At 35.5% G+C, this 72,089-nt stretch overlaps 1 protein-coding gene and 1 pseudogene across 1 annotated transcript in view; one reads left to right on the top strand and one right to left on the bottom strand.

Moving 5' to 3' along the window:
• LOC125655233 (ubiquitin-conjugating enzyme E2 N) overlaps nucleotides 1–4,236 on the top strand; it is a 12,994-nt gene extending 8,758 nt beyond the window's left edge. The window contains exon 5 of the mRNA XM_048885448.2: nucleotides 3,208–4,236. Coding sequence (XP_048741405.1) covers nucleotides 3,208–3,251 — 44 coding nt within the window. The 3' untranslated portion in view covers nucleotides 3,252–4,236. The remainder of the gene's footprint in view (nucleotides 1–3,207) is intronic.
• An 18,217-nt stretch (nucleotides 4,237–22,453) lies between these two features.
• On the bottom strand, nucleotides 22,454–63,991 carry LOC125656537 (epidermal growth factor receptor-like; annotated as a pseudogene).
• Nucleotides 63,992–72,089: the final 8,098 nt, after the last annotated feature.

Genomic DNA, 72,089 nt, shown 5'->3' with positions numbered 1-72,089 from the left:
ATCATAGATATTACTATTTCTAGGATCTGACATTGTTGTGTGACACATACTTTTCCAATTGGGTTGCTCAGTATTACAGTTGCAAATGTGATATCATGCATAAAATGCTTAATTAATTCTTTACCCCATGATCTTGTAATCTGTGTGTTGGTTTGGAAAATACTTTGTATATTTATGTCTAAGTGATCAATTTGTATCGAATATATTTGACCCTCCAACATACGACGTACTAAAGACGGAAGGAAGAATTCGTTTTCAACCTTCTCTTTTATAAGTATTGGGAATGGGAACAAGCATAAAAAGACAAACTGAAAATGGCATAAATGTGGACTGAAAATCCTGTGGGCGTTTCAGATAACACACCAGTCTGAGGGGTTTTTTTTTGGGGGGGGGAGGGGGGGGGGGGCTGAATGACAGACACTGTTATGGTGTGCACCATATGTCAGATATTTTAAAACAATCACTGATGCATCGGTATTTGTGACTGGTAATTCAACTTCCTAGTAAATAAAATAAATAAATGAATGTTTATTCGGTATATACATACATACAAACATGCATACATAAATACCAAGGATAACCCATGAAAGCTCGAAACTTATTTCCAATGGGGTCCTTTGATGCACGGATGTTTGCGCTAGGGGGTCATTTACATGTATGTGGGAGGAAACTGGAGTACCCGGAGGAAACCCACGTGTCCGAGCGGGCGACCGCCATACCCTCTCACATACAACCACTGCCGATCACGGGGATCAAACTCGGGTCGCAGCGGTGAGAAGCGAGAGTGCTTCCTATGCGCTACACGAACACCAACTTTCCCTCAGCTGACCTATAATAATAATTGATTTTCTGTCCATCGTCATTTTTCAAGTGTTAATGAATGCACATCTTTCATTTCTCAGTGATTTTTCTACATCTTTTACAAGGGTCCTGTGGCTTTTGAATTGGGAAAAATTGTTGACATTTCAGTAAAATTGGGAAAAATCAATTTCATCGTAAAGAAGTCTTAAAATCATATCAAACATTATGTTATCTTTATTTTACACTTCTACCGTAATTTTCTTTAACCTTCTAAAATTTTCAACTATTCTAACCAAATCATCATTCCCATAACTCTTTGTTAATTAAGTCTTTATGTATATAATTCACATCGCATGTTGTTTTTTTTTTCAAATATGTTTTCCTTTCATAATTTTATTATTGGGAAAAACGCAAGCTAAATTGGGGGAAAATTGGCAATTTTTAGGAGGGGAAAGGGTCAAAATTCGGACCCAAAATGGGCTTAAAAAATCACTGTTTCTTCTTGATAAATAGTGAACTGTCTCATTCTTTTCATGTTTGTTATAAAGCATTTAGGGAGTATAGAGACAAAGACAAAAATTACCAGAATTTGAATAACTTACAGACATGTTCCTCTTGAGCTCCGCAAATCTGGACCAAAAATTGCATGATTAGGCAAAGCAGGAGTACCTGCTATCAAAATTGTGCAGCATATGACCCCTTGGGCAGGGTTCAATCTCTTGCCAAATTGGGTATATGGTGTGATTGTCTGTAATGTTCAAAACTCTTTTGTTGACACCAAATTAATTCTTTGTCTCCTAGGCAAAATGGTAGAGCAGTAATTCTCGACAAATGATATCAAATCTTTTTCTTTGATACTTGTAATGTTGAATGAAAAAACTGAATTTCCAATTAGACAAAGGATATACCTTTAAAATGATCATTGGTAGAAATTTATCTTGGTTTTATTTTGCTGATATTGAATGTATACAGAGAGGAATTAGAGGGCTTTCTACACATTCTAGATTTCATTATCTGGATTATATTCTATTTACTTAGTCAAGATATTATATGGCTTACGGCGAGTGTGACCAGTCAACAGGGGATAGGATTAATGAGGTTGATCTCTGTTATCTTCACCTTGTTCCTGAGGTCACCTGACTTGGCTGACCGCTATTGATCTTCTTCTGCCGTGCATTGTGTATTAACAATTGAACATCTTTTACTTCTTGATAACTACCCTTCCAATTTCTTAAAATTTAGTATAAAAGCATCTTTGGGACAAGGAAGGCGTAAATTGTAAATTTCAATAAATATTCATGTACTACATATTTACTGTTTTATTGACAAAGGAAGGGGGGGTGCACATGGAACACATGGAAAATCTTTTTGCGTATCTTCAGTCATAGGTTATTGGTCATTTACATGAATGAAAAAGTTTTTGCTGTCAAAATATTACTGTTGCACTAGTGACTACATAAATTTAGGCGTGATGGAAATGGTGCATAGTGACATTACTAGTTTTCAAGGCTCTTTTATGTAGAAAGCAGAGGACACTTTATTTCCATCTTTAGAATTGTCACCTTGTTTGATTGAGCTGTTCGTTGACGACGTAGTACATGTTACTGAAGTGACTGTTGAAGTCCATGGGTTACTTGTTTTTCAAGAATTTTGTGTGCATACTTTTAATTTTGTAGAACATTGTGACTTTGCTGAGTGATTTTATCATGAATGGACTGATAAAAATGATCTGTACTATTAACAGTGTATTTTACTAAATTCATGCACATCGAGTGCTCAAGTCCTATTTGACATATTGGCTTTTTGATTTGATGTCAAAATAGATATGTTTTTGAAGACTTCAGGACAAAAATAATTTCAGAGAATATGTCAGAAGCATTACATATATCCTTAAATTGTCATAAGGATTAGTCTACAAACTTATTGTTTATAAACTAGAAACCGGACAAAAAATGTCCATGAGACTTGGAACAAGTCTTAATACTAAAATGGTATATACATGTACTTAAGATTGAAATAAATTTCATTTTTGGAAATATAGGAGGGCATGAATTGTGATGCTTTACGCTAGAATGCTTCATGCATAAGCGCTTCCGTAAAAGAATGCTGGCGTAAAGCGTCACAGTTAATACAGTGTACCTTCCTATATTTTCAAAAACGAAATTTATTTTTTATAATTGTATTTAAATTTTATGTCGGAATCCATTTTTGGCAGAATTTACTCAGTCATCAAAATATTCTTATATATTCATCAAGATTCATATGCACATTGTTCACTTTCAGGAGAAAATGACCATCATTTCAGTTGGTAAAGATATCAAAAGTAAAAACATTGGAAATGTAAATACCTTCTTATGCATAAAGATTGCACATGTAAAGATGTGTTGCTTCTCTCTCTTTTTTCAGCAAAAGCGTGGACGAAAACATATGCTACGGGTAGTCGGGAATGACACGTCTATATAGGAAGTGAAATATGTGTTACATCATGAACAAGACTTAGTAAAGATCACGAACAGAGATGGTATGTCCGTAATCTCTGCCGGGTTTTCATGGGTCATGCAACAGCTTTACATTATAAATGCTGTTTAAAAGTGATTTTTTTTTCCTTCTCTGCATTAAGTATACAAGTGTAGTATGAATGTTAATTTCACTTCATAGTTCACATATCTGTTCTCAGTATTATACTTTTGTTGGATGACTAAATTTGGATAGAGCTATAACCATCATATTTTTTTTGTTTTCCATCAATTTTCAGAAACTAGAATTATAAAGTGTTTTCAGATACCTGTGTCAAATGATGATTTTTTTTTTTGCTGGAATGATGATGAAATTTGCCTTTTGTGTTACATTACGATCGGTTTTGTATTTTTATGTTTGTTGTGGAGTAAACTGATAAAAGTGAAACAAGAAGTCAGTACTCTATATTGTGAAGTTTTTGTATTGTATAGATGCGCCAATAAGACCTAAATTTTATAGTATATAATATAATGTGAACAGTTGTCCATTCACTTTATTTTTGATATTGTAATTCAAAGAGGTATACAAACTCTGCTAGATTTTCTGTCTGACAAACTCAACAAGTTTTAAACAATACAAATATCACATTTGTTCCAGTGATTTGGATGTAAAATATTTCAATCAAACTGTCTAACGTACAAGTGTGCATGTTTTAAACATGGAAACCTGAAGTACCAGTTATGTCATGTCTTGTCAGTTCCGTCTCTGAGTCGTTACAAGATGAGAACTCCGATAAAATGAAGAAGTATTTAACACACCCTGCTGTTTGCAGATCTCTTGAGAGAATTTGTTGGGTTTTTCTTCTTTTCTGATCTGTTTTGGTGCAGTTAAATGATGAGAGTGACTGAGGTTTGTAATTTATTAAACATTATTGACATTTGTAAATCAATACAATTTTAATAAACTCTCATTGCTAGTGATGTGTTTTGTATGAATTGTGACCCCTTTAACAAATATTGGGGCTGATTAGGATTAGTAATCGCTCTGTCTCTCCACATCTCATGTGTCTGGACTAACACTGTGTTAGTAGACATGTTTATAAAGTTCCCAGAAAAATAGCGTAACAGAAAGCAAACATAAAATGTTGGGTGTCTCGTGTCTTCTCAATGAGACACAGAAAGTGGACACAGTGCACTCCATCCATTGTGTAAAGCTCGAGTCGGATATTACAGACTCCATTGTGTAAAGCTTGAGTCGGACATTGCAGACTCCATTGTGTAAAGCTGGAGTCAGACACGTTAGACTCCATTGTGTAAAGCTTGATTCAGACATAGTAGACTCCATTGTGTAAAGCTTGAGTCGGACATTGCAGACTCCATTGTGTAAAGTTTGAGTCAGACATTGCAGACTCTGTTGTGTAAATCTTAAATCGGGTATTACAGACTCCATTGTGTAAATTTTGAGTCGGACATTGCAGATTTTGTTTGTGTAAATCTTGAATCGGACAATGCAGACTCCATTGTGTAAAGCTTGGGCCAGACACATTAGACTCCATTGTGTAAAGCTGGAGCCAGATTGAATGTCAGGATTGATTACACAATCCAGTAGCTCTCTCTCTAGATGGTGAGATGCTAAAATGTACTGCTCAAAATCGAAATTTAAAAGCAAACAGTCACATGAATTCTAGCTGTTTACTCTATCCCATCATTGGGGGGGGGGGGGGGGGGGGGGATATTGTTTATGTCCATTCTGTTTGGAACATTAACCTTGCTAATAACTTTTGAACAGTAAATGCTAGAGCTTTGATATTTCACATGAGTATTTCTTGTGACAAGACCTTACCGTGGGTACCAATATTTTTGACCTTGTGGCCTTGACTTTGGAGTTTGACCTACCTTTTGAAGACTTTAACCTTGCTAATAACTTTTGAACAATAAGTGCTAGAACTTTGATATTTCACATGAATAATCCTTGTGACTAGACCTTTTTGTGGGTACCAACATTTTTGACCCTGTGACCTTGGAGTTTGACCTACATTTTGAAAACTTTAACCTTTGCTAATAACTTTTGAATAGTAAGCGCTAGAGCTTTGATATTTCACATGAGTATTTCTTGTGACGACCTTTCCTCGGGTACCAAAATGTTTGACCCTGTGACCTTGACCTTGGATTTTGACCTACTTTTAAAAAAATTGACATTTGTTATAACCTTTAAATGGTAAATTTATATTAGAGCTTTCATATAGCACATGAGCATTTCTTGTGACGATCTTTCTACTGGTACCAAAATATTTGCCCCTTGTGACCTTGGCCATCTTTGGAATTGGCCATTATCGGGGGCATTTGTGTTTCACAAACACATCTTTTTTTTTCTTTTTCTTTTTTTTTTAACATTCAACACACATAGTATTTTGATTATCCCCCCTCCCCACACACACACACACAAACAAAGTTTAGAGAAGGGGTATACCACATTACCTTGTCTGTCCATCCATCTGTAAACCTAATTTGTCCAAAGTGTATTTTATTGAAACTCTATGTATATCTAATATGATTGATAATGTTATGCACTTGCTATTTTGATGGAGATTTTTTAACGTTCAAGGATGTTATATATTCTTTTTTTTTATTTTTGAGGATGGGGTGTTATGTTTCCATTGCCCAGAGTATATCTTAAAAATTATTTATTCTTCAATGAGCACAATTTACTATTTCCCAACATCCATTGTGCCCAGCGGGGGTATTAGTCCCATGAAGACAATTGCAGTGTATCCTTGATATGGAATATGAGAGGGACAAAAGTATTGTGTCTCCCCATTTAGCTCATCTGTGGCAGAGGAAGTTTTTCTGATCTAAAATTAGTCGTAAAAAAACGTATTTTCCACTTTTCTGTACATGTAGTATGATTCGACCATTTTCAAACACTCTTTGTTTGTAAACATTATCGAATTATTTACGAATAAATATTGTTTAAACTAAAAACTAAAGAGGATTCAGTTTTGTTCACATAAAGGAGCATACTTTTTCCAGGGGAAATAACTGGTATATGAGATGAAATGATAGTTGTGCTACAATGTACCAGTTGGGAGTATAAAATGACGGAAATAGATACAACGATATCTTTCGTCTGAAGCATTTTGGGCATTATCAAACAGCTTTTTTTTTTCTTTCTGAAAATACCTCATTACATGAGTTTATGAAATTTATGCTTTACGCCAGCATATTTCATGACGTGCGTTGAAGCCTTATGAAAAGTATGCCGGCTTGAAGCGTAGCAGTTCACCCCCTCATTTTTTAAAAGTAAAGTTTCTTGCATTTACATTTTGCTGTCATTTCTGTTGGAATCCAAGTATAAAGATTCATACGCGCATTGTCCACAGCTACATTGCATTCATTAGGAAATGGTTATCATTACACTTTGTAAATTTATCATAGGTTAAAACATAGTAAATGTGCGATATTTACTACAATAGGCTACTCTTCTTGTGTACAGGCAAGGACTATTGAGATTCTGAATGAAATTGGGCTTGAAGCTCGGCGGAAGCGCAGCATTTTTGGTCTCTATGATATATATACACTGTATATATGGGTTTTCATTTGGAAAGATAATATGATGTCCCATATTGTTCTTTTTTGGTGTGGCACGATAAAGAACCCTCCCTGCCCAATGGCCATAAGCGCCGAGCATAGGCCTAAATTTTGCAGCCATTCACCGGCAATGGTGATGTCTCCATATGAGTGAAATACTAGTATTCTCGAGAGGGACGTAAATTAACAATATTCAATCAATCAATCGACGGCGTTTTATCTATTAACAATACTGATTTTCATTCATATGTCGATTCGATATATCCCTGTGAACTCGAAATAAAAGACACCACAGAGTCGTTCACATCTGCTTCATACTTAGAATATTCTATTGAAAATGGATATTATCGGCAAATTCACAGCTCAGCTTTATGACAAACGGGATAATTTCATCTTCTCCGTCAACTTCCCATGTTTATCCCATTATCACCTGCATATGGTGTTTATATCTCTCACCTAATTCGATACGCAAGAGCCTTTTCTGCGCACGATTAGTTTTTAAATCGAGGCAGGCTACTGACAAACAAGTTGATGGTGTAGGGCAGGGCCGTAAATTAACCTTCAATTTGGAGGAGGCAGGAAATTAGGCGGGGGTCTGGGGGCCGCCCAGGCCCCCAGACGCTGAGCACATTTTGTGCACACTGAACACGTTTCGTGCAAAATCCTTGATTCTAGGGCCTTCTAAGATGTTACTTGACTAACTCATTCTAAAAGAAAGATTTGGAATGCTTTTTAAGGGAGGTATCATGTTCTTAGTTATTGGAAACAACATAAATTCTAATGAACTTTAAATTTTATTTTTTTTGGCTCAAAAGTTGGAGGAGGCAGCTGCCTCCTCCGCCTCCATGTAATTTACGGCCCTGGTGTAGGGGTTTCAACAGTCTCGTTCAAAGTAAGCATTGGTCGTTATAACAATCTAGTTTGCCAATACAACCTATCATTGCGTCAAATGCTGTCTGACTTGTTTCATACCGCTTGCTAGACCGTTCTTGGCGCACTAATTTTAATTACGGGTAACTCCATTTACCTGATCAAAATATATGGATCACGGTTGGTGTGAACGATCGTCAGGGGATGCTTACTCCTCCTAGGTACCTGGTCCCACCTTTGGTGTGTCCAGGGGCCCGTGTTTGCCCAACTCTCTATTTTGTATTGCTTATAAGAGTTATGAGATTGATCACTGCTCGTTATCTTCACATTTTAGGTAGATATATTGAAAACGAATTAGATCGTGCAATTTGATATAGTTTTTTCCATTTAAAGGTATGGGTTCATTGGTGGATGGTGATTTGATTTTAACATAAGTTCAATCGATCTATTGCTCCAACAATGTTTGGAAAATGAGAAATAACAAACATAAGAATCTTTATTTAATTTGTTTAATTATGTGACATCAACTGGCATGTGTATGTAATGTTTGGAAATTCCCACTTCGCAATTTGTAACAGCATTCATAACATTTCCCATGCTTTGCTTTGAAACGTTGTGAATGTCTGCGACGATCTCTTGAAAACTTCCATTCACATAAAAGCGTAGAGCTGCCATTATGTGGAGAGACACTGGAAGTGAACGTGACGTCATTGTTGACCGGTGAAGGTTGTTTTCAAACAAAGCACATTATGGATCATTCGCCGCGTAAGCCGGTATTTACTCACGATGCTCTGCATGGTCATTTGAGTACATCTAATCTAAGTAATTGTTGTAATCTCTTAAAATATAGTAACTCCGCATTCTCCTCCCTTGCACACACATATAGGCGCATGCAGTAGTCACATTTAAGCATAAACAAAGTTAAGACATATCTTTAAGTTTATCTTAAGACGGGTCCATTGATGTCTTAACTTTAGGAGAAATCTTATGGTATATCTTAAGTTAGGATTGAAATATATCCTAAGTTTATCTTAAGATATGTCTTAGTCCTATGAGGACTTCTATAGCAGCCCTGCTGATTAACGGATTTCTGTCGCGTAGAAATTACGAAACGAGAGAAATGGCATACTGCTCACCTATGTCACTAGGCTATGAATAGAAAGTCACGTGTTTAACAGGAATACCCCTTTAAGTTACATTTTATTAATATGCAATGATTGTATCAATTGTTTAACTCTATCACTCTCAAACTACCATAAATATTTACATGTATAACATTCAAAAATTATATTAAAAGGACTGGTTCACCTTTTTAAAGAATCATTTTACTTTTATTTTCAAGTTGAACATTAATATCTTAGCCTTGAATCTGAATCTATCCTTCATTTTGTTTACAAACTAGTGAAATGTTAACTTTGCAATTGTAAAGCATCCAAAGTTTGCACAGAGGCTAATCTAACTTTTAAATGACACATATTACCTAAAGAATACTTGAAATGTGATATATATCAAACTTATATCGATATCCATACTCTTTATTCAAACTTTGTAAACAAGAAGTTCACACACTCCAATCTTTGTTGATACAACAAATAATGAACTCTCTATAATTATGGAGAGCCAAAGAGTTCAATATTCTATCTTTGTAATTATGTATTTACTTACTTTACTTACTTAATCCACTTCGTCCCATGGGGGACATAGGGCAACCACAGTAGCTTTCCACTTTTTTCTGTCTTGGGCTATTCTTTTGGTTTCTCCCCATGTTTTATTGATGGCCCGTAGCTCTGCATTGATCCGTCTACGCCATGTGTTTTATTGTTTTATGTATTTGTTGTTACTAAATGCGCCATTGGTTCAATGTAAAATAGAAAAATGTTAATCGTTATCTTGACAATTGCCGTACATAACGGTATATTCGTTATTTGAAAGGCGTAAGATGTAAAGGAATGTAATGTCTGTGTAGATGCGTAACAAGTGAATGCATTATTTATTCAATGTAAATTTGAAATTTGATCTTCGTCATCTGTATTTGAGCATTTACACATTGCAGTTGCGAGTTACAGTAAAAAAAATTGGTAATCCGTCCGATGATGGTTCGACATTCGAATTTGCTCATTCGTTTACTGCATTTCAACATTTGTTCGTTGTTTTACCATTATGACGACAGAGGGCGCGCTACATCGAATCTCTTGGGAAACAGACTATAGAATCATATTGGAGGACCAGTTTATGCGACATTCCCTCGGAGCTATTATTTTCCCGGCATTTCGAAGTCCGAGGTAAATTATTTTATTTTGTGCAAGGAAGATATTTTGATAAGCAAATTCATACCATATTTTTACTATGAGTTTCATTCCTTCTGTTTATCATAAGTAGAGTTTCTTCTCCGACGATGTACTGATTAATAGAAAAATTCGATTATCTAATCGAAATGCCCCCCGATTATAGATAATCTATTAAAATGTTTGATAATCGAAAAATACATTAAAAATGCATTTCAGAAATCACCCCAAATTCTTTACCAATTCATTCTTCATTCAATCAAATTTAATACTTGAAATTAATCGATAATATTAATCAATTATAGTGCGTCCAATTATACTGATAATCAATCATGAACAAATATTCCGATGGTTCATCACTACGACTGTTTAAAAGGTTGGACACAATTCCCTAACAGGGCAATTGTTACACTAAACATGGAATTGTTACTCTTTTTTTTAGTGTAATGAACTGTATCATGGGATTTTCAGTTGTTTCCCCTCTATTGTCGTGTTTGCTTTGAGTAAAAAATTAAGTGCAAGAATACTTCTACATCCTCTAAATATTTAGAGTCTAGGAAGCGTATATTTACATATATGTACAAGGACTCTATATGTGGCCAACAAGGTTTATTTAAATAACCTCTAAAAGCTCTATGAAATAAAAAGATGATGTGTCTTTCTCTGCTTTAAACAGACAAAATGAGTGGTTTACAATAAAGAGGCTTGACAGAGGACAACTGGAACAATTTTTTGACAATAGAAAAGTATCTCAAATTAAACTATATCAAAACACCCCCTGTAATGTTGATTAATGATACATTTTTAACAAAAATATAGGAGTTTTGAAATTGGGGTGTCTGAAATTGAGTTAGCTATCTTGTGGAGAGAAAAAGAAGGGGGTGATCAGATACGAAACAAGTGCTTGTGGAAATAATGTAAAATTCAAATCTAGGCCATGGCTATGGCTCAGGTTTTATGGCCTGGCCTTCTAAAAATTATGGAAAAATAGCCCGACTGGTCTATTACATAAAAACTTTAAATATGTTACATTCAAGGTTGGCTGTCATTTAATGAAAACAATTGGTAAATGATAACTGATTCACTTTGTTTACAAATATAAAACCCATAGGCGTCGGAACTCCCCCCCCCCCTCCACTTTTTTTTTTGCAAACAAAGATAGACATAATAACCCCCCCACCCCCAAACGACGTAGAAACTTTTTTGTTGGTTTTGATGACATAAAGAATTGTAAAAATGATTTTATTATCATTATCAGACACAGACAACTGAGCGCGTTGTCTGAGAGCCACATCCAGGTTCTATAAATAGTCGGTCACTATCAGGAGCAGACACCACCTGATCTACAACTGCCAAGTCCAGGTATAGAATTGTCTAATGCAGAGAACAAGAATATCCCCGTGCTCCAGTGTACGAGGAATGTTCTACTTTTACCTGAACCCGTTACCCTTCTTACGAAATAAGATATTGCAAATCACGATATAGCCCTCAAAATCAATCGGAACAAGGTGAAATCTCAGCTTTTCGTGATGACAAGTCAATTTTTCTGTTTTGGTAACTACTAGACGAACAAGTATATGTATAGTACATTGTACTTTGTTCACACACACGTACACACACACACGCACAAACACACACGTCCCACATGCATTCACAACACACACACACATACACAGAGACACACAAACACACGCAGATACACACAACCCACACATAAAGACATACACTCTATTTCTATAATACACACACAATATGAATTATATAATACACATACATTCCCACACACACAAACACTCATGTACACACACATACACACAACATAACCACGTACATACACAGACACACAAACACACGTACACACACCACATACACTCATGAACATATACACACACTCACAACATACTCACAATCTCTGACACAGACAAACGCATACATCAAATGCAGTGATACACAGAGACACACACATACCGGTACATGCAAATACACACCATATACACACATACGCTCATACACATACACTCATGCACACATACTATCACACAGACACAAACACACATAACACACACATACAAAACAAATACACGCCCCCCACCACTCCTCTCTCTCTCTCTCTCTCTCTCTCTCTCTCTCTCTCTCTCTCTCTCTTACCCAATACACACACACACTTATTCACACTCAGACAAACAACAAAACACAGACACACAAACTCACACACAAACACACTCGTACACACGGAGAACAAAAACGCGCACACTTACACACACAAACACTCACGCACACAAGACAAACCATCCCAGACGTACATACACACAGACACACCACACATATACAGACATACAGACACACAACCTACATACACAGACTCATATACACATATGCATAACTGTACATTAACACATTCACATTCACACACAGAGCCACACAGACATGCATACACACCACACATAGACAGACAGACATACAGACTCACAACAGAGACTCACACATATCTAGTGACCAGTCATCCAAAAACTTACTTTGTTAAGCATTACTCTGATTCCACGCGCAAGTACTCTGATGTTGAAATAAAAAAATATATGCTAGAGTTCCCCATTGACAATATCTTCGTGGTCTTTGGTGAGCAAGTCTTCCAACAGTCTGTTGAAATTCCCATGGGCACGAATTGTGCTCCTTTGTTAGCTGGACTGTTTCTACATTCATATGAAGCAGAATTTATTCAAAAACTTATACGCGAGAAGAAGAGATATCTTGCTGTGGCCTTCAATTCGACATTTAGATATATTGACGACTTTTTGTCCATTAACAATGATAACTTTCATTCATATGTCGATTCTATTTATCCCTGTGAGCTCGAAATAAAAGACACCACAGAGTCGCCCACCTCTGCTTCATACTTAGATGATTTATTGAAAGTAGACATTAACGGCAAACAGACAACTCAACTTTATGACAAACGAAATGATTTCAGCTTCTCCATCGTCAACTTCCCATAATTACGTAGCAATATTCCATTATCACCTGCAAATGGTGTTTACATCTCTAAACTGATTCGATACGGAAGAGCTTGTTCTGCGTATTGTCAGTTTTTAAATCGAGGCAAGGTACTGACAAACAAGTTGATGGTACAGGGGTATCAACAGTCTCGATTGAAGTCAGCATTTCGCAAATTCTATGGTCGTTATACTGATCTAGTTCGTCAATACAACCTATCATTGGGTTAAATGCTGTCTGACATGTTTTTTTTGTGTTTTTTGTATTGCTTATAAGAGTTATGAGATTGATCACTGTTCGTTATCTTCACCTTTCATACACACATGCATAAATGTACACTGACACATTCACACATACAGCCCATACACACACACACACACACACACACACACACACACAGAGAGAGAGAGAGAGAGAGAGAGAGAGAGACACACACAAATGTAAAATCAAAAATCAGTGTCATAAAACCAAGATCAGAAGTTAGCTCCTGGGCTTTTGAGTATAACTGCCCAAGATTCTACAACTAAGTATTTACTGGAAAGATTGATTAATAAGATAGTTCTAATCAAAATCTGCCAGATATTACATTTTCTGTTTAATCCAATACACAATATATATTTATACTCCTATACGTGTAGTTCAGTTTTATGATTTATGATACAAGTAGTTGAGACTTGGAACTAGTTCAAATGTTGCAATTTATGAATTTGGTTGACATATTTTTCCAAATACTGTGGAACGCTGATTCTTAAAAAAAAAAAGTTTAGATTAATTTACTTGAAATTTTGTATAAAAATTCAGTATTTTCGTATATAATTCAAAAGTTTTTAAAGTTTCATTTTAAAATTTAAGACAATACCTTGAAGACGATGGGAAAGTTTAGAAATTGACATTACTACTAATATGTGCTTTTAAACTCTCAAATGATATCATGAATTTTTTCGTATATCAAGTGCGAAAAGGTCATTACTCATCATCAAACATTTTGTTATCTGTATTGTTAGAAGACATGATTATGTATCTTTTTTATGTAATCATTAATTTTTGTGGCATATGTTGTCTTGATACTAACAAATAAATCATGTTTAAACGAATAAATCTTGAGTGTAAAAAGGTCATGTTTAGAACACCGTAGCTCAATAACAAGCATTGCTACCCCAGGTTTTTTTTTTTATTTCCCAATTCTCCTTCATTGTAGAAATGAAATACGCTTTTCAAAAAAAAAAAATAATAATAAAATAAAATAAAAAATAAATAAATAATAATGACATTACTCCAAATCTCAGATTCGCTCCTCTTTAAATTCAAAAGCTCTAGAAATTTTTTTTTTGTTTTCGTTCGTTCTCTTCATTGCTTTATCTATACCATTGCTAAGTTTGATACATAGACCAGGGTTTGAAAGTCTGGTGTCATCAACCCTGCCATTCTTTTAATTATGAGATCTTTTAACAATAGTTTTGCCTTTGATATATGTACAAATTGTAAAGATAGCCATTTTCTCGTAAGCTTGCTGCAGGTATTAACAATGCACATATATATATGTATACAGATAGATATATAGAACTCTATTAGTGAAATTTGAATAAGTAACATAGGTTTAATGTTAAATTCTATACAGTTGATGCGAATGTTTGAATTTTGTTGCTGTCATAGGGAAAACCCAACGGGTGAGCTGGACCAGTAAATAGTCGAATAAAAGTAAAGTAGTGAAAACGCGAAAGTTCTGATGCTTTTTTAAAACCCCCTTTGACTTGGAATTCGGCATGCATGCAGATATTATGCACGGCGATCTGTAAATTACATATACGTATTTGAAAACGATTTCTTGATTTTTGGGCGTTTGATGCGAGTGAGTAGTATTTTATCTAGGTTTGAGTTAGACACCTTTCTATATTTATGGTCACGAGGATTTTTGGGTCAAAATGGGCTAACCCCTGTGGTCCCATCACAGCCATTTTGACCGTGCTACTAACTACCCAAATTAATATCATTATCATGAATCGTCAAACACGGGTGTTGATAAAAATAGAAATTATAAGACATTTGTATATTTATAAAGGCTTGTTAATAGCACAATGTATGTACTATAATGAATTAAATATTGATAAATATTAGTATTTGAGTCTCTAAATCGTTACGGGTCCTTAAATCCTTTTTGAGTAATTAGTTGCACCGGTCAAAATGATTGTAATAAGTATACATTGTATGTGGAGACGGTTTTAGAATTTGCAGTCACTTGGGGATATTAGGGACCTCAGTTTATGAATTGGGGTAAGGATGCTATCAAATGTTACACATTCTCTGTAGCTTGTTAAAATGTTCAAACACTGTTTAGTGTTAAAGTGCCAGGGTCCATCAAAATGTCCACCAAAAAGTAGTAGACATTTTTCCACATTCAATTCTGCCTATCTTGGAAAGTATACGGAATTTCGGGATGAACTTTGACCAGTAGTATAGATTGATTATGTATAAATATATTCGAATGTAGAGTAACATTTTATACTGTTTTGGTTGATTGTTGCGGCGAACTTGGGTACCCAATATTTAGAGTTCTAGTCTTTAATAGTAAATTCGAACCCAAGCGGTATTATTTCCGGTGTAACAAGGTCAAAGGTATAAAACTCCATTTCCAGAAGGCCAACATCGATTAAAACCCGCAGAATGCTGATAGATACATTTAATGATCTGTGCATGTATATTACATAGGCTACGCGTTTATTTCACACCACAAATATGGTAGTGCGGCACGGATGTCCGTCATCTATGTACAAAAAACAAACACATTTCTGTGCAACCATGATAAAGTTTTGTCTTTTTCTCTGATGGTGATTTTCAAGGGATTACGAAGGAAACTTGGAAATTGAAAGAAAGTCATATAAACGTCATATGAAGTCTGTATCTGTCACGTGTCAATGGCGCGAAGATTAAGATCTTTGAAAGCTATAGTAAAAGTGTGATTTATGTTACAATGAACACAGTTTTATTACGGACATTATGTGAAATATGCATTTATAGGATCACGTGACATGAAAAAGGGGACGGGAGTAATTACATGTAGTACAGTACACGACACGAGTTTTATGCGTGTTCCACGCAACGCGGTGGAACAAATTTGCCCCAAACACGGTGGACCTTTAAAATTGTCGGCACCTTTGAAGTCCTATTTTTCCGCGCGAGCTAGACAATGAAGTCCACGGAGGATCTCCGTGAATGCCACCGTGCATCTCCATGGATGTCACCTGTACCTCTGTCGATGCCACCGTGTACCTCCGTGTGATAAAACAAAGAAATATTTTCCGAAGTGATTCACCCAAAAAACCTTTTCGCTTGGCCAGCATGCATACCCCCACCCCATTACTTATTTAGAAATTAGCTATAAATCATTCAATTCTTGTAATTGTTGTTTAATGATACGTCGGTGTTTTCGGTACATATCCGTATGTAGACTTCCCTGCAGACGTTCACACCTTTTTATGAAACGCCCAAATTCTCGATATCCTGTATATAAACACCTGTGTTATTCCTACCACTCGTCGGTACATTGTTTCACGGCACGTGCAACACAATTTCACCAAATAAAAGAAGGGTCGTGAACAACGACAATCACATGCCAGTAATTTCAATTTGATAAATAGCAGTTCAAAGAAATGTGTACCATAAGCAATGGTTTATTTTTACGTAAAGTTTTCATTGTAATTAGGAATACATGTATGTGATTAAGGTCAGCTATATACATGTACATGCTTATATTGGATATGAATTTCATTATGTACTCAACTGTGAAGCAATGTGAGCAAAGGATCAAATTTTCATCACCTAAACAAATAAAAATTAAAAGTATCTTTACTTTTAAACAAACCTTTAGGAAACTCCGTACTTTCATTAAGAAAATAATGAAATAAAATGTGCTCCCCTACCTAGAATGCCCATACTCCACATCAATAATAACACAGTTTTTTTAAATAGTTTTTTTTTTTAACTTGATAAATACTTTATTACACGCATGTATTATTTACTAAGTGTATATATAACAGCATATTGTCTTTATATTTTTGTATACCATTGTATAATGGTGATGAGATCCAATAAATTGAATTAAGTACATGTAGCCTTGAAATATCACAAAGTATAGAGTTGACAACGATTGAAATAAAAATGCAGACGTTTTCTCGTTTATTCAGTAACTCAATAACTTGCGCGTCTTCTGAATGAAAGTTGTAAAATAAACGTACTAGGTTTTGGTCAGTTATAACATAATAAGGGGGTAAAATTCATCTAATCTCCGCTAGCAATGGGTTTTGAGTCAACTGTACCTTCGTGGACGAATAATCTCGGCTAGCGAAGATGGAAAAAATTCCTAGATAGTCCACTTGCATTAACATGTATTATGAAGGTGAAATCGAAGAATTATCCAGTAAATCCAATGATGTTGCAGTATATATAGCATGTATTTATTTTATTTTTGACCGAGAGGGAGATTATACAGCTAAGCACGTAACATCGTTTTAGAAGGGGGGGGGGGGGACCTCATTCATTAGTCCTAACCCGGACCAGCCGAAAAATTTAAACATGTAAAGAAAACAAAATGGGAAATAAAAAAAAATATCAGAATGAAAGGGGATGGATAATTAATCAGAAAGAAATTGTACTTTCAAGATTTATACTAAACGTATTAAACTTCCCGTATCTGCATACATTCATGAATATCATAATCAATGCTTACCAATGCTCTCTCTCTCTCTCTTGCTTTCATTACCTAATGCATCTAAAGATTAAATTAAAGATTTTAATAATCGATAGCGTATATGAATAAAATCCAATAATCATTAAGTCATTTCTGTTTATATTGATATTAGTTTTTTTTTTCATGAACTAGTTGCGTTTGACACCGAGGATTTACATCCTTAAATATTGATTACAAGCACGTAGAATCGGAGAGGGTGTACTTTGAAAACTTGAAAATTAAGGATTTAGCCTCCTAGCTTGTAGCGACCTACCCACTGCACGACTTAAGAAATTGAAGTCGGAAGGGGAAATTGAGACAGTTTCAGACTACTACCCCCCCCCCCCCCCCCACCACCACCACCACCACACACATACATGCTCCCAATTTAAGGTTTTCGTAATCGGACAATTTAAGCACCATTTTTGTTATTTTATTGCTTGTCAAGAAATTTACACAACTTAACCGGCAACATACCCCTTCTGATACATTGAAAAATATAAGTAATGTTAGCACGGGGCTCTATAAAGTTCAATCTGCAGTTTGGTCATACTTCGTCATTCAATATTAACTTATTCAAAATAAAAGAAAAATGTTTGTCGGGTTAGCGGTACTATGATGTATGACTATAACAATGACCTGTGTATAACTTGTACATTCCATGCAAATTCGAAGGGGTTTTCGCCTCAGTAGAACAATGGGGGTCAGCTAATCCGTGTATTTGAAATCAACAGAAGTGCTTCAGCAGAAGTGCTGACTTCTTGCGGAAAGTGTGAAATATATTGGGTCGGCGCAAGATACACGTGATCTTAGACTAGATCTGATATCGCGCCGACCCAATATATTTCACACTTTTCATGAGAAGTCAAAACACAAACTAGCTAACCGTAATTTAGTAAATACTGTGACAAAGACCCTAGGAATTTGCATGGTATATACTTATTACACAAAAATCATTGCATTATCCAGACACTCCCGATGAACATTTTTTTTGTATGAAAACCTCTATCAAAGTACATCGAACATAAGTATCGGTCAAATGTAATTAACTCGGGATTTTAAAAAGAAATCATCCGATGTTTTGTATTTTTGCTTCTATTAATTACGTAATAAATTAATTCCAATTTGTTAATCATCGACAATGCTCTAATTTCTATATTGGATCAAGTTATATTTGTCAAGATGCATATTAACACAGTGTGATGGAAGTAATTATGTCAAATAGCGCATTTGTCAGAGAGAGAGAGAGAGAGAGAGAGAGAGAGAGAGAGAGAGAGCACATCGGTAATTATTAAATATCCCTATCACATGTTGTACATGTATGTTTTTCATTTACTGAATTTACTAATTCGCATTCAAAACAGGAATTGCTTGCAAGTACACATTATTTAAACATAGAATTTAAGAATATTTTAATGAAGAAAGAAGACTAAAAGAAAAAAAGAATTCAAAACCAGGTTTTCTTAAAAACATAATATATAGTGTTTGGTATCGTTGGAATTGGCTCAAAATGCTGAAAAACAATATAAGTATCAGGGGGGAAAATATTTACATTTTTTTCTTTTCTTAAAATTTCACCCTTATCTTGATTATTTGGCCTGCGGCACATTTTCACATCTTCCGCAAGGCGCCCGTGGCCAGAACAAAGGTCTTAGCAGCTATGTGTATTCGCAAATAACACACACCGTGGAACACGGGGGACACGGTGTATCTCCGTGGATTTTCCACCATGGTCTTTCCACGGTGGGGTGTATAAAACTCGTGTCGTGTACTGTATATAATGATACAATTGATAGTTGACTCGTGATAGACGCGCGAATCTAACAGACGATTTTATTTCATTTAATTTCATTCAAACAGAGAGCAGTTAATGACAGCATTACTAGCGTGTCCCTGTTAACGTCGGGAAGACATTGTCGCTACCGGGGAACCATCGATAAAAGGTTCATTACAAAACACAAATTTACAATGTTCTCTCAATCAAATAAGATATATGTACAGTACTATAAAGTTTATATTTCATGTTATTCTAAATTCAACACGAAAAGAAATTTCTCATTTCTGCAAACGTGAGCATTCAAATGCCTTGCCCTGAACAAATGAGATCACATTTCTGACTCTAAACAGGTAATAGAATCACGGTTATACAGAATAAAGAGGCTTTTAATTGTCTCATATTTATCAGATTCTAAATCACATCTTTTGTAAGTGTAAGACTTTATTATTGTCTTGAGATGAAACATATCCTGTCATTGATTGAATTCACTTCTTCATTATTGGATTACAAAGTTTAAAAGCAGTTCCTGTCTAAATCCCGGGTCTTTAGAGCAACGCCTCTGTTTGAAGTCATCAATCAGAGCCGCTAGCTCATCTACCAACACACGGCTTACGAAGCGAATAAGTATTATGTCGTGTTGGTTATCTCAGACATCGACAACGCGCTACATTAACAAGGCTGATAAAGCTCCACATCATTAATTTTACTCACTATAATGATAAAAAAAAGTAGATAATCGAATTCTTAAGTGCATGCTTCACTTTCTCAATAAACAAAAACACACACACAAATACTTCGAAATACTGGCTTTGACCTTTATTATAAAACAACATAACTGTACATATATATGTCTGATATGTTTTCCTGGGGGACACAGGTAACGTGAAACAAAAATACAGAAAAACTGGAAAAAAATATTGATCAATAATCTGAAAAAATATACATGTAAACCCTCAAACTGACATCGTCATAAATATATATATATATATATATATATATATATATAAAGCACAAACAAACAATTATAACACCCAACCTTACGTTTACCCCTAGGATCTAAACGATACATGTGATAATCAATTAATTAATATATAAAGCACTAAATAATCACAACTAGGTACTGAAAATTTTCGCCCCAGCCAGGGAAGTCGTTGTGGCCGAGTGAACTTGCGCACTGGTTTGACAATCTTGCTAGGCGGTGGGTGCCGTACGTCGCTGGTTCGACCCCGGGCTGGGGCGAAAATTTTCAGTACCTAGTTGTGATTATTTAGTGCTTTATATATATATATAAATATATATATATATATATAACCAACGAGTTGTATGTTTTCTACCCTCGCCAAGGTTCGAGGATAGAAAGCACTCGACTCGTTGGATGATAAACATATCCAACCATAAACCATGAGAGATTCTTTTTTTTGACATATTTTATCCTTACAGGCTATTTTCAATTGAGAAAATCCCGTGGGGATCCGGGTTAGAATAGGTCCTCAGTACCCCCATGCTTGTTGTAAGAGGCGACTAAATGGGACGGTCCTTCGGATGAGACCGCTAAAACCGAGGTCCCGTGTCACAGCAGGTGTGGCACGATAAAGATCCCTCCCTCCTCAATGGTGATAAGCGCCGAGCACAGGCCTAAATTTTGCAGAGCTTCACCTGTAGTGGTGACGTCTCTATATGAGTGAAATGTTCTCGAGAGGGACGTAAAACAATATTCAATCAATCAATCAATTGAGAAAAAAATTACATTGTAAGACGTTTTATATTGTGTGATTATTCATGAAAAATGTCAATTATCCGAATGTGTGTCATAAATGACGCGCGGTTTTTGGATTTGTTGTTGCATGTGTGAAATGTTGACGATGAATTTTTCACCATGTACATCGCCATTCAGAAACTTTTAATTTGTATGCCTCCTGTGACACTGAGGGTCGTGGAACTTCCAGTGTTAGATGTGCTTGTGTTTGTTACAGCTGTTGCTTTGCGTCCAGTTGAATGTTGCGTATCCCGGGTTAGTTAGAAAATTGATAGTCACTAGATAAAGGGGTAAATACGTGATAAAAGATCTTAGTGTGCTCGCTTTCTAATGTGAATTTTCGTGTTTTCTAACACTCAGAAAAACTTTACACAATACGTTATTCAGTTCTGACCGAGGGAGGGGGTCTTTAGGATGGTTTTCATTTTCGGTTTCAAGAAACGATTTCAGTTATTTTATGCCACCTATTGTTGTTGGGTGTTTTTTTTTCAAGGTATTTTTCTTTTCTTGATCATTGGAAAAAAATGTCTATTATATCATCTTCGACGATCGGTACAAAACATGATCTGCAATGCTGCTGACTATTTCATTTTTTTTTCAAGACGATAACTAGTCTAGAAAATTGAAATGACAAACCTGTTCCCCCGATCTTAACATCATATATTCAATTCTTTATTGTCCTTGAGTTATACAACTCATCGGAATACATCTAGTACATGCACATGTACATTTGTATATACACAATATATATAATTTCATATAAATGTTTTCAAATTCTTAAGATTTTACAACACTTTTGCCACTTCCATAATTTTTAACAACTGAATTATTGGGAAATCCGTCACCCAGATCCATTCCCTATGGAAACGTAGTCGTTTATTTACATTACGTCACATGGCGTATGAATACAAAGTGTGGGCATGGTACAAAAATTATCGTATCCTCTGGATAAAGAGGTAAATAAGTGACATGTCATATTCTGGTTCCATATGATATTTTGTATCATGTATTTTCATCAACATTCTAGGATCTTAAACTGTATCTATATTTATCTTTTACTCCATCTCATCCAATAACAGCACACCTGTACGAACCAAGATATCCATAGGTAACGGGCTTCACGGACTAACATCTTTGCGATGCGTAATTTGCTTCATCGAAACTGGACAAAACCCTGAATATGATTCACCTGATACCTTTCATGTTTCAAGTACATGTTGTCTCTTTTTATTGTCTCGAGGAACCATAGATGGGATTTGACCACATTTTAACCTTATAATCACACAGATTCTGCAGTTCGATCGCGCTGGCTGATTTCGGGAGCTTACATACGTCATTAGTAACCGGATTAGAGACCACTTCAGCCTCTGGATTACTCTCCTCTGTGTACCACTGTGATGACTTTTGCTGCGACAGATGGGTTCGAATTGGTCGGCATGGAAGAAGATCACTGTTAAGATCTGCCTCCTGGTAGGTGTCCGAATCGCTGGTCTCTTCATAAGTTCGATCGTCGGAGTCAGTATCATAGAATGATGACATTGTCATATATCTTGTAGCGTCCGTGGCACAGTTATCAACAGACACGGGGGCGTTCTCCTTCTCCATTAAGTCTGTGTACTCCTGTAAATAAGAACCGGTTAATACAGATCGTAACAAATGAAAGATCGTAACAAACGTCAACATTTAACACAGATTGTAACAAACGTCAACGCTTAAAGACAGATCGTAACAAACGTCAACAATTAACACAGATCGTAACAAACGAAAGATCGTAACAAACGTCAACATCTAAAGACAGATCGTAACAAACATAAACATTTAAAGACATCGTAACAAACGTCAACAATTAACACAGATCGTAACAAACTTCAATAATTAACACAGATCGTAACAAACGTCAACAATTTCAATGACAAACTATATAATATAATTTAGATATAATCATGTGTGCATATTCATAGGAAACTGTAGGAATTTCGCACTTTAGTTTGATTTTTTTAAAAAATGATTGCAGTTGCAGTTCATACTCTTGTGTATTTTTTAAAATGAAGTTCATTTCTAAAATAAAGATAGTAGTAAAATAATTAATTGACAGTGTTGAACATATTTAAAATCAAGCTGGATGAGAATTGTCCATTTTCAAACCCTGTGTAGAATTCTTGCAACAATACAACGATAATAGACTTTTCTCTGTCCACCTTTTGACAACAGTAAGAATGACCATATACATGTATTCGTAGAATTTTATATTGTTAAGGAACACTGGAACCAAATGGAAATATGGGCAAAAGATGCGATAGATATATGGATACTGATGCATCTCCATGCTTTTTGGTAATCTTAGAAATTGTAATCCTGCAAATGTTCGGATTGGAATATGGGCTGGAACATATTCATTTAAAGTTAAAATATTCATTAACAACACGCTGTTCCTCTACATTTAAACAGTTCGTTTCGAGCACGCTTGTTTCGTTCAGTTCAGTTCAATTCAATTTATTAGCTAAAATCATGTTAAACGGTACATGAGGTACAGGAAATATAATACATGGAAGAAAAATAGTCAGTTTTTGATGCACCAGATGCGCATTTCGACGAATAATGTCTCCTCAGTGATGCTCAACCGAAATGTTTGAAATCCTAAATAACAATTAACTAGCTAGAGCTATTATAGGGAAAACAGAGTGCCAAAAAGTGGAGTCAAATATTCGTCTAAGGATAAGAGCTATGCATGAGGGAGATAATCCTTAATTTGGAAATGAATTTCTAAATTTTATCACATCATATTTAAGGAACAATGTTTCTTTGATACCAGAGGGGATCGAGATAATTTTTCAAAATCAGATTAACTGTTGTAGATAACCATTTAACATTTATGCAATAACCTTGCGCATTCCAAATATTTGAAAGTCCACACATGTTTAATTTTTTTTGATACAGTCAATCCAAGAGTTTTTATATCCACCTCTATCATATTGGGTACAAAATACCTATAAACAATACTAACAATTTTATTTTCTGAGTATAACAAATTTGTTCAGTATTAATCATTCTTGTATAAACCTTGATATACATCGGAAAACGCCTAGATTCTCCATATATCATATAATTAGGAGTTGTATTAAAACTTTTGTTTTGAGCACGCTTGTCTCCTACAGTTAATTCATTTTGACATCGTTTTTCCTCTACAGTTAAAACATTTCTTTCGAGCACACTTTTCCTCTACAGTTAAAACATCTCCTGCTCGTTTTTCCTCTATTGTTAAAACATTAATTTCCAGCTTCTTTTTCAAATACAGTTAAACATTGGTTTCGAGCTCGTTTTTACTTTACAGTTAAAGGAGCTGTAATTTTGTCACCAAAAAAAAAAATAAAATAAAAAAAGAGGAGACAACTGAGCTTAATGAAAATTACTCTATTGTATTTGAGTAGTAACACCAGTATATAGTTATTTCAAACACTTTTTAACCTCAAAGCAGGCACATGCATTTGTTAATTTTGGTGATTAAATAAATTATTGTCTTACAAGACAATGCTTTCCCTTATATATTTCTATACACTAAAAGCGGTAATGCAAGGTGAAGATAACGAACAGTGATCAATCTCATAACTCCTACAAGCAATACAAAATAGATAGTTGGGCAAACACGGACCCCTGGACACACCAGAGGTGGGATCAGGTGCCTAGGAGGAGTAAGCATCCCCTGTTGACCGGTCACACCCGCCGTGAGCCCCATATCCTGATCAGGTAAACGGAGTTATCCGCAGTCAAATCAGTGTGCCAAGAACGGCTTAGCAATCGGTATGAAACACGTCAGACAGCATTTGACCCAATGCTAGGTTGTATTGACGAACTAGATCGTTATAACGACCATAGAATTTGCGAAATACTGACTTCAATCGAGACTTTTGAAATCTCTGTACCATCAACTTGTTTGTCAGTAGCTTACCTCGATTTAAAAACTGACTATACCCAGAGTAATCTGACGAAGTTTTATTAGGTTTCTATTGTTTTTGTACAAAATAAATGTTTTTATTAGTCATTAATATATATTTCTCATTGACAATATATTCGTAGTCTTTGGTGATGAGGTCTTCCAACAGTCTGTTGGAGATTTCATGGACACGATTTGTGGTCCTTTGTTATCTGACTTGTTTTTATACGGCGGGTGTTACCGGTCGACAGGGGATGCTTACTCCTCCTAGGCACCTAATCCCACCTCTGTTGCATCGAGGAGTCCATGTTTGCCCAACTATCTACATGTATACTATATTGCTTATTGGAGTTATGAGATTGATCACTGTTCGTTATCTTTACCTTTCATTCATATGAAGCAGAATTTATTCAAAAACTGAGAAGAAGTAATTTCTTGCTATGTCCTTCAACTCAACATTTAGATATATTGACGACGTTTTATCTATCAAAAATGCTAATTTTCATTCATACGTCGATTCGATATATCCCTGTGAACTCGAAATAAAAGACACCACAGTCATCCACTTTTGTTTCATACTTAGATATTTTATTGAAATAGATATTAACGACAAACTAACAACTCAACTTTATGATAAACGGGATGATTTCAGCTTATCCATCGTCAAGTTCCCATATTTATGTGCAATATTCCATTATTACCTGCATATGGTGTTTATATCTCTCAAGAGATTTAATACGCAAGAGCTTGTTCTGTTTATGATCAGTTTTTACATCGAGGCAGGCTACTGGCAAACAAGTTGTAGTACAGGGGTTTCAACAGTCTCGTTCAAAGTCAGCATTTCGCAAATTCTATGGTAGTTATAACAATTTAGTTTGCCAATACAACCTATCATTTGGTCAAATGCTGTCTGACTTGTTTCATACCGACTGTTAGGCCATTCTTGGCACACTAATTTTAACTACGGATAACTCCGTTCACCTGATCAAGATATATGGCTCAAGGCGGATGTGACTGGTCGACAGGGGATGCTTACTCCTCGTAGGCACCTGTCCCACCTCTGGTATATCCAGGGGCCCGTGTTTGCCCAACCCTCTATTTTGTTTTGCTTATAGAAATTATAAGATTGATCACTGTTCGATATCTTCATTTTTCATTCCTATGTCATTGAGATAATTTGATAGAAAAATGATTGTCATCACTTTCACAGCTAATGCCTCTTTAAAACGTTCATTTTGAGCACGCTTTTCCCTACAGTTAAAGCATTAATTTCAAGCACGCTTTCCCCCTACAGTTGAAATATACATTTCGAGCACGCTTTCCCCCTACAATTAAAACATTTATTTCGAGACGGAGTTCGTATGCTTTCTTCCATTAATATATCTCTCCTCTTTGTATATGACAAACTTTTCACTTATAACATATAGTAAAGAAAATGTACAAATACCTTAATGTGAACTGGGGTATAGATGATATATATGCACACACAACTATTTGATAAAATTACAGGTATGCATTGGTGGTGTTAATGAACTGAAATCAAATCCATGTAGAGATCAATGAAATATATAATTGTTTTTGCAATACCCATAGTTTCTATAAAGAGGAACACCGTCTTTGTTAGCTGCTTATATAGATTCAAAATGAGATTTTCTCGGGTAATTTTGTAAAAGAACTTTGATAGAAAATTCAAAAAGCAAAATAGAAATACTCTGTAATTGATTTTGCGTTCAATAACACTTTGATCTATCAATACGACAGCTGATGGTAATAGTTCTATTTTACCCTATTTGCAACATACTGCAGCAGATTGTCTAATCTGGCTTCCACGTCATAAAAAGAAGGCCTGTCGTTCGTGAGTTCGCCCCAACAGTCTTGCATTAATCTGTATCTGGTTATGCGGTTTATGAAAGAAACGTATTGTTATCAACAATTCTAACAAGTCTAAAATAGAATTCTAAGCTGCAACACAGTCATTCCCTGAACCTCAATCTCTTTGATACTTTGATTTCAAAGGACCTATATTTACATAAGAAACAATGTTATTTTCTTTAATCTGAATTTAATTGAATTTTGTTTGAGAGAACAGAATCTTATTCTAATCGACAACAATCTAAATATACCTGTTACAACTTACATAGGATTTGGACAGGACGCGGGTTTGGGCAGGCGGTAGTTATTTGCGTAGAGTTCACACAATGCCTCCACGGGAATCCCAGCGTAGGGGTTTCCCCCTAGGGTGACAACCTCCCATAGGAGTATTCCGAAAGACCACACGTCACTTTTAATAGAATATTGTCCCATTAGGAGGGCCTCGGGACTCATCCACTTGAATGGTAACCGACCCTACAATAGTTTAAGTTGATAATTGTTTTAGGAAAGTATCAAACTTTTAGTTATTTTTTTTATTCAATGAATAACAGAATGTATAATATTTATTTACCTTTGATACTTTGAAGTAATAAGCCGATTCGTACACGTCCCTTGAGAGTCCAAAGTCAGATATTTTGGCGATTGGGTCTAGAGTTAGGAGTATATTTCTGGCTGCAAGATCTCTGTGAATGCACTGTCAAATAAAGCAACAATTGTCTGTGATCAATACAAAGGTGAAGATAACAAACAGCAATTAATCCCATAACTCCTATAAAGAATATATCCGTGGGTATCCGGGTTAGAATAGGTCCTCAGTACCCCATTCCTTGTAAGAGGCGACTAAATGGGACGGTCCATCGGATGATACCACAAAAACCAAGGTCCCATGTTATAGCAGGTGTGGTACGATAAAGATTCCTCCCTGCACAAAGGCCGTAAGCGCAGATCATAGGCCTATATTTTGCAGCCGTTCACCGGCAATGGTGACGTCTCCATATAAGTGAAAAGTTCTTGAGCGACATATAACCAACCAACCTATAAAGAATACGAAACTAAGAGAAGGGCAAACATGCACCCCTGGGCACACTAGAGGTGGGATAAGGTACCTAAAAGGAGAAAGCATCCCCTGTTGGCTGTCGCACTCGCCGTGAGCCCTATATCTTCATCAGGTAAACAGTAATCCGTAGTCTAAATCAGTGTGCAAAGAACACCCTAACATTTGGTATGTAACACGTCAGACAGCATTCTACATTACGGCAGGTTTCATGCAAATAAGAAAAGTATAATGATCATAGAATTTGCAAATTAATGCCGACTTCAAACGAGACTGTTAAAACCCCCTGCAACATTATCTTATTTGCCAATATCACCAAGCTAGAAAGCGTCAGAGGATGATATAAATATTATTATTTGTTTTACGGTTGTTTCTAGAATCGTTAACTCATATTCATCTTCACAAGTTAAAGGTTATCGGTTAGTGCAAGATAACGAATCAATAACCCTCGATTTGTGAAGATGACTCATATTATGACGTCACCAAATGTCATATTAACAATAAGACCTACATGTATGCATAGAACTATGGGCCGTAGCAGTGACATGGGGCTTCGTTGTTACATTATCATGCGAAAGACCCACGGGTTTCACTTCTACATGACCGGTCTTGGTAGTTCAGCGGTCAAGCGTTCGCTTCGTGACCGGGAGATCGTGAGTTCGAGCCCCGCTTGTGTCATGGTCGCGTCAAACCTAACACGTAAATATATATAGTGATTGGTCCTTCGCCAATCACTCAGCATTTAAAAGTGAGAACAAGGGTCTTTCGGATATGGCCTTAAAAATGGATATATCTTGTAACGGCATGTTTTATCATATTAAATAGTCCTCGCTGCTATGGCTAAGCTCTCTTTAAAGACGTGGACAGGCATAGCCTACATCATCCACTTTTTGAAAACCTTCATGTTTTGATTCAGGAAAACGTGTAAATGCCGGGACTGGTGAGGTTTACGCTTCGATCGATGGTTAGACTCAAATATGCTTGGATTTACGTTACAGACAGACTATTTCCAAAACTTTAACATCAATGGATGAATTTGTCATAAGGAAATCAACACTATTTGGGGTAGAAAGAAATAGAAATCCGAAGTAGGAAAAATGGAAAAATAAGTAAACACATATTTTGGCTATTGAAAAGCTTTTTGAATCATTTAAAACATTATCCTAGTGGATATCAATAAAGAAGTATGTTTGATTAAAAATGTAATAGCAATGATCTTTGAATTAATCCCCCACTAATAAATATTTCCAAGTTTTACCACCACCATGCCTCCCCCTTCAAGAATACCCTCCATCGAATAGCATATGGAGGAATTATCAGAAATTGAAGTCTGTGTTACAGTTTGGAGTAAATTGTTGGGGGAACTGATAGAGAAAACAAATACCTTTAATTTTTCTAAATGGCACATTCCCTTTGACACCTGCCAGGTGAACATGATGAGCGTCCTGAATATTTCAACAGCTGATCGCTCATTACCAAATCCAGGGACCGTAAGTTGTAGGCTGGGTAGTGTTGAGTAGCGCCTCAAGTAAGATAGAAGGTCCCCATTAGAAGCATACTCCAATACCAACATGAGAGAACCTGTTAATCAACACAATAAACAAAACCACCACGTACACAAAAACGAATGAATATATTTGCTATTGGAATCTTTGTGGATACTTTAGGAATGTAAATTTCAAAGAAAAATGCTGAGTTCCTTTTTTTACTTTAATCGCGGGGAGACTTATGTCAAGAGACATTTTATCTGCTGTGACTATCTGATTCAGGACCCCCTCCTTCCTCCACACACATACACACACTCATACACACAGTTAAAGTGTTACAACCTTTTATGGAACAGACACCGAGCAGCTGAATGATGTTAGGGTGTTTTCCCACATACATCATGTGCTCCGCTTCCATTTGCAGAGCCTCGTTTTCCTCTCTCGTGGCATCCTCTGTAAATGATCATGGATTCATTAGACATTTTGTACGGTATATTTATATACATTCATTAACGTGCGCAACATGAAGTAAATGAAATGATTTATTTTATGAGCAAATATGTATAATTGTGAGTTTTAGGCTATGGGAGTGCATTTGTGAGTTAAACAAAAACTTCTATGGATTTTAGAAATGATTCAAGAAAAGGATAGAATTTCATATTTTCTTATCATAAAATCATTTTGAAATTATATCAAATTAAGGCAAGACAATAAACCACTCCCTCCAAAATACGAAGATATGAATATTAAACAAAACGCAAAATAAAATAAAAATTAAAGCTGCTATTTGCCCATGTAGTTGCTTGAAAGTATTTTGTCCAGGATTAGGGATATTTTCTATTACCTATTAATCTATGATGACAACTCTTAGATATCATGTGCAGTATATCGACATCAACATACCGCGCCATCCTGTCGAATATGGTCAAGCGAAGAAAAGAAACAGTAATCAACCTCACAATTCCCACAAAAGATACAAAAGTTAGAGAAGGTCAAACGGATGTATCGCAAATTCGCACTTCATCCCCATGACCAATCCCCCTCCCCCGCATAACTGCTCATTAGCTCTAATCTTTCAAACACTTCCGGTGGTATGTTGCATGAGGGCACGATGTTTGCTATTATTGATCACATTACACATACTCCCTACCAACACCACGTGATGACTATGAATTCTACACCTCGAGACCTTGCAATCAAAGGTGAAGATAACGAACTGTGTTCAATCTCATAAATCCCATAAGCAATATAAAATAGTTAATTTGTCAAGCACGAACCCCTAGACACACCAGAGGTGGAATGAGATGCCTAGGAGGAGTAAGTATCCTCTATTGACCGGTCACACCAGCCGTGATGTGCAATGATACGCCATTTGACCACCTTTCTGAAATTTTAATTTTCTAAGTTATACTACCACACGCTGTCACGGAGTACAGAAAGGCAGTTTTAACTACATTGTCAATTTCTTACACCGCCTAGAATGGCGCGTACATGTGCTAATAATCAAGGATCATAAATCAAATTATTCAAAATTTATGAGTTTCGGAAGCCTTAAAGCGTGTTCGATTGGTTATCATGAATGGAGGCAGATGGCTAGCACCTCTTATCGGAATTGTTACTACACGTCTTATTTGTTTGTCAATATCAATCAAATAAAAAGAATGTGGGGGGAGGCTTTATTTTCTATTGCATTACGCGCTGTCAGCCATGAAAATCACCAATCAAATGGTTGGCAACCCCAAAAAGAAATGCATGAAAAAAAAATCATTATGAAGGGTTTTTATTTCGTTTCTTGATTATTTCATAGAAAAATTATTGTATGAAAATCGCAATAATTTTCCATACGAGGCATGGTACTAGTATTACACATATCGTATATTTTCTATTTCTATGCCAGATCAGAGGTCATGGGCAGCATGACAGATATTTAACATTGGACATAGTGTTACTGTTTTCACATAACCTTATTGAAAGTCCGCGAAACATTCCCACAAACTAAAGATAAGTTGAATGACTAAAGCTTCAAACAGTTTAAACCACAGAAGTGTGAATGACAAATTACAATATGCTTAAAGCAATGCAAGCTGGAAATAAATTGAACAAATAGAATAAATAAATTGTGATTGAATATATATCAATCTCATTGATTCAAAGTAGATCTTAAGCAATAAACCTATCAAATCAGCAGAAAATGTCGATGTATGAATTATTGTCTTCCTGACAGTAATTCCTGTTCATAATCTCCGATGTGCATTGATTAGCGGCCCGATTATGTTCGGAAATCATCATTCTCGCGTCCGCCAACGCGAATATTGCGTCCGAGGCTATGGCGGATTATATGAAACGCTCATTGTCGTTATGCACTCAAGCAATATTCCCCTGTTCCTTTTGCTGATTTTGTCATCAGACCTTGGGAATTATATTAGTTTTACCAATATATGTTTAATTGCATACTTAGGTAGTTGGAAAATACTATCATTTACAGCTTGTATACTTTAATTTGATCGAATTTTACATTGAGAAGAGATATCATCTAATATAAAAAGAATCTTGTCAAATATGCAAGGTGAAGATAACGAACAGTGATCAATCTCATAACTCCTACAAGCAATACAATACGGCGGTTTCACGAAAATTGTCTCAAATGAATACCTTTGAGTCTTTTGATAGCCACTTTCATGTCCTTATCTTTCGTGCTATGTAAAAATCCCTCGTATACTCTTCCGAACGCTCCTCGTCCAATCAATTTTCCAATCTTCAACTGGTTAGATGCGACCTCGAGTCCTTTGTAATAATTTTCTAATTTCGTGGAGTAGATCAGAGACCCATGTCGCTCTTCATTCTGACACGTCGAGTGAAGCTACAAAATAAAATTTCAAGGAAAAGTCTATCGTACTGCTAAACATTTCAGGAAAACCTCATGAAATAGTTTCTTTTGTCTCCTGAATACTGTAGGTGTGAAAATAATAACAATTTTAGGTATTGCAATCAATATGAATATTATCTATATAGACTTCATAAATGCTGGAACCCTTATATTTCTTGTGATGCCACAGAGTCGTCTACTTCTGCGTCATACTTAGATATTTTTATGAGAATAGATGACGGCAAACTAACAGCTCAACTTTATGACAAACGGGATTAGTTCAGCGTCTCCATCCCCAACTCCTTTTATCTATATGTATCTAGCAATATTCCATTACAACTTGCATATGTTGTGTATATATTTCAAATGATTCGAGAAGAAGAAATCTCTTGTTGTGGCCTTCAATTCGACATTTAGATATACCGACGACGTTTTGTCTATTAACAATGATAACTTTCTTTCATATGTCGATTCGATATATCCCTGAGAGCTCGAAATAAAAGACACCACAGAGTCGTCCACTTCTGCTTCATACTTTGAGATTTTATTGGAAGTAGACATAAACGGCAAACTAACAACTCAACTTTATGACAAACAGGATGACCTCAGCTTCTCCATCGTCAACTTTCTATATTTATGTAGTAATATTCCATTATCACGTGCATATGGTGTTTACATTTTTCAATTGATTCGATATCCAAGAGCTTGTTCTGCGTATAGTCAGTTTTTAAATCGAGGCAATCTACTGATAAACAAGTTGATGGTACAGGGGTATCAACAGTTTCGATTGAAGTCAGCATTTCGCAAATTCTATGATCGTTATAACGATCTAGTTCGTCAATATAACCTATCATTGGGTCAAATGCTGTCTACGGATAACTCCGTTTACCTGATCAGGATATAGGGATCACGGCGGGTGTGACCGGTCGACAGGGGATGCTTACTCCTCCTAGGCACCTAATCCCACCTCTGGTGTGTCCAGGGCTCCGTGTTTGTCCAACTATCTATTTTGTATTGCTTGTAGTAGTTGTGAGATTGATCACTGTTCGTTATCTTCACTTTGCATATAACGCTAACACCTCAAATATCTAATAAATTTTTAAAACTATTTTTCCATTATGTGATGTCCGATATAAATAGTCGTTATTTACCAAATTATTCAATTCATTTCACATCATCATTAACCTCGATTCTCTCATCACCGTTACCAAATCAAAAGCAAGACTTTTGTAAGTTTTGTAAAGCTGACAAACACTATGTTGTTGGAACTCCGTACCAGTATAAAACGACCTTCTCGTGTCAGCCGGAATCTTCAGAATGAATACTACTAGATATCCTATAAGACCATCACTTTCTAACAACGCCTACTACATAATTATTCATCATTCTAACCACATCTACAACTTATTTAATCTTCATTCGAACAATTCAAAGAAAATTTCAGTGAAAGGTGAAGATCTAATTCAGTCTAATTCACAAAGTACAAATAAATGAAATTATGCTTAGCAAAAGGGGGGAAAAATAAGCATTAAGTACACTGTAATTATGCTCCTTTGTTAACTGACCTCCCCCCCTTTTTTTAAAAACATTTCAAATTCTAACGAGGCAGAATTGATTCAAAAACTTCTACATGAGAAGTCTCTAACTCGACATTTAGATATATCGATGACGTTGTATTTATGATCGGATGGGTCAAAGGTCATGGATGCTATGACGGCTTAGGTGTGTTATTCTTTGGTTGTTATTTCGACGTAACATCATACGAGGATGACGTGTGTCTTGTCGATTCATAATGCTATCCAACCTTTGAAAACGAATGGTGTTTCGATGCACCCAAGGTGCTTTGCGAGGACGGATTGAGGCCTTCCAGCTTGACATTATCCAAACAGCTTGATTATGTTAATTTTCATCGAGTCATGGTGTTATAGAACAGTTGATTGATTGAATATTGTTTAACGTCCCTTTCGAGAATATTTCACTCACTTCATGTAGACGTCACCACTGCCAGTGAATGGCTGCAAAATTTTGACCTATGCTCGGCGCTTATCACCATTGAGGAGGGAGGGATCTTTATCGTGCCACACCTGCTGATTTTGCGGTCTCATCCCATTTAGTCGCCTCTTACGACAAGCAAGGGGTACTGAGGACCTATTCTAACCTGGATCCCCACGGGATAAAACGAAATGAGTAAAACCAAACACTTTAATGGAAAACTTATACGGTATTAATTTTGATGCACCAGATGCGCATTTCGACAAATAATGTCTCTTTCGTGATGCTCAAGCCGAAAATTTGGAAATTCGAAATGACAAAAAAGTTGTAAGAGCTAATAGGAAAACTAAAGTCCCCAAAACTGGAGACAAATTCGTCCAAGGATCAGAGCTACGCACGAGGGAGATATAATTCTTAATTTTGAAATGAATTTCTAAATTGTATCCCAGTTATTAAATATACATCCGTATTTTCAAGCTAGTAACGAAGTACGTAGCTACTGGGCTGTAGAGACCCTTGGGGACAAACAGTCCACCAGCAGAGGCCTCGACCCAGGGGTGTTAATGTGTAATAATAAACAAGTGCTAGTAAAATGATGCATAAGAAAAAGTCAACTAACAAAATGCGTTAATTAACTGTGAAAATGTCCGTGCAACTCTGTCGAGTACTGCCTCGTCGTGGTAGTTCAGTGGTAGAGCGTTCGCTTCGTAAACGGGAGGTCGTGAATTCGAGCCTCGCTCGTGCCATGGCCGCGTCAAACCTTAGACATAAACATATGAAGTGATTGCTCCTTTGCCAAACGATCGGCACTTAGAAGTGAGAATTGCGGGTCTTTCGGATATGACCTTAAAAACGGAGGTCCCGTGTCGCGACAAGCGTTGGTACGTTAAAGAACTCTCACTGCTACGGCCCTGAGCGCTAAGCATAGGTCTAACTCTGAAGAACTTCACCCACAGCTGGTGACGACTTAAGTGAAGTACGATTTTTCGACCGGACGTAAACAATGAATCAACTAACCAACCACCATCGGTTGTTTACATTTTATTCATATATATGGTATCATATTGAAATTATGCTGATATTCATCATGCAAAGTATTTTCTTCCTTTAGTAGTATAAACAATTAGACTTTGTTATCTAAAACATACTTCAACTGTAGTGTACACATTATACTTGATGTAAACTAAGCTACGTACATAAAATAGAATTTGCATACCACCAACTTTTGGGGAAGTCCAAAGTTGGTTTGATTATTTTGCTTCCATTTGTAGAGTGCAAACCCCACACCAGCAAGGAAGACGGACACCACAACGCCCACCACTCCAAATATCACATTATCTGTAAAACACCAAATATCACACTATCTGTAAAAACACCAAACATCACACTATCTGTAAAAACACCAAGCAAATTATCCATTTATTTTCATTGCCTTGAGATTAGCAAATCATAATTTAGCAGCTATGCTTTTTCTAACGTTTTGGGGTCAGTTACAGATATCACTTACTCTGCCATTTCATTTCATTTCATTTCATTTGATGGTGATGATGATGATGATGATGATTATATATATATATATATATATATATATATATATATATATATATATATATATGTTTTTAAATACTTGTGAGTAATCAATATCGTCATGTTATAAAATGTCGTGAGTTTCTGGTATGAGATACAAATGTGGAAGATTGTAGCTTTAGAGTGGATGCTTTCAGGCTGAAAAAAAAACGTAGAATACAATGGAATGTAAAATACACACACAAAACATACATACCCGACCTCCTCGTTGTGTGTCTATAATCTGTCAGTTGATCAGTTTTGGCAGGAGTGGTTGTTACCGATGGCTCCAAACCTGATAAAGGATGTAATTTAAAAAGTTAGTGATTTCTGTCAAGTTTGTAAAGTCTGATGCATATTTACAATGTATAAATTGAAACTGGTAGGAACAAATGCGTTCATCGAACCGTGCGTTAATGTAAGACTTAAAGCTGAAGCTCTTACCAGTTATAAAAAGTATACATTGAATGCGTCGAGATATGAATTTGCTTAGGAAACATCCAGTGCGTATCAATTCATTTCCCACAGACCTCAATACTAACCGTTGGCCCTCGCACTAATTAGCTATATTAATTTTAAACAAATGACCGCAAACATTTCAAAGTTCATTCCAAGTGATAATAAAAAACGACAAAAATTATATAGGCTCTCGTGCCTTTTATAGGCCATATTTGCACTTTTTTTTACAACACATAGCAATCTGCAGTAATGTACACCCTTCATTCTAAGCACACTCCTACCATGGTAATTTCCTTAGTCATTTCTCGATTTTGTGCGAAAATTTTTCATCCTGACAATTAATTTGAACCTCTATAATATTTCTTTCAATTCCAAATAAGTTCACTCTTGATATTAGCCAATCACGCAACACCTACACATTTATACCTCCGCTCAATCTTGGGTAAACTGCGTCTGGGTTACGCATTTGGGGGTTTGGTACTCTCATTGCTGACAATAAAACGGGTATTAACACTAGTATCTGTGTCAAGGTTACTTCAAGGTCATGCTCTCTTGATATTAGATGACATTTCAATTTAGTAGACAATAAATGTATTAGTAGTTATAGCATCATAAACGATGTTTTTATTACTAAGCATAACCTAAACACACTGGAAATTCAACAAGCTATATGACAGACCAAATTGACTTTAACATTTGCAAAAATTTTGCACTTTCATCTTTAGTTTCCAGTATTGGTAGTTCTTTCCAAAGCTGCCATTTTCATTGATGAAAACTGAGGTAATAAGATACAAATTGGCTTGAAATGAAAGTACATGCAAAGCATTGTTTAAGGAAAACATATTTCTAATTTGAAAAAATGGTAATAAAAATGCATAGCAAATAAATGCGTGTAAAATGTCTTTTGAAATGAAGACACAAATTAAGCGCACACAAAGGCAAATAAGGTTGTGAATTATATACCAGGAAGCGCTATGGATTTTTTAGACGGTCTCTCCTCTGTTAACACGCCTGGATCAATACCTAAAATTCCGTGCATTAAGAAACATTAAACGATGCAGCTGGTATTGTTATTGTTGATTTATAAATATAAGCGAGGGATTTCTTATCGCGTAATTTCGCGAGAGGCGTCACTCGCTAAATGAAATTTTCGCTTTTATTTTTCTATTGTTCAAATACATGTAAAACCTCACAAATACTAACAGGCCAGACGCGAATTCATGTTCACGCGATTTGACGCATACAAGTTATTTTGCCATATTAAGTACTCGCGTAAAATAAGGAATCTACGGTATCTACCTCTCGGGACCCTTTTTAAGGAACATTCAGGCTTTTGATGTCTTTATACGACCTGACTGGATAATTCGATTTCTCCACACATATGTACAGTGCATCAAGAACTACCAATCGACACATTGAAATTTCAAATTGAATGCGTTTCGAGATTTTCCATATAGAATCTTATGGGTAAGAGTTCGAACGCGTGTATGGTTTTTGAAAATACATGTTTATTAGCGACATAGCAATTAAAAACCAATCTCCATAATATACGTAGACGATTCCCCCCAAAGAACTAATTCCATGAATTAAACATCAAATATAATGAAATTCTTCAGTAGAAATCAGGTTAATGACACATTTTCATGCCTTCAGCGATATCAAGTGCTTTAATGTCAATCTATGTGATCAGCGGCTTATACACCGTCGCTTTACTCATTCCGTTAGATTATAGTGGGTAATAAACCTAACCCAGAACAGCTTCTACAAAAAGTGGTAAACTATCCGCAAATAATTGTTCATGAATTACCTAATCTCACATATTCCTCGTTTTCATAGCGTTGACATTGCCTTTCGTCCGACAGTATGCTGAATTCTCCATGGTGACAGATACAATGTTCGGGTGCGGTACTGCCGTTATGACTTGTTGAGTACTGAGGACAAGGTATGCATGTTGTGGGACCAATGATCGACTTGTAGGTCCCTCCAGGACACTCTGTCAACGATGAACAAATAGATAAATATTGACATTTTTAGATCGTGAGGTAACTTATCTACGATCATTGAAACATGAGAAATACATGATTTAGAGATATGTATATGTTAACGTATGTTCATTTTCATAGTCTGTCCAAGGTGTGGAATACATTACCATGACAACGTATCAACTTCATTTTCTTCGTGCGCAGCTTGAATTCACTTTCATTTTTCAAATCAAATTCCTCATATGAAGTTCTATTACAAGTTAGAACTGACTCAGTTTACTAAATATTTTTGTTTACCATTACAATCGGAATATAAAAACAAACGAATGTATTCTTACTCGTACAAACTCCATTTTCAATGGAGTATCCAGCTCGACACTGACAAGTTGAAGCCCCATTGAATAACGAAAGAGATCCTATGGGACATTGTGAACATTTCTGTGATTGGGCTTCGCTTGAGGCGGAACCTCTGTGGCAGTTAACTGAAAAGAAACCAGGAAATTAAACTTAACGAATCATAGGATTCCTTAACAAAAAACCAGAACAATTTCACTGACTCTTCCAACACGTTATTTCGGATTGCAAAACAGAACATAGTTCTGAATCTAAAACTTTCTTTGAGATTTATTTGGGAAATTAAGATACCTTCACATGCTTTGTCTGTCCCTGTGCGACAGTAGCAGCGTGATCCACAATCTGGGGAAGAAATATAAACAGTATTTTATTGAATAAACATGCAAGATTAGTAGACAATAGAGACGGATATTACACGCACTGTAGCTTTTTACAACAACGAGGGTCGGACAGTGACAGTAAGTATTACTCACAATAAGGTACTGATGTGACAATAAATATCACTCACAATGAGTTTTAATGTGACAGAAAATAATATAATACGGTACTGATAAAGGTATGGTGGGATGACAAGTGAATTATGCCAAGAATTATGTCGCCGTTATTGTGTATTCAAAATCTACTGCCGTGCATGTAGATAGAGGCAGACAACAGACCGAAAAATTTGAATAAATAAAACATAATTGAAGTTGTGTCAAGGTACTCGTGTAGAAAGACTCGTTTTGATGGTTTGGTATCCATAAACAAATTTTGTAAATGTTAGGTCCGTACACTACACTATGCGAGAAGCCGTGAAAATCAAATGTGGACTCTATAAAAATGATTCAAAAGAACTTTTAGTAAATTTAAGACCACAAAGATTTCTCAAATTAACAGCATAAAATTTATATTTCGGACATTTCACATGATCATTCCTCACGATAAATGAAATAGATATTGATTAAACGTCATTCCGATTCCATGCACACGTACACTGTACTCTGAAGTTGACATAATAAATATGCTGGAGTTCCTCACTAACTATCTTGATAGTCTTTGGCGATCAGGTCCTCCGACAGTCTGTTCCCATGATTATGATGTCAGCTTTGTAAGATGACCTGCTTTTAATTCTTATGAATCAGAGTTTATTCAAAAGCTTCTACATGAGAAGAAAAAAATCTCTTGCTGTGGCCTTCCATCGGATATTTAGATATATCAGTGTTTTATCTATTAAGAATTATTATTTTCATTCTTATGTCGATTCGATATACTGTAATTGTATTACATTTGGATGTGTATTCTATTTAGCGCCTTTGGCGGAACGCAGCTTCCGCTAGATCACGTACATCGCTAAATGCCATCCGTAAATCTAGATGTTTAAAGTAATTCAGGAATGCGCTAAATCAAATCTACGCTAACTTGTTGAAAAAACGATTTCCGCCAAATATCCTACACGCCAAATATAATACGTTTACAGTATTCCTGTTAACTCGACATACAAAACAAATAAATAAAAAAACACCACAGAGTCCTCCACATATGTTTCGTACTTAGATATTGTATTGAAAATGAATATTAACGGCAAACTAACAACTCAACTTAATGGTAGATGGGATGATTTCAGCTTGAACACATTTCAACTGAAAAACTTAATAATAATAATAATACCATATTTTTGTATCATTGCTGTGGTGTTTTTCCTTTGATGATCACCGTGTTTTTATTTTTGATACACCATGACTTGTTGTGCTCTAACAACCATACTCTATCAAGATAGAGCATGTCAGGGTGAATCGACAATCTCAATGACATTTGACCTTACATTAGAGGAGAAACAATATAAACAAATTAGTCAATTTTATTATCAATAAAACAAACTCAATAAACGTATTGTGTATTCCGAGCTGTCTTCTTGTTTTCTTACTTCCAACACAAATCGTTGCATCCAGCAATTCATCTCGGTCAAAAGTGGGACAATGTCCCGTGCGGCACGCCACTTGTTGAACGTTTCAATTGCCCATTTAGTATTTTTACGAGCGTTAAGATTTTTGTGAGTCTATCAAACGCTGAATTTCATCATCGGACACCGGTTCAAATCGTTCATTTTTCATCACGACCTCAGGACTGGAGAAATTTGACGCACTCAAATCAGTCTCCATCATGTCCAAAACATCTCCTATATCGAAATCCATGAGGTTCATTTTTAAATCCCGGTAGATCGAGCGTCATACTTTGCAACGAATCTTCAACATGCATCTGATTTTCTATATACTGATTCTGTAAACTGTGAGAGCAAAAAAAATCCCAGCCATATTCTATGGTGGTTATTGCTTAAAAACCGACAAGCGTTTTATTCCACCGTATCAGATAAACATGTGATTTCGATAATGAATTTTGATTGATCTAAATTTTGGTCACGCAGTTCCTTGTTAGAGTACATTATATAATTAAGGATGATGCAATAATTTCTGAGCGCAATGATACAAAACATTTAGAGTAACCTTGAACTCGTGCATCTTCCGATACAAGTCTCGGGGGCTCCGCCCCCTCGACTGGTATCGGAAGATACACTCGTTCAAGGATACTCTAAATATTACATATAGCACCATTTTCATACACTATGTACGCTCAAAGGTGCTTTACAATGCTTATATACCTTACAAGGGAATGTTTTACACATAATACATAGAAAACAAATAAAACATTAAAAGTTGTACCTATCCTCATTGTACATATAAAACATGAAAACACAAGATACCATAAATATGCTAGATAAGAATAAATATCAGTTTCAGGGCGTATTAAAATAATAATGAAATACACACACGCACACACACCATATAATGTCTCAGGTATAATATACATTAAAACATACAATTCCCCCTTTTTTTAATAAAACATCACAAAATGGTACTCGAAAGCTAAGACACACAGTTTTTAGTTTTCACAGTTTTTCACAGAATCTAACATGTCGATGTCACAGGAATTTCAGGAGTCTCGTTTAAAGTCAGTATTTCACAAATTCTATGATCGTTATAATTATCTAGTTTGCCGATAGAACCTATCATTGGGCCATATTTTATCTGACGTGTTTCTTACCGATTGGTGGGCCGTTCTTGACCCATTAATTGTGACTACGGATTACTACGTTTACGCGAGCAAGACATAGGACTCACGGTGGATGTGACCGGTCGACAGGGGATGCTTACTCCTCCTAGGTACCTGATCGCACCTCTGGTGTGTCCAGGGGTCCGTGTTTGCCCAACTCTTTATTTTGTGTTCGTTATGGGAGTTATGAGATTGGTCACTGTTCGTTATCTTCACCTTTCATTTTAGATTGGACTTATTGACATCATAGACAGTTGTTTCATCCATAAAGATGAAACAGGGAAATATTCATATCTTGTTATCAGTTATCCGTATGACGGGTTGTATCTGTAAAGTAGATCCTTATAAAGAACCGAACTTTACGAAATGCCGACTATTTAAACTCTGTAGCATCAATGTATTTGTTACCGTAGTAACCTGTCTTTATTAAAAAAAACTGATCTTGCACAGAACATACTCGTGCATATTGAATCAGTTGAGAGACTGAAATGGGGATGCTTACTTCTCCTAAGCACCTGATCCCACCTCTAATATATCCAGGGTCAGTGTTTGCTCAGCTCTCTGTTTCGTATTGCTTATAGGAGTTATGAAATTGATCACTGTTCGTTATCTTCGCCTTTCATGAATGGAATATTAACACATAATTATGGGAAGTTAACGGTGCATAATATGAAGGCATCGCTTTGATCATAAAGTTCAGTTGTTAATATGTCGTCAACCTCTATGTTCAATAAGATATCCAAGTCTAAAGCAAATGTAAAAGACTGTGGTGTTTATTATCTCGACTTCACTGGGATATATCGATTTCGATTCGACATTCGAATGAAAATGAGTATTGTTGATATATTTGAATGCCGTGTTGAAGACCACAGCAACGGGTTTTTCTTCTCATACAGACGCTTTTGAATAAATTCTACTTTGTAAGAATGTAATAGCAGGTCAGAAAATAAAGGAGCACATTTCGTGCCCTTTGGAATTCTTACAGACTGTTGTAAAACCTGATCACCAAAGACTATGAAGATATTGTGAATGAGGAACTCCAACATCTTTTTGATATCAACTTCAGAATACTTGTGCGTAGAATTAGAATGATGTTTGACAAAGTAATCTTTTGAACGACTGATATTTCCTTTTTCCATTATTTTGAAGCAACTGTCTATGGTGGTAAATGTAAAACTTATACGGTACCAATTTTGATGCACCAGGTGCGCATTTCGACAAATAATGTCTCTTCAGTGATGCTCAACCGAAATGTTTGAAATCCGAAATAACAATGAAGTTTTAGAACTAAATATAGCCAAAAAACAGCGTGCCAAAAAAGTGGAGCCAAATTCGTCCAAGGATAAGAGCTATGCATGAGGGAGATAATCCTTAATTTTGAAATGAATTTCTAAATTTTATAACAGCAATTAAATATACATCCGTATTTTCAAGCTAGTAACGAAGTACTTAGCTACTGGGCTGTAGAGATATAAAAACCTACCACATTTCCAGTTATCAATGTCTGCTTTTCTCATCGGTATGCTGGCACCCTGTTCCGAACACGTTAAGTAACATCCTCGCGATTTATTGTTCTGATCGCACTTATCTTTCTGCCATGAAATTAACCACTTATTTCTACAATCGCAGGTAAATGGGTTGTCATTCAAAATTCTGAAATTAGAAGCCAAAACATTAAGAATTTTATGTTGTAAGTTTGTCATCAGTGGCATTATCCATGTCTTTCTTCTGACAGATTAATCTGTATATATGGCGCAAAATTAAAACCCTTGTATGAATACCCATGAGCAAATGTGCTCCTGTGTGCAACATTAAATTTGATATGCGTTAAAATGGGATATCACTGCACTCTTGCACATTTTGTGCATTTGTAAAACTGGCTTCCATGCTTGTTTCCTCAGGGAGAAAAACAATACTGAAAGATAATGCTTCCAAATGTATTTAATATTGGGATCCAAGTTGGGTGTTCCCATGGACAAGCTGTTAAAAGAAATCATATATCAACTGACTGGTTTAAAAATATGCCATACAGAATCGTGCGATTGACAGTTGGTTAGAAAATATGAAAATGCAGAAAAGGGCATTCTTATTTATCTGTGGGGAACGTGGATATGAAAGCCGGCAAGTGAAAATAACGAATAGTGGTCTATCTCATATATCCTATAAAGAATACAAATTAAAACAGGGCTACCATGGTCCTCTGGACATACCAAAGGTGGGATCAGATGTATATGAGGAGTAAGCATCCCATGTCGAAAGTTCACATCTGCCATGAACCCATACCCTGATCAGGTAAACAGAGTAATCCATTGTGAAAACTAGTCTGTAAAGAACAGTCTAATAATTGCTATGAAATACGACCGAAAATATTCTATCCAGTGACAGTTTGTACTTGCAAATTGAATTATGAACCAATAAAATACTAGACTGTTAAAACCCCTACAACATCAATTTATTTATCCAAGCTTACCTTTAACAAAGATTTATAAATGCCTTTCACAATTTACTGGCTTACGATATCCGCAGAAAAAAACAAACTGAGGGAAATGTGTTGGAGGGGGTAGGGACATCTATTGTGTTTAGATGTGTCCATAATGTGTCAGAAGCTGCTACATATATGTATAATCTTCCTGACAAATATATGAGTTTTATCGAAGGAGATCAGTTGAAAGAAGTGATGAGAGGCTGCAACAAACAGATGGGTATTTCGAAACTGTGACGGGGTGGTGCATGGGATCCAATAACCCCATGGAAATTAACTGTGAGGTGGCGATAGATGGGACCCATATTCGAATAATCTCATGTCAATTAACTGTGAAGTGGCGATAGATGGGATCCATATTCAAATGATCTCATGGAAATCGAAAATGATTTAATTTTTCTTCTTTCTATTATTATTAAGGATATCAGATGGAATGCGTTCTGTTTGCTATCAATCGCATCATTTGACCGGTTCCCTGTTCCTTCAGATGTTTGAACCTGTTATACTTCTTCATCGTATTCATCTTTGCTCTCGGGAGTTTCATATTCTTTACGCAGTATATCAATGATGTCGTCTGGAAATCTCTCTGTCTGTTCTTTAATTGCACATTCATGAGAATCACCATGCTTTCACTTTTTTCCCAAGATGATCAATCAGTTTTAATGTGGAAGATCAAGGTTTGTTGCATAATTAGAATCGCGTTCTTAAACAAAATACACGTTTTTCTATCTTTGCCGTTTTTCTGAGTTTGCTTCACATTTTCCAATGATCTGATGTCTGTTTAATTAAAATTAATTTAAACATATTTTATTGAGAAAGTCAACAGGATTGGGCAACAGGCATAGCCTATGTAGGCCCTCTCCCTCTGACGTCTGTTCAATCGCTTTTTGACATTTTATCAGGAGATGCCCTGCAAATAACCCCGTGTAAATAACACTATTATTTACAGATGAATTTTATAATCGCTCCTTAACGGTGCGTTCTTTCAAAAAAGAAAGCATTCTCGTTCTTTCATTTGTCTATGATAAGTCATGATTTTTTTCCTTTGGAGGAGTCATTTGATACTAGTACTTGGGTAAAATAGGAAGTAATGCAATAATTATGTTGCCAAGGGTAATTGTGATATTACCGATGACGCAATGATGGATATTGATGAAACTGTGTAAGCAAATCATTTTACTTTGTATTCATAACATTGCACACAGGAGTACTTGTTTTTTCTTTCTTTTTCGCGTCAGCTAATGTGAGTAAAACAATTTGCATTTAGTTCAAATTAGATGCAAATTTACTCTCATGAGTAAATTTTGTTAATAAGTAAACGGTTTATATGCCGGGATCTGCTTACGTGAGCATAGCTACATATATACAATGAGTTCATATATATAACTCGCCATAAAAACATATATTCCTTATTCCTATGTGTTTCTTGCATAGGTTTAAAAGTTATATTGAAAGGTAGGTTTTTTCGTTGAGAACAAGATGATTTTGAAACAGCATACAGCTGTTAATAACAAAATATTCGTTAATGTAGATATATAAATAAAAAATGGGATACACGTGTATGTAGGAGAAAAATGACAACAACAAAAAAAACCCAAAAACCCCCAAAAGAACCAGGTTTTTTTTAATCTTCAATGCACCGTATCTGCGCAGTTAGGGGAATTTTTAAAACAATTTTACAATGTATTTCACAGATTTATTTCTTTATTTTTTTAATTATAATCTGAAAATTGTCGAAATTACGTGGTCATAATTTAAATCCTTAAACTCTTTTTCAAATTCAAATATTCTTCATGATACTATATAATAAGTACGTAACAATATTTGTATATTCATACATTCGATCAAAGTCCATCAGGTGAAATTTAAGAGCCATGTCTTCCGGTAAAGCTGTGATTTTGTTTCTGGACAACCATCTACAAGAACCAAAAGAATGGAAACTTAAACAACAAATTAACTACGAATTCTTAACTAAACAACGAATTCCAATCTAAACAACGAATTCTTAACTAAACAACGAATTCTTAACCAAACAACGAACTCTTAACTAAATAACGAATTTCAATCTAAACAACGAAATCTTAAGTAAACAACGAATATTTAACTCAGCGAATTCCTCATCAAACAATTAATGCATACATCAATGGATTCCTACGAAAACAAATTCCTAACTAGACAATGGGTAACTACTAAAAAGACTGAATTCTTAACTGAAAATGGGTGGAAATAATGAACAATGATGATTTAGAAACTCTTTAAACAGTACAAAATTGAGAGTATGGCAAACACGGTTCCCTAGAAACACTACACGTGGGATGAGGTGTCTCGCAGGAGTTAGCATTCCCTAAATAGAATTAATACGTACGCTAGGAGGAGTAAGTATTCACTGTTTACTGGTCAAACCCTATGTTTATATTCAATACGTACTGTACGCTAGGAGAGATGCCACTAATAGGGATAAGCGGTATAGTTTTTCATTTTGATTAATGACGTTGATATCTTTAACTCTTAAGGTAAATGTCCTTTAGAAGGTGCTGTTGTTTCATTTTGCTGAATATCTATTTTTCTAAAGGCAAATGTCCTTTGGAACGTGATTTTGCATAGTAATTTAAAAGATATCTCCTCTATTTGATCCATGCAGGAAAAATAAATAAAGTGCAACTTACAATACTGAAAGATATGGAAGATCATCAAAGGCATGTTGTTCAATTATACGGATTCTGTTGTCAGAGAGATACCTGGAATGATGAAATATTGTAGGAACGGCTATTGATAGCACATGATTATTTTACACTACTAATACACACACACACACACACACACACACACACACACACACACACACACACATATATATATATATATATATATATATATGCCGGGTCTGACAAAATTCATCATCACGAATGCCTTCTCAAACACTTATCAATTGATGTGTTTCTTATCAATATACATGTACACGTTTACTTTCTAAGCAATATTGTATACTAGAAAGATTGAAACTCACAAGTATTTCAATGATGGAAGTTCACTTAATGAAGGAATTTTGTTGATTTTGTTGGAACTCAAGTCTCTGCATGACAAAATAATAAAACGTAAATCAAAATATAAAGATTCTCTCATTTCATTATATTTACATTCACTGAATCTTTTCTCTTATATTTCATTTGAAATTGACACTGCTTTCATCATAGACAATAAATACACGTTTCTAGCAAACTAGTTTGATCCCGGCTTTAATTACCATTGTCCATGTAGTCATTACCAAATATGGATCGTCGTCAATTTCATAAGTAACAAAATTGTCAACAATATGATGTTTCGGTAGGTACTTAAATCTGGTTTATATTTTTTTAAAAATACATGAAAATATACATATTAACAATAAAATGTCTTTGCTGAAATGTTCCATTAGAGAATATGTGCCCAAGAACAAAAGAAAAGTTATACTTACAAGTGCTGTAATTTTTTCAGGATTTTTAATGCCTCCAGAGGAAATATTTCAAAGTCATTGTTTTCCAAGAACCTGTATTGTAATATTTTAGCAAATTCAATAACCTTTCCATTACAAGAATTCCAAGAAAATTCTTTATGGTATTTAGTTTTAACATACTCTTATTATCGTAGACATTGTCTAAATTATTACTGTTCAATTGCTCCTTGATAATGGACAATGCATTTGTGTAAAATAACAATTTTCTAATGTCATGGATTGATAATTTATCATTTAAGATTAACATGCTGGCATGCTTTATAAATGTAGCATTTATACAATACATATAGAGTTAAACTGAGAGTATTCTAAATACTGGGCATGCGCAGTACCTGAGCTCATCTAGACACTGTTAACTTACAGTGATGTTAGTTCAGCATTTGATGCAAACAGGCTCGTCTCCAGACTAATTAGCCTATTGTGGCATAACTTTCTGCAAATATTATGAACAGTTTAGTCCTCAACTAACAGTTTTACTTCCATATTTTCAATTTAGAGTGAAAGGTGAAGATAACAAACAGTGATCAATCTCTTAGCTACTATAAGCAATACAAAATAAAGAGTTGGGCAAACACGAACTCCTGAACACAGCAGAGGTGGGATCAGGTGCCTAGAAGGAGTAACCGTTCCCTGTGGATCGGTCACACCCGTCGTGAACCCCATATTTTGATTAGAATCAAAGTTTCCATAAAGATGTTCTTGCTAAACTCTTGAGATAATTATGCAATTTGAAGTCGTCATTTTAAAGTTGATTTTCTATCTCAAAAAATGAAAAGCCTAAAAGAACTAAATGGAGTATGAACCATGCATATCGAAATGTGAACTTTAAAATGTTGGTTGGTTGGTTGGTTGGTTGTTTCAGGCCCTGTCAAGAATTGTTTACTCATATTGAGATGTCACGAGGTGAAGTACCACACATTTAGACCTATGTTTAGCACTCACACTGAGTGTAAACGTCAAAGAACCTTTACAGGTATGACCCTCATACCTGTAAAGGTTCTTTGACGTTTTAACACTTGCCGCGACAAGGGAACTGTGTTTGGCGAAGAAGAAATCATTACCGATGTTTACATTCTAAGTTTGACTCGGCCATGGCACAAGCAGGACTAGAACTCATGACCCTGCGGTTATGTACGAATCGAACGCTTTACCACTACGTGACCGATGTTATTTCCATTTACAAATGGATGAAAGAGGGCTCATTTCAAACCTTTCTGGTCTTTTTTATTTCATGTATCCAATATGCTATATATAGCGGAAAGAAATTTGATGAACAAATCGATTATCATAAAGCTAACATAAGCAAACATGCGCTTACTTTTCAAATAAAAAATGTTTTGATTCTTATGTGTATGATAACGACGTAAAACAGCACAACGGCGATGAAATTCTGTCGCGTTTAGCAATTTGATATTTGCCTCAAAAGTTGCAGTGGTTTTAATCAATTAATTAATAAAGTATATTTCATTTGAAAATATATTGAATCTTTTTTTTTTCATTTCGAGACAAGCTATTGACAGATAAGCTGATGATATTGGGGTTTTAAAAGTGTCGTTTAAAGGGGCATGGACACGATTTGAGCTTAAACTTTTTGAAATTCTGTGTTTCCATTTTTATTGTTTGCAATGCTTAGTTAAAGTAATTCTAATGGTCAACCCAAATTTGAGTATGGTTTGTTGAGTTACAAGCGAGGCACAGCACTCACAATTCTTTGAAATGTAAACAAGGCTCGTGTCATGCTTTACATACGAAAGATGAAAATAACGAACAGTGATCAATCTCATAACTCCTATAAGCAATACAAAGTATATAGTTGGGCAAACACAAACCCCTGAACACACCAGAGGTGGGATAAGGTGCCTAGGAGGAGTAACCATCCCCTGTTGACCGGTCACACCCACCATGATCCCTATATCCTGATCAGGTAAACGGAGTTATCCGTAGTCAAAATCAGTGTGCCAAGAACGGCCTAACAATCGGTATGAAACATGTCAGACAGCATTTGACCCAATGATACGTTATAACGCCCATAGAATTTGCGAAATGTTGACTTCAATCGAGACTGTTGAAACCCCTGTACCATCAACTTGGTTTAATTGAAAATAGCATGTTTAAAAGAAAATAAGATGTGCCAAACACTATAAACTATTTAATTGTATTCAGAATTAACTTTTGAATTGAAAAATTCAGTTTTAAACGAACTTTGACTTGTATATTTAACCTATGTAACCAAAAACAAGGCACGAGCCTTGTTTACATAACAAAGAATTGTGAGCTCTGTATCTCTCTTGTACCTTGAAAACTGATATTCAAAATTTTGCTAACCATTAGAAATACCTTAGTTAAGCATTCTAAACATTAAAAATAGAAAAAATAAAATTTGAAAATTTTCGGTTCAAACCATGTCCATGTCCCTTTAAAGTACGCATTTTCACATTTTATAGTCATTATTATGATATAATTTGCAAATACATCCTATCATCGAGTCGAAAGTTGTCTAGCGTGTTTCATACCAATTGTTATGTCGTTCCTTTTATACCGATTTTGACTAAGGAATATTCCGTTTACCTGATCAAGATATAGAGCTCACGGCGGGTGTGGCCGGTCAACCGGGGATACTTACTTCTTCTAGATACCTGATCTCACCCCTGGTATGTTCATTGGAACATGTTTGCCTTACTCTCAATATGAGATTGATCACTGTTAGTTATCTTTTTTCCCCATTCTTTAACATCGTTTGATTTAATGAAGCATAATCCGAGAATCATGATCAGTGAAGATTTCAAAATCGTATCTGACGGCGGGTGAACAACTTTCTTAATGGCAAGAATTCATATTCGGTCGATGAATCAATACTGAACCCATGTTACATTGGGCTGACATCGGAATCCCAAATAGAACATTTTGTATTAAGACAATGAGCATGTCTGAGCATGTGTATGCATAGAAATAAAATATAACGTAAATTCACAATGCACATGCAACATAACTGCTAAAGTCATATTGCTCAGAGTAGTAACCTTCATAAATTAAAGGAACGGACATTGATCAATCTCATAATTCCTATAGATAATACAAAATTAAGAGTTGGGCAACCAAGGACCAGTGAGCATACCAGAGTTGGGATCAGGTGCCTATGAGGAGTAAGCATCCCTTGTTGACCGATCACATTCGCCACGAGCCCTCTATCTACAGAGTAATCCGTAGTCAAAATTGGTATATACAGTACAACCTAACAGTTGATATGAAAGACTCCAGACAGCATTATACTTGTAAGATAAGATCAGTATAACGTACCAATCAAAGCTAACATTTGAGGTAAAATATAATCTTGAGTTATTTTTTTTTCTAGCTGTGCAATATACATATCTTAGAACAACGGATGTAAGTAAAGTTACATACAATATTTGCAGATTCGGGGAGGCAGAGAAAACCGAATCGTCGATTTGGAGAATCCTGTTATGACAAAGATATCTGTGAAAGAATGAAATAAAATGATTCCATAAATTGTTTTTCAAAGATACGTTTCATATTTCCGTCTGGTTAATATACAAATAGTAAATCATAATGTCATGATTGATATGCCTTAATGCCTTATAATAAATGATCCAAATGGTATAGAGGATATATGAATTACTATAAAGGCACTATAGACAAATAAGATCAAATATTAATCTTAAAATCACGAGGAGCCACTAAACGCCTAATAGAACTGCGTATTGCGTGAATTATAAATTACTCTTTCACTCACACCCATAACCCAGACATGTAAAACATTCATGACGCCTAGGAGGCAGTCGTAGAGTGCGCAGTACAAAGGGAATATCATCAATTAGAGTTACTCGTTTTACGACATCAAAAACCAGTAAAATCGGGTTCGGTGTACAAATTTCTAGCTACTTACAGCTGTTGTAGAGTCACCAGACTCTGAAATGGATTTCCTTGTACCATCATGATGTCGTTGAAAGTAACGGAACTGCAATACGACGGATAATAATGTTATAATTACAACATACACGAGGGCGATTTCCGCATCCGGGAACTTCTAATGATAAAAATGTCATGCTTTCAACGTTGCTTACATTTACACGTGTAGATTTAAGGTATTGGAGGTAAATTTAGTTTATGTCAAAGTGTAGGAGTTGTGATTTCATATCATGGGGTGTCTAGAGAGTGATACTGACACGGTAAATACCGAAGATAAACGTTTGATAAAATAATCCAGGGGCGGATCCAGAGAATTTTTAGAGGGGGAGATTTGTGACCCACGTTATTACCTCTTCTGCTCAAAGCAGGAGAGAGGTGGAAATCCCCCATGGCAAAAATGTTCATTATTTCCTACACATTTTCAAGCAAAGGCGGCGGGGGTTGCCATCGCCACAGTCATTAATGAAACGTTTTCACCGTACGTACATGTAATAGTCAGAAATATATATTTATCCACCTTGCATACACATTTTATTATAGATATGTATCTTATACAGAACGGTTTATGTATGAAGATAGGTGGAGCCCAGTGGAATGCCCACATGTTTATGGGCTGTAGTAAGTAAAGGTTATGTCGGCTTCTTATTAGTACCTTATCTCAGCAAATTTCAAATACGAATAGTTAAAGTGTAATGTTATAGAACTGTTTTGTACATCAAACACTGGATGTTAGTAAAACAATAACTGTATATGATAGAATAATTTCACCACAAAACCAGATTTATGTTTATGATGTTGGCTATTTCAACTAGTTGTCGAACTTTCTGATCACCCTCACATTCCATTATGGCATAGACATTGTACGTCGATTAACAGATATATAACAATGGATCTTTATCAGCAAAACACAATTCCATTTTCGCCTCTGACCGACTGCATGGAATAAAACAAACACAATCCCGTAATCCCATTGTAGCAATGTAAAGAATAACATGACAGAATATTCGCTTTTGTAATAAAACAAGTCCGGGGTGATTTGATAATATGAACTCAAAGAACGTTGAAAAAAACAACAACAACTGAATCTTGTCAAAAATATTGGTCCTTATCAATACTGCTATGTTTATGTAAAGACACTCTATGATTCCATGTCCTCTCGCCGTGTTTTTGAAGGTCAAGTTAAGGTCAAATTAATGTGATACGGCGCACTAAATTCTATAAAAGTCTGCAGTACTGAAAAGCCTTGCAAGTAGTGAATGTCCTGTTCATTGTTAAAAGGTCGCTGTTTGTCCATTAGAGATAACAATTTTTAAACTCTTAACCATGATTAGAATGTCGGTATATATGCAATACATCTTAATATGTCAGAAATTTTTAAAGCTTAATATGTCAGAAATATATCAATCTTAATATGTTAGAAATGAACTTTATGTGATGTGATGAAGCTGTCATAATAAAATCTGACACGCTTTGTGGACAAACATGACAGATATGTTTTTTTTTAAAAATAACTACACCGTATATATATATATATATATATATATATATATATATATATATATATATATTGATTCAAATAAAAGAAGTAATAACTCACATTGAATATATTTTCTCGTTAGTAGACAAAAACGACTGCAAAGCATCTTTGAGATTCAACATGGAACAATTTTTTATAGACCTGCCAAAAGAAAATAGAATATTGATTAATCTTTGTAATCCCTCCCATGGTCTTTCTCTCCATATATATCTCTTAAATCAACCTCATATTCGTAAACTGATTAATCTATCAATGGTCTTTCTCTCAACTGATTCGATTTGCAAGAGCTTGTTCTGTGTATGATCAGGTTTTAAATCGAGGCAGGCTACTGATAAACAAGTTTATGATGTAAGGGTTTCAAAAGTCTCGTTTAAAGTCAGCATTTCACAAATTCTATGGTCGTTATAACGATCTAGTTTACCAATTAAACCTATCATTGTGTCAAATGCTGAATGATGTGTTTCATACCGATCGTTAGTCCGTTCTTGGCATACTGATTTTGACTGCGGATATCTGCGTTTGCCTAATCAAGATATCGGGTTCACAGCTCATGTGATCGGTCGATAAGGGATGCTTACTCCTCCAAGGCACAATATGTCACCTTTGGTATATCCAGGGGCCCGTGTTTGCCCAACTCTCTATTTTGTATTGCATATAGGAGCTATGAAATTGATCACTGTTCGTTATCTTCACCTTTCCTTATATACATGTAAATACATACATGTGCGTTATTCATGTTTCTAATGTTGTCTTCATCTGAGGAAAGAATAATATATATGTTCACCAAGATATGCATTGTATCCCACGTTCTTCTTTAATGATTAAACCAATTCTATTTACAGTAAATGCAAGTATATTGAAGCAATATCCTAAGCTATTGTAAAAAATGACGTTTGGACAGCCATGTCATAATATTGCTTATGGGATTTATGAGATTGATCACTGTTCGTTATCTTCACCTTTCAGTATGCACGTCTAAAGTAAACAATTTCGTTTCTAATCATAGAAACGTTGATTAATGACAACCGTGAAGATATGGAAGTCTCAGTTCAGTGTCAATATTTAGTCTCAAGTGTCAGCTCAGTCTCAAGGTAATAAATATATTGATAGATACAACGTCAATCCGAAGGAGATCAAAGTCAGGCTGTAAGATTTCAAAGCGTTTCAACAACTTACCGCTATAAACCGTGTAAGCATTTGTGTATAGCATATTAAGAATTATCTTCAGTCATCAACCCGTGTACATCGTTATTACTCGCGGCACACGGAAATGAATACAATATCATGATGCTGATTGTTCTATGTAATAACAAGGAAAAATCCGTTACTGCTATGGTACTGGGATTTGTGAGTTAATTATGTGTAAATATGGGGAAAGGTTCAATAAGTTATAGCTGAAGGACAGCTAAATCATATATGTCTGCTGTTTGGAGGGAAACCGGTGATCTTCCGAAAGGTCTTGAACTTCGGCAATAGTTTTTACCAACGTACATGCATAACAGCAAACTATGCTGTAAAGGGACGTATCGGTATAATAGCAAGCTTCATTATTAAGGGACGCACGTATCTATGGAATCCGGATAGGGCCACGTAGTTCACTATCGCACCATCGCACCATCGAGGTTTGGGTCGATGGTGCGATGCCGCGAGAATGCGATGACGATGGCGTGATGGTGCGATGACGATGACGCGATGGTGTGATAGCGCGATGACGATGGTAAGATGGCGCGATAATGCGATAACGATAGTGCGATGGAGCGATACTACGATGACGCGATAGTACGATGGCGATGATGCGATAACGCGATACCGATGGTACGATGGCACAATTACGGTATCGCGTTATCGCATCATCGCCATCGTATCATCGCGTCATCGCAGTATATGCTCCATCGCACTAAGCGATAATGTATAGAGAATATTATCCACGATTATCGTCTTTACCATTTTTAAAAAAAATTAACTCCAGCTGCGACAATATTTTATTCCAATCAATTTTATGACAAACGGGATGACTTCAGCTTCTCCATCGTATTTATGTAGCGGTATTCCACTACCCCCTGTATGTGATGTTTATATCTCTTAACTGATTCCATACGTAAGTGCTTATTCTACGTATGATTCTAAATCATGTCGGGCTACTGACAAACCAAATGATGTTAAAGGAGTTTCAATAGTCTCATTTAAAGTCAGCATTTTCTAATCTGTTGTCGTTATAACGATTTAGATTACCAATACAACTTGTGACAAATGCTGTCCTAAGTGTTTTACCAATTGTTAGGCCGTTCTTCTGTTTATCTGATCGAATTATAGGATCAATGGCGGGAGTGACCGGTCGACAAGGAATGCTTACTCCTTGACAGCTGATCCCACTTCTGGTCTAACCAGGGGTCCTGTTTGCCCAATTTTTAATTTTGTATTCCATATAGGTGCTATGAAAATAATCACTGTTCGTTTTCTTCCCCTTTTCATCCCAGGATATTTTGTAATACATGTTTCAATTCATTTAGCTGCTATTGTTGTTCAAGATATTAGTTTACAGGTGAATAACCATTTAAAAGAAGCTGAGAAGCTGTGCGTTATTCTAATCAGATGAAGGCTTGATGGAGACGATACCACACCCATGTGGAGTACAACTGATTGTATATCCGACTGTGCGGTACATCTATATGAAAATGACTGATCAACGACCCTCTTAAGAAACACGAGACAATATATAAAACCAATAAACTGATTAAGATATACAGCGTTCTCATTCGCGCGGAAGCAAGTTGAAGTACAATTTGAAAACATCAGTCATAAGACAGTTATATCTGGACGCCAGTGCTTACCTTTAGATATACTCTGTCGTACTGGTGTAACTAGCAAAGAAGCCACATTACTTATTTTATAACTTACTTGAATATACATGATAAGAATAGCATAAAAAATGATCAGGTGAGAATATGACCTCTGGGAGGAATACATCCCAGCTACATAGCCAAAAGTTACATTTTTCATCTCGATTTCGGATGTTATAAACTTATACATGTTCATGCAAGTTCATGCACCACGGTAGCAATAATGTATACCGTTCACACGTGTTAATGGACATTATTATGGCTATTTCTAAAAAAAAAAAAAACCAGTTCCTACTATCACCACAAATTCATACATGTTCTTGTTGCTAATGATCCAATGCACCGAGCACCAGATTTTTGTTCATCGTTTTACCATCACATTTGTCCCTCAAGGTGAAAAAGAAAATTCTGAAAACGTATTGCTTATCTAAAGGACCCTACGATCATCTGTGAAAAATTAATTTGCTATTGCCAGTGTACAAGACGTGTTGAGAACTAGGTGTTGTTGTTTTTATAGAAAAAAACGTCGTTTTAAACCCCCATTTGACCCCAAGTATTAAAATGAAAAATCCGAAACCTTATTGTATATCTGCAGGACACCACCAACCATCTTCCAAAAGATGATTTGGCTATTGCGTAAAATGTTTGGGGAGTTCTGGGAACCAGCTTTTTTTAAAAAGAAAAACAACCCGTCTTTGTTTCTTTTTACCCATTTTGCCCCTAGGATAAAATTCAAAATTCTAATACTTACACATCTACGGGAAACCACCTATCATATTCCAAAAAAGTAGTTGGTTACTGCTTAAAATCTAAGAGATGTTACAGGAAGAAGAAAGTGTGATAGACGGACGGACTAAGGTAACAGTAATCTACCCGAACTTTTTCTTCAGAAATTACAGGTATAATAACGGACAGTGGTCAATCTCATAAATACAGAATTGAGAGTATGACAAACACGGACCCCTGAACACAATTTCAATTTTTTTTCCCACTGCTATTGTCTTTGTTTAAGTTTTTCGCCTGTTCTGTGGTAATTTTATCCGGCAATAAACGACGTATAATTCATATGGTTTTATTATCAATTCAGAACAAAACGATCATGGTCGTATTGCTATTATGAACAATCAGTTTATTCTTTCTATCTTACAAATTACGTAATGAAAATTATTCTATTAACTATACAGCTCCACAATCTGAAGTATATCAGTATTTGTGGACGCATTTAAATTCCCGAGGCTCAATTCCTGTGGATTATCGAATTTTGACAGTTTCATTGGGATTTAATTTTGTGGGGCCGAATTTTCGTGATTTGTGGACATTTTACATTGTCGTTGGGGTATAATTTCGTGGGGCCTCATTTTCATGGATTGATGAGATTTTACAGTTTCTGTAATTTCATGGGACCTAATTTTCGTGGATTGTTAAGATTTGGAGTGTAATTTCATGGGGCCTAATTTTCGTGGATTGTTGATATTTTAATATTTTATAGGTTTGTTTGGGTGTAATTTCGTGGGGCCTGATTTTCGTGGATTGTTGAGATTTTACAGCTTCATTGGAGTGTAATTTCGTGAGGCTTATTTTTCGTGGATTATTGATATTTTACAGTTTTGTTGGCGTGTAGTTTCGTAAGCTCTAATTTTTGTGCTGAGATTTTACAGTATCGTTTCGGTGTAATTTCGTGGGGCCTAATTTTCGTGGATTGTGGAGATCTTTCAGTTCCATTGGAGTGTAATTCCGTAGATATGGTTTGAGGCGTTGTACAAATCATGCATTTCGTTGTGGTTTTAAATTCTAGGGATACGAATACCAACAAAATACACAACAATTTAGACTCTACGAAATATGATGATTCCACTGTATCGTAGTATTCCCTATTAACTTTCCTATTGACACATTCAAGTCTCATGGAAAACATCAGCATTGCCACCATGCTTCCTTATAAACACATACAGGTTTAAGGTAATATATCAGATATAACTCTTGTAAACGCATACGGATAAACAATACTTACAGATAATGCAGATTCGGAAAGTTTCCCTGAAGTTGGTGAAGCTGTGTTAATGAGGTGTTGGTCATTTTACTGAAAGAAAATTAATGACATGATGAGGTATTCAATTAAGATTTGGCTTATTAAATACATGTGCCTGTCACTACTGAAAACAATGACCACGTGGGCTAAACATGGAAGTGAGTGTGCACTGGTCTACGAGGAATTTCGAATTACGCTGTTGTACATGTAGGAGGTCAAAACTCAATATCATTGTATTCGAATTTTTAGATCCGCTTACACAGGTCACCTAATATATATTTGCTTAATTAATAAAGACAGGTTTTATTCGTCCCATGGGCTGCAACCTGTCGAAGTAGCTCAGTGGTAGAGGGGTCGTGAGTTCGAGCCCCGTTCGTGTAATGGCCGCGTCAAACCTAAGACGTAAACATAGGTAGTGATTGCTCCTTCGTCAAACGTTCGCCATTTAGAAGTGAGAATCACATGTCTTTCGGATATGACCTTAAAATTGGAGGTCGCGTGTTGCAAAAGGCGTTGGTACATTAAAGAACCCTCAATGCTACTGCCCTGAGCGGAAAACATTGCTCTAAATGTGTGGTACTTCACCTACAGCTGGTGACATCTCAGTACGAGTGAAAACTCCTCGACGGGACGAAACACAAGTTACAATCAACCCAATGCTCTGATCCACAAAGGGTTTGAGATGAATAGCACGAGCCAGTATTGGTTATTCGTGGCTTTGGTTGTTTACTCCCTAGAAAACAGATGTACTATCGAAAAACAATGTACATGTAATCTGCCGTGTAAATACGTTTGTAGATTTAGTGTTTGAAACTAGCTTTGTCTTGTACTTATTTTACTCATGTAAACCTTTTTTCGTTTGTCGAAAAGGAAGGGGTGGGTCATCCCGAAATTTTGATAAGCTAATTGTTCGTAACATTGGTCATTGTAATATTTAAAATACTTTGCATCCACTTATCCACTTTGTGTATTATGCGTTATTCGAATACCCCCCCCCCCCTCTCTCTCTCTCTCTCTCTCTCTCTCTCTCTCTCTCTCTCTCTCTCTCCATAGACATGTATATGGCATCATTTACTCCTTGAAATGGGACATAGTTAACATGAACCCTTAAAAGGAAGTTAGTTTGATTATAATGGTCTGAATAACGTGTGGCAGTACTGGATTTTATCTAATCATTTCCGAAAGAAACTTTGCCCGGGAGGTCATTTTTAGTTTTAATATCACATTGATCACCAAAATGAAACACGGGAATTAAACATATACCGGGGTATCTGTTCAGATTATATGCGCTGAAGAGTGACTATTGTATCCGCGATGACAAGATGTTTTGTTGAAATTCGATGAATAGTTCGTTTAAAAACACTTTTTTTTTTATTTCTCTAATTCGTAAACCAAGTCAGAAATTTCCGCAGGGAATCTTTCATAATTGTCTGAAAATAATAATGATAAAAAAAAAATATCAACATTTCATATTTTCTATGCATCATCGTTTACGTTGTGTTAATTTGATTTTGATCACGGAAAGTAGCATGCAAATTAAATGAAATGACCCAAGATTCATACAATCTTTTTTCTCCCTAACTGAAAATGACATTCATCATTAAGAGCGTTATGGACAGCTAAGAATAAGGTTTATTCATTCTCCGATTGTTGGTACGTCCATTGTTTTTTGGGTTTTTTTATCTCTCGATCACATTAGATAGATAAGTAAAACTGATTATCATAATGTTACATATTGTGTTAGAGAAGTGTGTAATGTCATTAGTTATTGTATGGGTTTAGTAATTAATGTTATATACATGTATTAGAGAGGTGTGTAATGTCAATAGTTATTTTATGGGTTTAGTAATTAATGTTACATATTGTGTTAGAGAAGTGTGTAATGTCAATAGTTATTTTATGGGTTTAGTAATTAATGTTACATATTGTGTTTGAGAAGTGTGTAATGTCAATAGTTATTTTATGGGTTTAGTAATTAATGTTATATACATGTATTAGAAAGGTGTGTAATGTCAATAGTTATTGTACGAGTTTAGCAATTAATGTTACATATTGTATTAGAGAGGTGTGCAATGTCAATATTTATTGTATGAGTTTAGCAATTAATGTTACAGATTGTATTAGAGAGGTGTGTGATGTCAATAGTTATTGTATGAGTTTAGCAATTAATGTTACAGATTGTATTAGAGAGGTGTGTAATGTCAATAGTTATTGTATGAGTTTAGCAATTAATGTTACTTATTGTATTAGAGAGGTGTGCAATGTCGATAATTAGTGTATGGTTGTAGTAATTCATGATACATAGTGTATCAGAGAGATTTGCTATATCAATAATTATTATATGGGTTTAGTAATTAATGTTACATATTGTATTAGGGAGGTGTGCAATGTCGATAACTATTGTATGAGTTTAGTCATTAATGTTACATATTCTTTTAGAGAGGTGTGCAATGTCGATAATTATTGTATGAGTTTAGTCATTAATGTTACATATTGTATTAGAAAATTGTTATATCAATCATTATTTTTGGGGTTTTTTGTATCTTATTATACATATGGTATATATGTGCTTCTTTACTCGATATACATCAACGTACGTCGATTAGTCTCTAAACGATTAGTATTGAAATCCTACCGTTACTGACCATGGAAAGTCACACTTGCATGTGTAAAATGTTGTCTATATACAACTCAGTGCCGGATTTAGAGGGAGGCCCGACCCCCCCCCCCCCCCCCCCATTCTGATTGTTACTAAGAATTCTGAACAAAAGTGATAGAATATCATCAACAGTATAAAATTTGACATTATACACAAAAATATTTGCATAAAGAGAAAGTAATCAGTTATTTGTTGTTATTTATTGATTTTATTATGTATAAAGTATAGCTAGAATAACCCATAAGTGTAACCTAAATAGCATTGATAAGCTAGAATAACCCATAAGTGTAACCTAAATAGCATTGATAAGCTAGAATAACCCATAAATGTAACCTAAATAGCATTGATAAGCTAGAATAACCCATAAATGTAACCTAAATAGCAATAATAAGCTAGAATAACCCATAAATGTAACCTAAATAGCATTGATAAGCTAGCATAACCCATAAATGTAACCTAAATAGCATTAATAAGCTAGAATAACCCATAAATGTAACCTAAATAGCAATAATAAGCTAGAATAACCCATAAATGTAACCTAAATGGCATTAATACCCTGGAGCCCCCAATCTAATTAAAATTAGATGTTAGATCCGCTCACATACTCGCTACACTAAGTGTAGCGAGTATGTGAGCGGATCTAACATTTAATTAGATTGTGGAGCCCCCAAACTTTCGGCTTATTGCCCTTTTAACAAAACCTGGATCCACCACTTTTAGCACCCCCCCCCCCCCCCCCCGTAAATAAAATAAACAACAATGAACAATGTGCACATTAAAGGAAAGATAGAAGATAAATACAGGATGAAATGATAATATTTTAAACAGAAGAAAGACTTTCACAATAAATAAAAAAAAAACACACACTGTGCCCAAATACAAACAAATAAAACAATCAAGTAATGGTAGACCATCTAATGTTTTGACACTTAATCAACTTAGAGAAAGGAAAGATATACAGATTAAAATTTGAGAGCGTGTACTCCTGTTGGCTGTGCGACCTGGGCTATATGACGGTTCTGAATTGGGAAACGTTAGAATCTAGTAACGATATACAGGATCGAAATAAGTCATGGTGAGTAGTGAAACATATATGTACTCATTACGTAATATCTATCTACTACACGCCATGCAGTCTTAATTCAGTGTTCATCTAGAAGTTCTTAACTTGTGGACCAATAATTACTTGCAGTGTTTTAGCAGTCATATTTATTTTTATATATAGAACCAGTTATGTATCTGAAAGGATTGGCATCAAATACGTTCATATGCATCAGATGGATGCGATAGTCTCGTGGCAAAGGAAATACGATATGTACGGCGATCAGCGGACGATGGGGGGAGGGGGAGATGTTTATGCTAGGACATTTCATTGGTCGCATGAAGGATTCTGTCATTTTTCTCCAAAAAAAAATAGTCATTGTTACTCGTATGACGTATCAAAACAGTTCAGAATCAGCTGAGGTATAATCACTTACATCTCGCGATATTTCATTTCCCAGAGATTTGATCAGTGAGATAGAATTTTCTCAAATTACAGTGTTCAATATGCTAATCATGAAATATTTACATTTCCAATGCTTTTGCTTTAGATATCTCTACCAATTGTAGTGATTGTCATTTCCTCATGAATGCGATGTAAATGTGAACTATCTGCATACGAATCTTAATAAATACAGTACGACTGTTTTAACAGCTAAGAAATCCTACGGAAATAAAAGCACAATGTAAATATAAAAAGACCTAATTTTTGAAACATATTTTCAAAAATAAAATTAATTTCTAATTTCTTATTATTTTAAAAAGATCATTGACGGGAAACTTATTTTCAACCTAAGAAAAAAATCGAGATTTTATTGGAACAGAGTTCTCGTGAATCGCGCATTGTATATCACGTGGTAGTCTCTCTCTCTCTCTCTCTCTCTCTCTCTCTCTCTCTCTCTCTCGTTGGTATATTGTTGATTTTTGTGAGCTACGATTATATTCCACAAAACACATCGAATTATAAGTTATATGTATGCAGAAGTATTGTGTACATTACTTATCAATTTTTAAAATGGATATCATTTTGACCGTTTACAATCTATGAAAAGTTGTTCGTACAATTTGAGGTAGTATTGTTGTTCTCTGATCGATATCGACAGTTCACGTTTTTTTTTTTTTTTTTTAGATAATTGAAATATATACCCCTATATGTCATTAATTGTGTTCTTAGGAAATCACCAATAAAAGTGGGTGCATACATACAAGACGAATATAATGTTTACAGGAATTTATACACGTAAGAAACATAAACAAAACTATTGATAATCAATTTCTTCTTCTTTTTCTAATTCTAAATAAAGACCACATGCGTGTGATTTCGGGTAGAGGAAAAGGACACTGAATTTTGATTTGATCGCACATGGTGCATCTTGCGAACTGTTTTATTTAAGCAGCCTTTTTGTGTCTGGGTATTCGGTCCACACCAACAGTAAGATAAAAAAAAAAAGAGGTGGGGTTGTTCTTCTGTTTGGATTCTGAGATCCAGAAACCATATTTGTGCCTTTCTGAAAATAAAATTTCTATTTTCGCTATTTTTCCGAATAACTACTTGTTTTAGAGTTGCTTTAGAGTCTTATGAACACATCATTATGATCCGGTTAGCTACTTTTTTGTTTGTTTTCCCATCCAATTTCAATTTAATTGAATTTCCAAGACAATACAAACTTGAATATATGATTTTAGAAAGAAGAAGGAAAATAACTTTTGTACTTCATGTAAAATAAAAATTGTAATTAAATAATTTTTATTTTACATGCGATTCATGCAAAACTTCGTCCTGAATGGTCTAATTCTCCTTCTATTTATGAAGCATCTGCAAACTTTAAAATATTTCACATTTAAGTAAAATAATGATTTTTACTTACATTTCTTCAGTACTTTCTGGTATATTTGTCATAACCTTGTACAGATCCTGTGATTGAAGATTAGAACACCTGACGTACGGTTTCTCACCAAAAACAGTTCCACACGAGCATGCCTTGGGACAAGCAACGGGAGCTGTTAAATCGACGTATTGCATCATAAGATTTACAATAATCCAGGTCCTCTCCAGAGACTGAGTGAATGCACCACGCTGTTTCATGATGCGCACTGAATCAGTGGAAATTATATCGTCAATGACAGGGTGAAAAGCTCAATAAGCCTGTCACCGTGAGAAGTTCCATCCAGCTAGGATAATTTAAAGACGCGTGCTTGATTTATAGGTTGATAAATATCGATTTTTGTTTAAACATTAAAGTACAATTACAAGCAATTGATATATATACTCTGGGAGAAAAGTTACTCTGCATAATAGTACATGTATATAAATACAACGGACACCCTTATAATTAAAGCAGTGAAATTTTGAAATTAATGGCTGTTGTATTGACGTGTACAATGTTGAATGATACCCGACGATTGTCCATGAGAATTCTGACAAAAATTAACTTGTTGTGGTCCTTGATTTACTGCTATAAAACCAGACAGAAATTTTAGCTAGCGTTTTGGAACACTGAAATACAATTTTATTCGAATCATTCTTAACTAATTTTGATTACTAGTATTCGTTTTGATGAGGCGAATCGTCTCTGTGCCCATGGCACATCGGAAGCCAGAATGGTCCAGGTTTTCTGAAGAGTTTGGATTGCATTGCAACACCATGAGATCATCTTGAAGGCGCTACCGTCCATTTCCTTCAGATCAATCGCAGAACTTTGAAGTTCTTGAACAACTTGTAGATCGGATTCTGTTGCCTTACTTAATATTTTTCCTGTTACTGATCATCAATTTCTGATTTGTTTGTGTTTCTACTTTGACCGTTAGCGTTCGATTCCAGGTTACATAAATGTTTTTGTACCTTTCACGTCCACGGCTGGATGTCTGCGTGTGGCATCACTCCAGCTCGTGCATTTAAATCTTTAAGTTGTACAGAGAGACATTCCCGAGGCTAACAGTGAAAAGTTCAAGCACCGTTCACGATAACTGAATGACAAACCTAGATTAAGGTGCTTATTTTCCGAGTGTGATAGCTCACGACTGAATTTGTTTCCCAGTTGACCACCCTAACTTACAACATTTTTAAATCGGTCTCTCCTAAGTCATTTTGTTTTTATCAAAATGTGATGAAATCACTGTGAAGAAATGAATGTTTTTGGTTTTTCACACGAATTTCATTGCCGAGTATTTTTTTGTTTATGAGTTTTTGAATTTTTCTGATGAGTTTAAAAAAAACTCACAACATTTTTTTTGTCCTCTATTTTCACCTTCACATTGTAAATCAACACCGCCCGTCTTAATTTCAAATATATCCCTTTATGTTAGGTAATTCCATGCAATACTTTACAAAAAGTTCACGAGTACTAAGTACTGATAGTTCTCAACAATGGGTTGAGATCAAATGGGACCCAATGAATCAGGTTGTGAAACAATATTTAGTATTGAGTGAAAGGTTGTGTGTAAAGTTCTTCATAATTCAAAAGTTGTCAATTGATTCGGAAACTGCCATGAATACTAGATACACAAGGACATTAAATCTCAATGAACTTGGAGTCAAACCGGCAACATCGGAAGGAACCGCGCTCATTCACCTTCCCCTTGAGAAGCACCCTTTAATCAGCAAATATTCCGTGTTTTGCTTCAAACTCATATATGGATAAATCCACACATAATCAAGCCGGTACAAGAGTCACTGAATGTCTGTGGAATGATACCTAGATTTTTGGAAGGACCTTTGACATCAGATTTCCGACACAATCTTTTCTGTTCATATAAAGGTAAATCAGTTTGTGGGAGAAACGGCGTATGTAATAAGCCAAACTTGACTTCAACATGTGTTTGTGCGAGAAATCAGAACATTGATAAAATCCTGTACCACACAGGTAAGATGTTATGACGCTGATGCTGATGACAACGACGATGATGATGATGATGACGAAGGAAAGGAAAGTAGTGAAGACTGCCTTCCTTGGGGTTCTCCAGGCAATTCTGCTGTCTTTCCAAAGAGACCCCCAAAAAACTTTTGTCCCAAGTGATGCACGTGCACAAGCACTAGTAAATGATTTAAACAATATTTATTCAATAATTTGATGGGATTGGGCAGCAGGTTTGGTCTATATGAACCCTCTCCTCAATGATGAAACATGTTATGTACAAAATTGTATAACATATGTAATCAATTTGGGGTCTATAATCTATACATGTATGTATATAAAAACAGATTAACAACTATATGTACATGTATAACACTTACACATAATACAATGCAGTGTACTAATGTAGTATTGGTACCGGTTATATACATTCTTAATATAGTATGCATTCAATATATTTGAAGATTACTTAAATCTTTTGGTAAGTGTATTAGATTTATGCACAAGTTCAAAAGGTTTCTTATTGGTGTCAAAATTGTTATAAGGATTTCCAAATAATAAAAGATATGTGGATATGCGTGTAGCAGTGTCAGACACCATTACTTTAATATTATGAAGAAGTTCATATCTATAATTATTATAATCATGAAATTCAAAAAGTAACGCTTTGCATCCTCAAAAGGTGCATCACAATTATTACATTTGGAGGAATCTGACGAGTGCTAGCAATTAAACGCCTTAAGTGTAGAACATACACCGACTTAACCTCTTATGTAAACCTTTACAAATTACGCAAATATCGACATTTGGGGGATGTCGTCGCCGATGATGTTGTTGTAATGGTGATGGTGGTAGTGGTTTTTGTCATATTTTGTTTGAATATGTAATCAAAATATTTGGTGATTTTCCTTGAGAAAAAGTGTTTTCAATGAAGAGATTTTTTGTTCAAGACAAAAATCAATTTATCCAAACAGGCAGGCGGATAATATTGTTAAAAACACTTCATTCCGTGTATATTCAATCAGATAAACCACGTATTGAAAAATTATTGAAAAAATCTGCTATATTAGAAGTTTAAAATTTGTTAATTCAAACTTGAAAGATGTTAATTATAGATAAGGTTAAATTGACACATTCAAATCCTGTTATGTAACATATCAATGAAATTCCTAGCAAAATTGTAAATTCATCAAGTAATTTTATTTCGTTAATTCATTTTGACATTTCAATAACAGTCCATTGACCTTCAATTAGTTTCGATATTGATAATAGGATTTTTTACGACCGGATGAAATTTATGACTTGATAAAATATATGATTTGAAAAATCGGCTGTAGGGAAGGGTGGTACATTGAAATAAGATTTCTCACTCCATTACGCCAGATTAAAGGCACGTGGCATCCGCCCACGATGCCGAATAGTGACCTCAAGCTGCAATAATGTAGCCCTCTCCGAATTTTTTATTCTGACGATTTCGGGAGAGGGCTACAGTTCCACAGGATCTCTGTGATGACACAGATATTTTTATAAATAGCCTATAATAAGCTCCGTGTATTTGTATCTAATATATACACTAAAAAGATGTGCCAATTCTGCGCTTCGGGTGGTTGTATATTGTTTAATGTCCCGCTCGAAAATTTTTCACTGACACGGAGACGTCAGCATTGCCGATGAAGGGCTGCTAAAAGTAGGCCTATGATCGGCGCTTGCGGCCTTTTAAAAGCATGGAGGCATCCATTTGCTATGATACGGGGCCTCTCTTTTTTTCCGGTCTCATCCGAAGAACCGTCCCATTGTATCGCCTCTTACGACAAGTAAAGGGTACTGAGGACCTATTCTAACCCAGATCCCCACGTGCCTTTGAGCTTGGTCATGTCTAATATAGATGTTTTTCATTAATTACCATGTACAAAATGCAAAATTATTCGTTTGCTCCGTCATGCTTGTTATCGCGAGATCTCGTAAGTGGATTTACATTGACGACCAGCGCGAAAACGTAGTTATTCATCACGGACTTGAGTCAATCCGACAAGAAAGAAAATTTCACCCTAATGTTCTTTTTTTATATTTGATATCAAATCTAAACTTTTCCTTTTACCGACGAAATCGCCTTCTCCTGCTTACTTGTACATTGATGTAAAATGCTACCTTATATGGGCATATGCAAATAATTGACAACCGGAATCAGCTTCAGTAGATCAAATATGGGGCACAGTATGAATCGAGAAATTGGAATATATATTGACTAAGAAACACTTAATATCGTTTTTGTTGCGGGGTAGAATCACTCCCGCATCTGCACCATTACGGAGATCCTAAGGAGTTGTAGTCCACCACCACCACCACTCCACCCCCCCCCCACCCCCCAAAAAAGAACAGTAAGAGAGTGATACATTATTGCAGCTAGGTGATCCCCCGTACTGAGTCTGTAGATGCATGATTTGATTGGAATGGCATGATATTAGCGCTTTAGAATGCAAGATTTGACGTTATAAATAATAAATCTCTTGTTTCCACATGCACAACGGCCGATCAAAGTGGCACCGGCGGGTCGGAGAACGCTTCTTAGAGGCCTGAGTTGTACAGCGTCATTCTAATAGCAGAGATAGTGTAACTGTCTGGGTAAGCAAACCTACACATGGGAGAACTGGAAGGAAACCATACAAACATATGGTATAGACATGAAATTCTCCACTAACATGTCTTACCCTTTATCCACATTTTGGCTCGAACCTCCGCGTAACCATAATATAAAGAAAAGGATCTAACTCTGACCTAGATTTTAAAAAAAGGACTATACACTCGCAAAAATGCCTAAAAATAAAATAAGGTAATCATTTCAAAATACGTAATCTACAGGTCGCCGTGTGTAAAGTAATAAAATGTCTTCACTTCATGCCTGCCAAATTTTAAGACGCTGAAAAGCAAGTATATTAATAAAGACATAAATACATTAACTCGGGAGTATATAATTGAAAACTCTTCTTTATGTCTAAATTGGTAATTTTGGAAAAACTGATAAAAACGTACTGCGAAAGGAGATGTGCAACGTTACAGTTTTGACGTGCCCTTTCACTTTTGAAAGTTAAAGACGCAGTTGTTGAAGACTGACTTTGAACGATATTATGAGTTAAAAGAAGACTGAAGTGGAGGAACATTAAGAACAGGGCGGCAGTCGTCAGGTGTAGGCAAATCATTCATAGACAGGACAGAGGACGCAGATGAATCTCCTAAAAGAACTGACATCGCAGAGAATGTGGAAGTGCAGGAAGGTAAGGGACGGTTTTCATTTGGAATTGTAAATACTGACAAACATGAGTTCACTGAACGCTTCTATTGACTTGATAAATTTCTGTTATATATTTTCAAGGACCCCTCGCTTCGATGCCCAGATATAAAAATAGTCTGGCGTGCTTGGAAACCGGCATCACTCATGGCTGTTGTGGCACGCAGTTTGGTGTACATATAGGTATTAATGCACTTTGACGACTTATAAATATCAAATTTTAAGACGCTGAAAAGCAAGTATATTAATAAAGACATAAATACATTAACTCGGGAGTATATAATTGAAAACTCTTCTTTATGTCTAAATTGGTAATTTTGGAAAAACTGATAAAAACGTACTGCGAAAGGAGATGTGCAACGTTACAGTTTTGACGTGTCCTTTCACTTTTGAAAGTTAAAGACGCAGTTGTTGAAGACTGACTTTGAACGTTCCTGTGAATAACCTTTTGCTAAAGATCAAAGTCATCTTCTAGCAGAAGGTACAATGATACAATTCCGCTTTACCTATATCAAAGTTGCCATATTCAGTCATTGTTTACATAAGGGTGACCAGGGGTCAATGTAGCAGACGACATTTTAGACATATTATAAGTAAAACATTGTTTTACAGAAATGTTTTTATTATTGAAAAAAGTCCACTGCTTGGTATACAAATAAAATCATAAATACATTTTTAGATTACCATCTTCCAAGGAAGACGTTATCATATAGTTGAAGTATTTTACAGTCTTTGGACAATGCACTTCCTCTCCTTTGTGATTGGTAGAAAAGTTATGATGTGAAAATTCTAATTTATTTCCATGGTTGAAATTCTGTTCAATGTTAGGGGGATAATTTCCTGATGATCTAATTTACGTTCGACTTAACAATTTTACAGAATTTTCAATCTTTATTGAGAGAGAGAGAGAGAGAGAGAGAGAGAGAGAGAGAGAGAGAGAGAGAGAAAGAGAGAGAGAGAGAGAGAGAAGAAAACTCGCAAAATAATAAAACTGACGATTTATTAAAGACGTTTCTATAATTCAACAAAAAACAGAAATGGTCTTTTTTGCATGAAAACCTTAAAATTCTTCTTGATAGAATTTTGACAATTTTCAGCTATTTAGTTGTCTTTGTTTCTTGCTGAGTATAAAATTAAATACGGTGACCATCTGCTTTGAACTTTTTGTTTTAGATTGAAAAAAAAACCCACCAACCCAGTGCTTTATATTTTTAGTACAAATATCATATCTACTTCAAGGTCATACTAGAAAAAGTATACAGTTGTTTCTAGTAGGTGTTTCTTTTTAAGTCACCTGAGTCACTCGGGTGACCTATTGCTATTGGTCTACCTCCGGCGTCGTCCATCGTCCGTTGACAACTTCTTCCTAGAAACTACTGGGCAAATATTGACCAAATTTGGTATATAGCATCAGTAGGTGAAGGAGACCGGAAATTGTAAATTTCATGAACCCCCACTCTAAGGGGCCTTAATTTGGAGTAAAAACTGTAAAATTTAAGTATTTCTTATAAAAATCTTCCTCTTTACTCCTGGTCATCCAGCAAACGTTAGTATATACATGTAGTAATGATGAGCAAGGAGCCTTCTACCAAAATTGTAAATTTCATGATTCCTGGAGTAGGCATTTTGACCCCAGGGTAGTGCCATACTTACTTTATCGTGTTTATATAGCTGCAATAATGTAGCCCTATCCAATTTTTTTTATTCTGACGTTTTCGAGACAGGGCTACAATTCCATAGGATCTCCATAATGGTGCAAAATAATTTTATGAATAACCGATAATAAACTCTGTGTATTAGTCCCAAATGTTGTTTACACCAAAAGGAGTACCAACTTTGTGCTCGGGCATGTCTAATAAAGGTGTTTTTCATTAAATATAATGTACAGCATGCAAAATTCTTCGTCTGCTCCGCCATGCTTGTTATCGCGAGATCTCGTAGGTGGATCTAATGAAAAGCCTAAACATTGACAATTGTAGTTACTCGAGCCACTTCGACAAAGAAAGGAAAATCATATTGTTGCAGAAAGAATTTACACTCTGCTGTTCGGTTTTTAACTTGATAGTAAATTCAAACCTTTTCAATACCGACGAAATAGCTTTCGCCTCCACACTTGTCCATTGATGTAAATACTACCTTATATGGCATATGCAAATGACTTGACAACCGGAAGTTAAAACTTCAGTACCTCAAACATGGCGCACAAATATGAATCGAGAAATTGGAATTTATCGAAATTATTGAAAACGGTAGAATAGAGCCTCACAAATCTAAAGTTGCAGGTTGTAAATTTATATATTGACTAAGAAACATAGAATATCATTTTATTTACGTAAAGAAAGTCAGGAAATGTTTAGAATGAGCGCAAATGTTGCGGGAGTGAATCACTCCAGCATTTGCACCATTACGGAGATCCTAAGGAGTTGTAGCCCTCTCCCAAAAAAAAAAAAAAAAAAAAAAAATCAGAGAGGGCTACATTATTGCAGCTAGTGTTTATACAAAACACTTAAATAACATCTTCTTTAGTGCTACTAACACTAAATTAAAACTAAACAAATATTCAGAAAGAGCAGGTATTCCTTTACTAAAATTGTAAATTTGATGATCCCAGGGGTAGGGGTTTTGGTACCAGGGTAGGACCAAAATGGTCAATTATTAAATGTGTGAAGAATAGAAATTTTTAATTTCTTCTTGATAACTATCATTCCAATTCTTTTCAAATTTGTTATGAAGCAGGTTTGGAAGAAGGGGGACATCAATTGTAAATTTCAGGATTCCTGCACCCCTCGGGCCTTAGGGACGGGGCAAAAACTGTCCAAATTTGACCATTTTTAAAAATCTTCTTCTCTACAACCGCACATTTGTAAGAAAAAATAAATGCATAGTGGTGTAGAGCAGGAAGGCTTCTGCCAAAATTGTAAATTTCATGATCCCCGGTTAGGGGTTTTGACCCCAGGGTGGGGCCAAACTTGGTATTTGGTGTTTATGTGTAAAACACTCAAATGACATCTTCTTTAGTGTTATTGATACTAAATTGAAACTAA

Source organism: Ostrea edulis, chromosome 7 (genome assembly GCF_947568905.1).
Source record: "Ostrea edulis chromosome 7, xbOstEdul1.1, whole genome shotgun sequence".
NCBI classification, from domain to species: domain Eukaryota; kingdom Metazoa; phylum Mollusca; class Bivalvia; order Ostreida; family Ostreidae; genus Ostrea; species Ostrea edulis.
The sequence above is the reverse complement of the archived record's forward strand: the minus strand, read 5'-3'. Positions and strand labels throughout refer to the sequence as shown.